Source organism: Salmo trutta, chromosome 40, assembly GCF_901001165.1.
Source record: "Salmo trutta chromosome 40, fSalTru1.1, whole genome shotgun sequence".
Lineage (NCBI taxonomy): Eukaryota > Metazoa > Chordata > Actinopteri > Salmoniformes > Salmonidae > Salmo > Salmo trutta.
This window is the reverse complement of record NC_042996.1, coordinates 12,352,895-12,407,526: the sequence shown is the minus strand read 5'-3', so window position 1 is coordinate 12,407,526 and position 54,632 is coordinate 12,352,895. Positions and strand designations below refer to the sequence as shown.

General features: G+C 43.8%; 1 protein-coding gene across 1 annotated transcript; it reads left to right on the top strand.

The window, feature by feature from the left end:
* The first annotated feature begins 22,027 nt into the window (after positions 1-22,027).
* Positions 22,028-46,280, top strand: LOC115180370 (monocarboxylate transporter 2-like). Its single transcript, XM_029742419.1, has 5 exons — positions 22,028-22,194; positions 38,983-39,234; positions 43,289-43,432; positions 43,763-44,572; positions 45,042-46,280. The coding sequence occupies exons 2-5, from the start codon at positions 39,018-39,020 to the stop codon at positions 45,314-45,316; spliced, it is 1,446 nt and encodes a 481-aa protein (XP_029598279.1). The 5' UTR covers positions 22,028-22,194; positions 38,983-39,017; the 3' UTR covers positions 45,317-46,280.
* Positions 46,281-54,632: the final 8,352 nt, after the last annotated feature.

The following is a 54,632-nucleotide window of genomic DNA, read 5'->3' as shown; positions in this document are numbered from 1 at the left end:
AGTGTAGCAAAATGCTTGTGCTTCTAGTTCCGACCGTGCAGTAATATCTAACAAGTAATCTAACAATTTCACAACAACTACCTTTTACACACAAGTATAAAGGAATGAATAAGAATATGTACATATAAATATATGGATGAGTGATGGCCGAACGGCATAGGCAAGATGCAGTAAATGGTATAGAGTACAGTATATACATATGAGATGAGTAATGTAGGGTATGTAAATATTATTTAAAGTGGTATTGTTTAAAGTGACTAGTGATACATTTATTACATCCAATTTTTTATTATTAAGGTGGCTAGAGATTTGAGTCAGGATGTTGGCAGCAGTCACTCAATGTTAGTGATGGCTGTTTAACAGTCTGATGGCCTTGAGATAGAAGCTGTGTTTCAGTCTCTTGGTCCCAGCTTTGATGCACCTGTACTGACCTCACCTTCTGGATGATAGCGGGTTGAACAGGCACTGGCTCGGGTGGTTGTTGTCCTTGATGATCTTTTTGGCCTTCCTGTGACATCGGGTGGTGTAGGTGTCCTGGAGGGCAGGTAGTTTGCCCCCGGTGATGTGTTGTGCAGACCTCACAGCCCTCTTCAGAGCCTTACGGTTGTGGGCGGAGCAGTTGCCGCACCAGGCGGTGATACAGCCCGACAGGATGCTCTCGATTGTGCATCTGTAAAGGTTTGTGAGTGTTTTTGGTGACAAGCCAAATTTCTTCAGCCTCCTGAGGTTGAGGAGGCGCTGTTATACCCCAGGAGAGGGCTGAGAACACACCCTTGTGGAGCCCCAGTGTTGAGGATCAGCGGGGTGGAGATGTTGTTCCCTACCCTCACCACCTGGGGGCGTCCCGTTAGAAAGTCCAGGACCCAGTTGCACAGGGCAGGGCCGAGACCCAGGGTCTCGAGCTTAGTGACGATTTTGGAGGGTACTATGGTGTTAAATGCTGAGCTGTAGTCGATGAACAGCATTCTTACATAGGTATTCCTCTTGTCCAGATGGGTTAGGGCAGTGTGCAGTGTGATTGCGATTGCATCGTCTGTAGACCTATTGGGGCGGTAAGCAAATTGGAGTGGGTCTCGGATGTCAGGTAGGGTGGAGGTGATATGATCCTTGACTAGTCTCTCAAAGCACTTCATGATGACGGAAGTGAGTGCTACTGGGCGATAGTCATTTAGCTTAGTTAACTTTGCTTTCTTGGGAACAGGAACAATGGTGGCCCTCTTGAAGCATGTGGGAACAGCAGACTGGGATAGGGATTGATTGAATATGTCCGTAAACACACCAGCCAGCTGGTCTGTGCATGCTCTGAGGACTCGGCTAGGGATGCCGTCTGGGCTGGCAGCCTTGCGAGGGTTAACACGTTTAAATGTTTTACTCACGTTGGTTGCGGTGAAGGAGAGCCCGCAAGTTTTGGTAGCGGGCCGTGTCGGTGGCACTGTATTGTTCTCAAAGCGAGCAAAGAAGTTGTTTAGTTTGTCTGGGAGCAAGACATCGGGGCCCCGCGATGGGGCTGGTTTTCTTTTTGTAGTCCGTGATTGACTGTAGACCCTGCCACATACCTCTCGTGTCTGAGCCGTTGAATTGTGACTCTACTTTGAATCTATACTGACGCTTAGCTTGTTTGATTGCCTTGCGGAGGGAATAGCTACACTGTTTGTATTCGGTCATGTTTCCGGTCGCCTAGCCCTGATTAAAAGCAGTCATTTGGGCTTTCAGTTTTGCGCGAATGCTGCCATCAATCCACGGTTTCTGGTTGGGGAAGGTTTTAATAGTTGCCGTGGGTACAACATCACTGATGTAGTTGCTAATAAACTCGCTCACCAAATCAGCGTATACATCAATGTTGTTGTTCGCCGCTATCCGGAACATATCCCAGTCCACGTGATCGAAGCAATCTTGAAACGTGGACTCAGATTGGTCAGACCAGCATTGAACAGACCTGAGCATGGGCGTTTCCTCTTTTACTTTCTGTCTATAGGCTGGGAGCAACAAAATTGAGTCGTGGTCAGATTTTCCGAAAGGAGGGTGAGGGAGGGCTTTGTATGCGTCGCGGAAGTTAGAGTAACAATGATCCAGAATTTTGCCAGCCCGGGTCACACATTCGATATGCTGATACAATTTAGGGAGCCTTGTTTTCAGATTAGCCTTGTTAAAATCCCCAGCTACAATAAATGCAGCTTCAGGATGTGTGGTTTCCAGTTTACATAGAGTCCAGTGAAGTTCTTTCAGGGCCGTCGAGGTGTCTGGATATACTCGACTGTGATTATAATCGAAGAGAATTCTCTTGGTAGATAATGCGGTCGGCATTTGATTGTAAGGAATTCTAGGTCAGGTGAACAAAAGGACTTGAGTTCCTGTATGTTGTTATGATCCCACCGCGACTCGTTATTCATAAGGCATACACCCCCGCCCTTCTTCTTACCAGAGAGATGTTTGTTTCTGTCTGCGCGATGCGTGAAGAAACCAGGTGGCTGTACCGACTCTGATAACGTATCCCGAGCGAGCCATGTTTCCGTGAAACAGAGAATGATCTGCCCTTGAGCAAGGCACTTAATAACCCTTTAATGTCTTCAAGGATTCTGTGCAGTCCATTATGTTTATCTCTCTCTTATATAGGGATGTGAAAGGAGGAAACTAAAATAAGAAAAAATGGGAATTGTTATTGATTGGAAAATAGGTCAGTCCTTGCTTTGTTGTGGAAACTTTACCAAACTTCCCAGTGTCATCATCAGCAGTGATCAGCAGTGGGGTCGTTCCACCAAATTAGTACTTTTTGCGTCCCTTTGATATGTTAAATGAATGTTAAAGCCTGTTGTATTAAATTAAGTGCCCTTTAATATAGACCACATGGAAAATTCAACAAATATGTATTTTTTATATGACTAAAGACTTGCTAAAGAGCCAAAATTCAGTGTTTGACATGTCCCTTTGTACACCCTCTGTGACTTTTTTAAATTTTCTTATTTTAACCCACTTAACCCCAAAATGTTCTCCTTTCTCCTCATTTCTCCTTGTTAGCCTATTGTCTGCAAAGGTTGTTACATTGTAACCACATAGTAATAATAAAGGTTATACCCTATGGGTTTCACTTTACAGGAAGTTACATGCTCCTGGGTAAGTACATGATAATTAAGCAAGAAGGCCCTCGGGGGTGTTGTATATGGCCAATATTCCACGGCTCAGGGCTGTTCATATGGGAGTGCTTGGATACAAACTTTAGCCGTGGTATATCGGCCAAATACCACAAACCCCCGAGATGCCTTATTGCTATTATAAACTGGTTACCAATGTAATTAGAGCAGTAAAAATACACGTATTGTCATGTCCTTGGTATACGGTCTGATATACCATGGCTGTCAGCCAATCAGCATTCAGGGCTCGAACCACCCAGTTTATAATTACAATTATATCCTACGTAACTACATTGTTCTTACTTTACACCTTGACTCGGTATAGCCTTTGAGCCAGGTCATAACATATAAATAAACTAATTGAAAATGACTGGAAGTTAATGACAAGGTGTGCCTTGTTAAAATTGTTGTTGCCAGGAAGTTGCACTTTGTAGTTACATGTAACGAAGGTCAGATTTTGGTTTGAGTTATTAACATGAAAATTTTACAGGTGACTTTCAAATGTGTAATTCCAAAACATGAATTACATAGTGGAAAAAGAACATGTGGAATAACATCAGTAATTACACATGTGGGATAACCTTCACCAAGTGGATGTGCAATTACACAGTGCTTGTTCCAATTGTCTAACAACCCATAGCAGTACAACCTTATTACCATGTAATTACATAGTAACACCTATGTAATTAGTATGTCGTCATTACAGTAATTACTGTGTAGTTACATAGTAATAGGGCAAACTTAATGGAAAGTGTTTTTTTTCTTTTCTTACGAAGTTACACTACCCAAAGGATACTCATTTGGTGGAATGATTGTGAATTTTCAAAGTGTGTTGCATTATGGTTATAAAAGTCGCACGTCAACTGCATGAACTTTACAAGAACCGATGGAAGGTCACACAGTTTTTGATAGTCACAGCAAGTCCCTGCAGCCATCACATGCATTGTGGGAGGCAGAGTTGTATCATTGGGGTGTTTTTCTTGACCCACGTGAACGTGACTGAAACAGGAGAAGACTTTCTGCCACAAACTTCAAGCTATGGTGGATTCAAATGAACAGGATATTTGAGAAACCTTTCTAATCTAGTGATTTGCCATAACCCATCCATCCGGGTCCCTGTTCCACCCATCATGCTAGGTTTCTGGAATATTGTTCCACTACCTCGTATAGAAAATAATGTAACTGCATCTGTGTGAGTCAGATTATATTAACATGACAACAGAGATTTACATGAAGTCATCCCTTTAGTGCTCTAACCCAACTGTATAGTCATGCATTGTTCCATACCGTAGGTCTAGGAGGAATCATATCCAATTTTCCATTGTGAGCACTTATGTCCAATGGCGCAAACATGTGGCAAACATGCCAAAACAGGATGTGTGCCTCTGTAGAAAATGTGATTCTTCATGTGCTGCTATAGAGGGCATCGGGTCTAGAAAGTCTTTATTGTGAAGTAAAGTACAGTGCCTCAGGGAACCTGACAACCATGATGGATCTACCAAATCTCCAGCTAGCTGTCACTGCTGAGAAGGTCAATATTAGTCCATGACAAGAGGTTGATCCTGACATACTGTACATCCCTGTCTCAGTCCAGACTGATTCCAGGTCTGCCTATACGGTGGACCATTGGAGAACGTTCTTCCAAATAATTGGTCTCTAAGGTTTTTTCAAAATATATCACCCTGGTAAATTTGATACTATCTCCAGGTTTTCGAGACAAAATTTGTTAGATATTCGCTGTTTAGTTGAATTTGCATTTCAAAGACTTGAAAACAGGCATGCAACCCCCTAACACTCAGGTCCGCATTGTTAAGGGTGATCAGCAGTGCTAAGGGATGTAAAGGAAAACAATGTAGAGTTAATAACATGTAACTGATTTCTAATTTGCAAGAGGACCTACAATAGGCCTAGCTGATGCATTTCCTGTGAATCACAAGGTGACACATCAGGAATGTGTTATCAATTACAATACATCATTAAATGGAAAGGGACAAAATAACAATGAGATAACTCGTTTCACAGCCTCAGTTCCCTGTGTAGTTCGAATACAAAGAAGATGCAGGGAACTTGGTGAATTGATGGCAGGGAAAAAGACAAAAGGCCTTACCACCTCTGGAAAGCAAGGGGAGAGGGGGTGAACTCCACAGCGACAGCACCTATATGGTTCCCTGTGGAGTGCTGATTATGCACCTTCCTCCCCCTCCTCTCTTCCTACCTCCCCTATCCCTCCCTCCATCCTGTGCTTTTGTTTGCAGGCCGACCGTGCAAGGCTGGTGTTGTTTATTCAGGGGCAGCGTGGGATAGCTCAGTAGCAACTGCACAACTCTTTGTGTGAGGTACAAGGAACTTTAGCGAATGGGAAATATATTGAAGTTTGTCCGTAGAAGGACATACACTGTTTGTGTGTGTATGTGTGCATGAAAGTGTGTGTGCCTGCCAGTTTCTGTGTGTGTACTGTGAAAGCATGGAAAGGCCCTGGTCAGAGGGCTTGGTAGAATACAGCTGCTTGTTGTCTCCTCTCTCCCCCCACCATGTTACAGGGGGAGGCGGTAAGGTGAGAATGGGGGAAGGGGGAAGCCCTCCATATCTCCATTCCACATATCAACACTATTCTACCCCCAGCTGCAGCTTCTCAAAACACCCAAGGTCTTTTACACAGGTACGCCTGCCTTTGTGGAAACAACGTGACAGCAGAAGTAAACACTAAGGTGTTGAGAGAACCGCTTCCTATGGTGGTTTTATCAGTCACTGAATGAAATGGTGTCTAAATAAAGCTTGAATTAGAAGTACAGTGCACTTAAGCAGTACTCTAGCAGGCTTGCATATTTTGAGTTGATACAGTAGAAGGTACAGGATGAGAACATTTGTCATGAGTAGCACAGTTGCTTTAATACCAAGTAAAGTTGTCAGCAACAATTGAACAGAAGATGACGCAGATAGACATGGCAGCTCTACATCTAGCTCCCTAGGAACTTTGCAGTATTACATTTTTTTTGTGTGTGTTATATTTTTTACAAGCATTTTGCTTCACCCGCAATAACATCTGCTAAATATGTGTATGCGACCAATAAAATTTGATTTCATTGGGATCTTGATTTTCTTCCTGGTTAGTTGAAGCCCCAATGGGATGTTTCTAGTGACTAGTGACCTCTAGGGGCAGAAGTTAGAGATGAATTGACATGACAGAGACTTGAAAGCCTTAGGACAGTAGTACGCTACCATGGAATCAACCAAGAGCAATATCATCTAACACTGCAATCTGAAATACTGAAGAATGAAGTGATTAGTAGATTGAAAGATAGAATGGATTGGGTAAGTAAAAAGAGAAGTTACCTACAGTCAACATGAAGCACAGCCATTAAGAATTTTCTTTAGGGGTATGTGTTTAGCACAGAAAGCACTGTGGTTCAGCAATCAATTTTCTAAAAAGCAGCAAAGACCAACTTACAAAAACATCTTGGTTTGGAAACCTCAAGACAGAAAAACTACAAGAGAAGAGTATGAATATGGATATATATTATGAATTCTACGGGCCAAAACCAATATAAATACAACCAACGCAATAAAACTCACAAATTACATGTTGACCTTCTCACAAATCCTCCTCCTTTAATAATAGGTCTTCAGTTAGCACAGAACCCAAGTTGGTAACTTACTATAATTTACTCTTATACATTTGTTATTACATGGTTATTACTAGTAACAACATTGTATTCCAGCATTTACTACACATCAAGCTGTCCCGTCATGTGCTGGGCAACACACATATTCATTGACAATATTGCCTCCTGGTGGTGATCAGTTGGCGTCAGTCATACAAAGAACAGTGCCCATGGCAACAGTGCCCATGGCGATGCATACTATTATATAGATTTGCCAATATTGATTATTTAAATAATTAAATTCAGTCAGCCTTTAGTCTATTTTCACACGCTCTTTGAATATACACTGAACAAAAATATAAACGTAACATGTAAAAAGTGTTGATACCACATTTCTTGAGCTGAAATAAAAGATCCCAGAAATTTTCCATAAGCACAAAAGCTTATTTCTCTCAAGTTTTGAGGGAGCGTGCAATTGGCATGCTGACAGCAGGGTTATGGCATGGGTAGCCATAAGCTACGGACAACAAACACAACTGCATTTTATCGATGGCAATTTAATTGCACAGAGATACCGTGACAAGATCTTGAAGCCCATTGTCCTGCCATTCATTCACCACCATCACCCCATGTTTCAGCATGATAACGCACGGCCCTATGTTGCAAGGATCTGTACACAATTACTGGAAGCTGAAAATGTCAGAGTTCTCACCAGACATGTCACCCAATGAGCATGTTTGGGATACTCTGGATCGACGTGTACGACAGCATGTTCCAGATCCAGGCAATATACAACAACTTCGCACGGCCATTGAAGAGGAGTGGTGAAACATTTCACAGGCCACAATCAACAATAGCCTGATCAACTCTATGCAAAGAAGATGTGTTGCGCTGCATGAGGCAAATGGGGGTCACACCAGATACTGACTGGTTTTCTGATCCACACCCCTACTTTTTTTTAAGGTATCTGTCATATCTGTATTCCCAATCATGTGAAATCCATAGGTTAGGGCCTAATGCATTTACTTAGTTTTCTTATTTGAACTGTAACTCAGTAAAATCTTTGAAATTGTTGCATGTTGCGTTTACATGTTTGTTCAGTGAATTTCAATTTCTGTTTATTTTCTGATTACATGCACCATGGCGACTAGTTTACTGTATATTATGATGGTGTTTTCCCATCAAAGAAGGTGCTTATCTTGAACGTTTCATGGTATTTTTCTCTCTTGGTCCAGTTTAAAATACACAGCCTTTTGTTGTAACTATACATACTACAGCAGTGAAAAGCTAATTTATTTTTCTTGGCTTTCACTTAAAACTTCACCTATACTTCATAGAAAACACACACTAGTTGGATGTTTTTGTTTGGCTTTTGGGAGCGCCAAGCTTCCTTAAATTCTACTCCCATGTTTGGGTGGGGAATTCTTTCCGAACATGGAAAAGGGGACTGAGGTTTTCAAAGCATGTTCATGTGGAGAGAGATGATAGCTTATTGTTTTGTCCATTATTTGAAGCAGGTAGGGGGCATCTTCTGAAGAAGTGTATATCACATATGGATCACATGCTTTCATATAAACTATTGAGCAACAGTTACTAACTAGGTATGAAGGATCGGGAGACAGACGCAGGAATGCGTAATAGTTTTTTTTATTAAGCCCCAAATTACGGCGTGCCGTGTAAAAACCAAACAAAGACCAAACAAACACGTACACAAAACACAGGGTTGAAACCCAAACATAAGAGCGAGGAGTACCTCAAATAAATACACACGCACACAATGATTATCACAAGGGACGAGACCTGTAATCATCTGCACAATCCACAAGGACACGAATGCCCAAAACACACAGCACAGGTGTCACGTTCATCGTAAGAAGGAGACCAAGGTGCAGCGTGGTAGGCGAACATTTTCTCTTTATTAAAAATGAACACCGTCAAAACAACAAAATACAAAAAAAAACAAACGTAAAGTTCTGCAGGCTAAACAGTACCTAACAAAAACAAGATCCCACAAAAACCCAGTGGGAAAAAGCTGCCTAAATATGATCCCCAATCAGAGACAACGATAGACAGCTGCTTCTGATTGGCAAACACACTGGCCCAAAAACAAAGAAACAAAAAACATAGACTTCCCCACCCGAGTCACACCCTGACCTAACCAAACATAGAGAATAATAAGGATCCAACAGGTACTCACACGCACCAACGAACATTGCAACAATAATCGACAGACTACAGAAACCAAAGGGTACACTTATACAAGTACTAATCAGTGGGAATAGGGGCCAGGTGTGCGCAACGAAAGTTCCAGAGGGATCCTTGACACTAGGCTACTTCAGTTAATCAACAAAATGTTGATGAATTTATTGAGCAACTACTGTACGTGATATACTACCTGATTATCCATGACTTATTTCTTGCAGCTGTTAATAAATACACCATATATACAAAAGTATGTGGACACTCCTTCAAATTAATGCATTCGGCTATTTCAGCCACACCCGTTGCTGACAGGTATTTCAAATTGAGCAGAGAGCCTTGCACTCTCCATAGACAAAACATTGGCAGTAGAATGACCTTACTGAAGTGCTCTGTTATTTTCAATGTGGCACCGTCATAGGATGCCACATTTCCAACAAGTCAGTTTGTCAAATTTCTGCCCTGCTAGAGCTGCCCCGGTCAACTGTAAGTGCTATTATTGTGAAGTGGAAACGTCTATGAGCAACAACAGCTCAGCCTTGAAGTGGTAGGCCACACAAGCTCACAGAACGGGACCGCCGAGTGCTGAAGCGCGTATCGCATAAAAATCATCTGTCCTAGGTTGCAACACTCACTACTGAGTTCCAAACTGCCTCTGGAAGCAACGTCAGCACAAGAACTGTTCGTCGGGAGCTTCATTAAATGGGTTTCCATGGCCGAGCAGCCGCACACAAGCCTAAGATCACCATGTGCAATGCCAAGCGTGTGGTGTAAAGCTGGCCGCCATTGGACTCTGGAGCAGTAGAAACGCCTTGTCTGGGGTGATGAATCATGCTTCACCATCTGTTCTATGGACCAATCTGGATTTGGCGGATGCCAGGAGGACTCTACCTTCACCAATGCATAGTGCCAACTGTAAAGTTTGGTGGAGGAGGAATAATGGTCTGGGGCTGTTTATCATGGTTCGGGTTAGGCCCCTTAGTTCCAGTGAAGAGAAATGTTAATGCTACAGCATACAATTACATTCTTAGACGATTCTGTTCTTCCAGGGAAGGCCCTTTCCTGTTTCAGCATGACAATGCCCCTGTGCACAAAGTGAAGTCCATACAGAAATGGTTTGTTGAGGTCGGTGTGGAAGAACTTGACTGGCCTGCACAGAGCCCTGACCTCTACCCCATCAAACACCTTTGGGTGCAAGCCAAGCCTAATCGCCCACATCAGTGCCCAACCTCACTAATGCTCTTGTGGCTGAATGGATGCAAGTCTCCGCAACAATGTTCCAACATCTTCCCAGAAGAGTGGAGGCTGTTATAGTAGCAAACTCCAAAAGTGATGTGTGTTGGGCTGTGGCGAAAGACAATATGGATACCTGAAAATAATAATTATGTAACAATATTGATTATAGAAACATTGTGTCTAATACAAGACAAGGTGTGCAAATCTTTGTTTTCTAATACATTGAAACACATTTAAACTGCTGTGAAGAAACAATGTTTTGTGGTATTTACCATCTATCATGAAATTGGGAACCAAACTAATAATTGCTGGCTGGCTTATGGCACTCGAGAGACTGGTTTCAGTTCAAGATACAGAATAAGAAAATATATCTGTGACAAAGAAGAATGATATCACATAGATTTGTATCACTGACTGCAATGTTTCCTGCCTGTTCGTACTCCTCGCAATTTTACCAGTGTCTATGTAGCCTAACGTATAGCTCCAGTGATGATGGAAGCAATGCACTCAATGAATTTAATCTATCCTTGTCACGACTCCTACCGAAGGTAGCTCCCCTTCCTGCTCGGGTGGTGCTCGGCGGTCGTCGTCACCGGCCTACTAGCTGCCACTGATTCCCTTTTTTCCCCTTTCTGTTTATTGGTTTCACCTGTTTTGTGTTGGGCTGATTAGTCAGGTTATTTTAGCCAGTAGGCCCGCCTGCTTTGTGTGCGGGATTGTTTGTGTGTTGCATCTGTGTACGCTCGTGTCTCAGGTGTTTCGGTCGTGGGTTTTCTCTGGACTCTTTCAGTCCCCAGTGTTTGGGGCATTTTGTTTTGTGTGCGTCCTGTATATTAGTGGGGTGGCTTATGTTCGCCGTTTGTGCAATAAAGCACTACCCTGTACTCTCTGCTTCCTGCGCCTGACTTCGCACCCACTACACCCAGAACCTTACAATCCTGCCATGACACTGCTGCTACAGAGAGCAAACATCAATCACCTTAAGATGCCAGGCTATTTATATCACCCACCACCACCAACTGTAACTCTCTCTCTCTCCCCACACGCTGTGACACCTGGGCCTGTGCTGGCAGCATCTCTGTGTCACTGACATGTCATGCAAGAGTAGCTCTCTATTCCAGTGAATACATTACTCAGTTTGTGTGATACTTCTGTAAAAACCAGCCAGGTTATTACTAGAATAAACTACAGTTCATTGCCTTCAGAAATGTATCCTGCTCAGAGAGAATTAACTCATGCATAAGCCTACAGGCTAAGCTATAGTGCATGGAATGTTTCTATGTCTAATATAATAGTGGGAACAAAGACAATACATTTTGGTTGGATGGACATTTGAGAGTGATTATGAGGCCTAAGGGGATTCCCCAAGTCAGAGACAGAAAGAAAGATCATTGACAGATTCTGGATAAGCCTAAAATGTCTATCAGAGTATCAAGCGTGTACACACAGCAGTGTTCTAGAATATTGGACCATTACATTTCATATTTTTCTAATTTCTCCAACTGTCACCAGATTCAAATGAATTGAGGATGTGTACCAGAGACATGTTGGTTGGGAATTGTAGGGAGGTGCTCGTCCGTCTGTGTGTCCCCTGGGGATGGTGCTCTCAGAGCCGCTTAACTATGTCACAAGGGAACGCCGGACTATCGCTTCTCAGGACGGATGAATAAAATGTACTTTTATGTCCATGTGCACAGTGTAAAATGTGTGTTTGGATTAATGTCGGCCTAATTACAGTTTGAGACAGACACTGTGTGAGGCAAACAATCTGTTTAGTCATGTAGCTTGTAGTAGGTTTTTCAAATTAGTATGATTAGTGGCATCAGGTGTTTTGTCATTATCTGGCATGCACAGTGGTGTAGTGGTGCCTGGAGAAGTGGGTATACAGTACTCTAATTATGCCCAAAAAATATCAAAACAGCCTGTCCGTCGAAGAATGTTTAAAAAATTCTGTTTTCCTATAGTTTCATGAGTTTTCCAGTAGTTTTTTCAGATTTTAACTCTCAGAATCACACTTATTTACACAAATGTGATGTTCACAACAATGCCCAAACTACATCAGGGGACCATTTTTTAGGACTGGGAAAAATGTTTTGGGTGGGTGTAATTCCTCTTTAATTCAGTTGTGAAGATATTTGGCTCGTGGTGTTTCTGTACTGTACAATGTAGTCCTACAGTGTACATGTGATAGCAGAGTTTGCAAAGCAAATGCCCTCACGATTGATACAAATCATCATAATATCATTCTGACAGGTAGACTTTGCAGTCAACATTTGGAATGGAATAGCCTTCAAACGTGCATGATGACTGAATTGCGCATGGCAATGATCAACCAAGACTTCAGACCAAAGTTTTTCAATACCTGGTAAGCATCAGAGGCAAATTTGATGTGTTGTATTGTCTCCTGACTATTAACATTTTTTGAAAAGGCAATAGGTTCCTGGGATGTAATTGGTTGATCAAACATGCCTACTAGCTGGATAACTTGTTTTGACCCTCTGCAATTATTTGCTAATGTCAATGGCAGCCCATGAGGAGACTAGCATGGCTACTACTTCGACTTCCACAGCCAAGCAAGCTCACCATCGCCTGGCCCCACCTCATCATGGTGAGCATGTCATCACGAGTCCATGACATGCGAGTGTTCCCCACTACAGTGATCGATGGAAAGTGCAGTGTTTCTCATGGAAGTGTTATGGACAGTTTTATTTGCAGTTTGAAAAGGGATGCTGTTTTCTGTAAAATGTGTAGACATTTCCCAGAGGCCACTATGGAAGGCTAATTTGTTTGAGACAGATATAAGGATTGGACGTACCTTCGCAAGGCATGCTTCAAGCACCAGGCTAGCCAACCCCACTCTTTTGTACTGGATCAATGTGAAGGCTACAGTGCAAATCATCGCAATCAAACCAGGAGTAAATCAACTTTTAAATCAACTTAACCGCGAGGCCATGGACTATTCATTTGTAGAAAGGAATCGTGATCATGCCAAAGTAAACAGGACATAGCACTATGTGGACATAAGGAGAGTGAAGAAGCTCTTAATTATTAAGGGCAGCAACTTTTGAAATGAAAAAAATGTATATCTAAATATGATTCAAAAATTCTAAATCGTCTGACTGAGCTGCAGACCGGGTTCCAGGAGGATAAATATGGAGTAATGAGAGCAGCAACTGCCTGTCTGCCAGGGTCTAGGACTTCGCACTGAAATAATCACTGTTGGCTCCATGTAATCACTATCATATATCCTCTGTTGAGGATGCTGAATTAAAGGTGTTTATTCGGCAACTGCGTCAGAATGTAGAGGTCAGGAATTCCCAACCGAAGTTATGGACAGCTGCAGCCCTGACATTTTCCTTAGCATCAATAGACTACCATAGTATTATATACAGTATATACTGTATACAGTGCCATCAGAAAGTCTTCATACCCCTTGACTTATTCCACATGTAGAGTTACAGGCTGAATTCAAAATTGATTCAATATTTATTTTTCACCCATCTACACACAATCCCTTTTCTGAAAACATGTTTTCAGAAAAGTTTGCAGGTTTATTGAAAATGAAAATAAAATACAGAAATATCAAATTTACATAAGTATTCACACCCCTGAGTCAACATTTTATAGAAGCACCTTTGGAAGTGATGACAGCTGTGAGTCTCTAAGAGCTTTCCACACCTGGATTGTGCAACATTTCCCCATTTATTATTTTCAAAATTCTTCAAGCTCTACCAAATTGGTTGTTGATCATTGCTAGACAACCATAATCAGGTCTTGTCATATATTTTCAAGTAGATTTAAGTCAAAACTAACTCGGCCACTCAGGAACAGTCATTGTCTTCTTGGTAATCAACTCCAGTGTAGATATGGCCTTGTTTTTTAGGTTATTATCCTGCTCAAAGGTGAATTCATCTCCCAGTGTTTGGTGCAAAGTAGACAAACAGGTTTTCCTCTAGTATTTTGACTCAAACATAATACTTTATATTCAGGACAAAATGTATTACTTAAGTGCCTTGTTGAAAACGGGATGCATGTTTTTGGAATATCTTTTTTTTCACTGTGTAAATTCGGTTATTATTGTGGAGTAACTACAATGTTGCTGATCCATCCTCAGTTTTCTCCTAATACAGCCATTAAACTCTGTAACTGTTTTAAAGTCCCCATTGGCTAGGGTTGAATATTTCCCCGGTATTTTACAAATGTTCCATGCCGAGAATAAATCACAAGTCATTCAAAAGCATTATAATGCATATAAATGTCTGGATTTGAGAGCTTTGAATAGCATGAAAATTCAAACCTGATGCTACCTTATCCTGATGAGCCCCATATTAAATACATTACATGAGTCCTACGTTAACAACATTTAATAAACCCAAGCCCAAAAAATCCCAAAGGATTGTATCAGGATTCAAGGTAAGACCCAGATGCAGACCGTGTCGTAGTAACAATGTTTATTACAACAGGGGCAAAGGTACAGGACGTGCAGGCAGGCTCAAGGTCAGGTCAGGCAGAAGTTGGTAATCCAGAGGTGGGGCAAAGGTACAGGACGGCAGGCAGGCTCAGGGTCAGGGGCAGGCAGAGTGGTCTGCGGGTGGGCGGGCTCGGGGTCAGGACAGGCAAGGATCAAAACCAGGAGGACGAGAAAAGAGAGACTGGGGAAAAGCAGGAGCTGATACAAAAAACACTGGTTGACTTGACAAAACAGGAAACAAAGGGCTGTCAGACATGGGTTTAACTTAGGACACATGAAAGGTGTGGTGTATACAAAGGGTACGGGGCAACAGATGACGAACAGCAGAGGGACTAATAATTTTAGAGATGGGAGAGCTTGCGGGATTCCACCCGGAGAGGCAGATCCCGGGTGGATAGCCATACCTTCTGCCAGAGACGATACCGGGGAGCCGGGGTCTGATGGCGATCTGCTTGTCATCGATACCTGGAGGTGGTCTTGAGGAGGGCCGACCGGGCTCTCCTCCAGGTACGACGTCAGCGGCGGACAAACATCTGGGCAGAAGGTACGCCGACCTCTTCCTCCTGCTCGGGGAAGAGCGGGGGCTGATACCCCAGAGAACATTCAAAGGGTGATAGGCCCATGGAAGTAGGGAAGGGTGTTGCGTGCGTATTCCACCCACACAAGCTGCTAGCTCCAGGTGGTGGGGTTGGCAGAGACCAGGCTGCGCAGAGTTGTCTCAAGATCCTGGTTGGCTCGCTCCGACTGGCCATTGGACTGGGGGTAGAACCCAGAGGACAGGCTGGCTGACGACCCAATGAGGGTGCAAAATGCCTTCCAGAACCGGGACGAGAACTGAGGGCTCCGGTCGGACACCACGTCCACGGGCAGTCCATGGATCCGGAAGACGTGCTGCACCATGAGCTGGGATGTCTCTTTGGCCGAGGGTAGTTTGGGGAGAGGAATGAAGTGGGCGGCCTTGGAAAACCGGTCAACCACCGTCAGGATGGCAGTGTTGCCCTCAGATGGGGGGAGTCCCGTGACGAAATCCAGGGATATGTGGGACCAGGGACGGTGAGGGACAGGTTGCAGAAGGCTAGCCGGAGCTTGCCGAGGAGTCTTGTTCTGAGCATACACTGTGTAAGCGGAGACGAATGCGGAGACGTCAGGAACCATGGTGGGCCACCAAAAGCGTTGTCGCACAAGCGCCAGGGTCCGGCAGGAACCCGGGTGGCAGGCCAGTCTGGAGAAGTGGGCCAACTCCAGGACCGCGGAGTGGACCGCGTCAGGCACAAACATCCGGTTATCAGGACCCCCCGGGGTTCGGCTGGGAACGCTGTGCCTCCCGGACCTGTTTCCCTATACCCCATCTGAGTGCAGTTGCCAGGCACGAGGTGGGAAGGATCCGGGGTAATAGCCGTGGGACTATAACGGCGAGAGTGCATCCGGCTTGACATTCTTGGATCCCGGCCGATATGAGAGGGAAATGTTGAACCATGTGAACAGCAGGGCCCATCTAGCTTGCCTGGAGTTGAGGCGTTTGGTGGTGCGGAGATACTCCAGATTTTTGTGGTCTGTCCATACGATGAACGGATGTTCTGCCCCTTCCAGCCAATGACTCCATTCCTCCAACTCCATCTTCACTGCGAGAAGCTCACGATTTCCAACATCGTAGTTTCTCTCTGTGGCGTTGATGCGATGGGAGAAGGTGGAGGGATGTAGCTTCAGGTCCAGGGCAGAACGCTGGGACAGGACCGCCTCCACTCCTACATCCGACACATCGGCTTCCACCACAAACTGACGGGAAGGGTCAGGATGAACCAGGATGGGAGCAGTGGTGAAGCGGTGTTTGAGGTCCTGGAAAGCCCGGTCAGCAGCAGGGGACCACGTGAATGTTGATTCATCAAGCAGAGGCCGTATAGAAGCCAGATTTAGACATGGCATATAATTTAACAGTTCCATTTCACGCCATGTTGTTCATATAAATAATTTATTATAATTCACCGGTTTCTCACAGTTATTTATCCCGGTGAAAGGGAGTGGTTTGGCCGGTAAATCTCGGTAACCAGGTTCCCACCATTCCATCCTACCATTAGCCTCGTGGTGAAATCCCTGAGCGGTTTCCTACCTCTCGAGCAACTGACCTAGGAAGGACACCTGTATATTTGTAGTGGCTGGGTGTATTGATACATCATCCAAAGTGTAATTAATAACTTTACCATGTTCAAAGCGATATTCAATGTCTGCTTATTTTTACTCATCTACCAATAGGTGCCCTTCTTCACGAGCCATTGGAAAAACTCCCTGGTCTTTGTGGTTGAATTTGTGTTTGAAATTCACTGCTTGACTGAGAGACCTTACAGATAATTGTCTGTGTGGGGTAGAGATGAGGTAGTCATAAACAAAATCATACTATTATCGCACAAAAAGAGTGAGTCCATGCAACGTATTATGTGACTTGTTAAGCATATTTTTTTTACTCCTCAACTTATTTAGGCTTGCCATAACAAAGGGGTTGAATACTTATTGCCTCAAGACATTTCAGCTTTCATTTTTTATTAATTTCGAAAAACACAATTACACTTTGACATAATGGGGTATTGTGTTTTGGCCAGTGACAAAAAAACCGAATTGAATCTATTTTAAATTCAGGCTGTAACACAACAAAATGTTGAGTCAAGGGATGTGAATACTTTCTGAAGGCACTATAGTACTATAGACTACCTGTGTTATTATTTTTCTGTTTATTTCTTGTGTTATTAATATAATTATTTTATATATAACATATACAGTACCAGTCAAATGTTTGGACACACCTACTCATTGCAGGGTTTTTCATTATATTTACTATTTTCTACATTGTAGAATAATAGTGAAGACATCAAAACTATGAAATAACACATATGGAATCATGTTGTAAGCAAAAAAGTGTTAAACAAATCAAAATACATTTTTATTTGAGATTCTTCAAAGTAGCCACCCATTGCTTTAAAGACAGCTTTGAACAATCTTGGCATTCTCTCAACCAGCTTCATGAGATAGTAACCTGGAATGCATTTCAATTAACAAGTGTGTTAATTGAAATGTGGAATATGTTGTGGAATTGATTTCCTTCTTAATGCGTTTGAGCCAATCAGTTGTTTTGTGACAAGATAGGGGAGGTATAAAGAAGATAGCCCTATTTGGTAAAAGACCAAGTCCGTATTATGGCAAGAACAGCTCAATTAAGCAAAGATAAATGACAATCCATCAATTCTTTAAGAAATGAAGGTCAGTCAATCCTGAAAATGTCAAGAACTTTGAAAGTTTCTTCAAGTGCAGTCGCAAAGACCATCAAGCGCTATGATGAAACTGGCTCTCATGAGGACTGCCACAAGAATGGAAGACCCAGAGTTAACTCTGCTGCAGAGGATAAGTTCATTAGAGTTACCAGTCTCAGAAATTTCAGCCCAAATAAATGCTTCACAGAGTCCAAGTAACAGACACATCTCAACAACTGTTCAGAGGAGACTGCGTGAATCAGGTCTGATGAATCCAAATTTGAGATTTTTGTTTCCATAAGCTGTGTCTTTGTGAGATGCAGAGTAGGTGAACGGATGATCTCCGCATGTGTGGATCCCACTGTGAAGCATGGAGGAGGAGGTGTGATGGTGTAGGGGTGATTTGCTAGTGACACAGTCAGTGATTTAGTTAGAGTTCAAGGCACACTTAACCAGCATGGCTACCACAGCATTCTGCAGCGATACGCCATCCCATTTGGTTTGCGCTTAGTGGGACTATAATTTATTTTTCAACAAGACAATGACCCAACACATCTCCAGGCTGTGTAAGTTTTATTTGACCAAGAAGGAGAGTAATGGAGATCTGCATCAGGTGACCTGGCCTCCACAATCACCCGACCTCAACCCAGTTGAGATGGTTTGGGATGAGTTGGACCGCAGAGGGAAGGAAAAGCAGCCAACAAGTGCTCAGCATATGTGGGAACTCCTTCAAGACTGTTGGAAAAGCATTCCAGGTGAAGCTGGTTGAGATAATGGCAAGAGTGTGCAAAGCTGTCATCAAGGCAAAGGGTGGCTACTTTGAGGAATTTCAAAAATATTTGGATTTGTTTAACACTTTTTTGGTTACAACAATATTCTATATGAGTTATTTAATAGTTTTGATGTCTTCACTATTATTCTACGATGTAGAAAATAGTAAAAATAAAGAAAAACTCTTCAATGATTAGTGTCCAAACTTTTGACTGGTACTGTACATACCTCCCTGGCATATTACATAATTGATGCAGCAGCATACAATACATTTTTGGACTTTGTTGCGCTGTGCTCACTTCCTTCCAAACCACTCATTGTTGAATTTGTGATTTCCAACTTGTTGTGTAATGTTTATGTCCAATGGCCGATGAGCACCGATACGTTTTTATCTATAATTTCTCTTCATTATTTCTCTTCAATTAACAAGGCTTGAAAAGTATTCAGCAGTAGATTGTTGACTTGATTCATGATGATGACTGCTAGCTAAGATTTTGAAAGTATGATGCTGACATGATCAAAGCTACTGTACATATAATGTGATTTGATGTCATTTTATCTGTGGCCAATGACTTTGAGCCTTCTTGGATGGGCACTTATAATGTAAATCTATGTCAGCACCCAAATGGCTAGAATTTTGGACGTCTCCCCTTAGACTTCACGGTGACGTAGTTTCCCCATGAGTGACAGAACACTGAGCCAATCATGGTGCAATGCTCTGTATTTTCTGCTGGTTTGCTCCACCATCACAGAAAGCACTGAGCTGGGCAGAAACACCTGCATTTTGGAGCTGCCTTACTCAAGAAAACAAAAAAGAGACCATGTCTGTATGCGGCTTTATTAACTCAATGATATACACTGCTCAAAAAAATAAAGGGAACACTTAAACAACACAATGTAACTCCAAGTCAATCACACTTGTGTGAAATCAAACTGTCCACTTAGGAAGCAACACTGATTGACAATAAATGTCACATGCTGTTGTGCAAATGGAATAGACAACAGGTGGAAATTATAGGCAAATAGCAAGACACCCCCAATAAAGGAGTGGTTCTGCAGGTGGGGACCACAGACCACTTCTCAGTTCCTATGCTTCCTGGCTGATGTTTTGGTCACTTTTGAATGCTGGCGGTGCTTTCACTCTAGTGGTAGCATGAGACGGAGTCTACAACCCACACAAGTGGCTCAGGTAGTGCAGCTCATCCAGGATGGCACATCAATGCGAGCTGTGGCAAGAAGGTTTGCTGTGTCTGTCAGCGTAGTGTCCAGAGCATGGAGGCGCTACCAGGAGACAGGCCAGTACATCAGGAGACGTGGAGGAGGCCGTAGGAGGGCAACAACCCAGCAGCAGGACCGCTACCTCCGCCTTTGTGCAAGGAGGAGCAGGAGAAGCACTGCCAGAGCCCTGCAAAATGACCTCCAGCAGGCCACAAATGTGCATGTGTCTGCTCAAACGGTCAGAAACAGACTCCATGAGGGTGGTATGAGGGCCCGACGTCCACAGGTGGGGGTTGTGCTTACAGCCCAACACCGTGCAGGACGTTTGGCATTTGCCAGAGAACACCAAGATTGGCAAATTCGCCACTGGCGCCCTGTGCTCTTCACAGATGCAAGCAGGTTCACACTGATCACGTGACAGACGTGACAGAGTCTGGAGACGCCGTGGAGAACGTTCTGCTGCCTGCAACATCCTCCAGCATGACCGGTTTGGCGGTGGGTCAGTCATGGTGTGGGGTGGCATTTCTTTGGGGGGCCGCACAGCCCTCCATGTGCTCGCCAGAGGTAGCCTGACTGCCATTAGGTACCGAGATGAGATCCTCAGACCCCTTGTGAGACCATATGCTGGTGCGGTTGGCCCTGGGTTCCTCCTAATGCAAGACAATGCTCGACCTCATGTGGCTGGAGTGTGTCAACCGTTCCTGCAAGAGGAAGGCATTGATGCTATGGACTGGCCCACCCGTTCCCCAGACCTGAATCCAATTGAGCACATCTGGGACATCATGTCTCGCTCCATCCACCAACGCCACGTTGCACCACAGACTGTCCAGGAGTTGGCGGATGCTTTAGTCCAGGTCTGGGAGGAGATCCCTCAGGAGACCATCCGCCACCTCATCAGGAGCATGCCCAGGCATTGTAGGGAGGTCATACAGGCACGTGGAGGCCACACACACTACTGAGCCTCATTTTGACTTGTTTTAAGGACATTACATCAAAGTTGGATCAGCCTGTAGTGTGGTTTTCCACTTTAATTTTGAGTGTGACTCCAAATCCAGACCTCCATGGGTTGATAAATTGGATTTCCATTGATTATTTTTGTGTGATTTTGTTGTCAGCACATTCAACTATGAAAAGAAAAAGTATTTAATAAGAGTATTTCTTTCATTCAGATCTAGGATGTGTTGTTTAAGTGTTCCCTTTATTTTTTTGAGCAGTATATATATTTTACATTGTTTGCAAACTGATATGTGACACGTATTAATGCCAAAATAACATGCAAAACAGACATGCCCCAAAAAATGTTTTTGCAAAAAATGTCGGGATCAAAACAGGTGGGGCTCACCTGCCCTGAATGACGGGTCGCCACTGGCCAGGCAGGTGGCGTTGCGTGGGCTAGCGGTTTGCTGATGTCAACGTTGTGCCCCATGGTGTCGGTGGGGTTATGGTATGAGCAGGCATAAGCTATGGGTAACCAAATACTGACTGGTTTTCTGATCCAAAACGCTATTTTTTTTTTTTAAGGTAAATGTATCTGTGACCAACAGCTGCATATGTGTATACCCAGTCCATAGATTAGGGCCCAATGAAGTCATTTTGATTGACTGATTTCCTTTCATGAACTGTAACTCAGTAAAACCTTTGAAATTGTTGCATGTTGCGTTTACATCTTTACTCTGTGTATATATCAAAAAATGTGTATCACAAGTTGGACGCTGCGCCTAACGCCTTTATGGGCGACTGGCGCTCTAGGATTCAATTGCTCTTCAAACAGGTAAACTGGTCAAATTGGCCAACATAAGTGATGTGAAATTATATTCGCTACAATATTTTTGATGCATAGTTTGCTAGCATGAAACGAGCGTTTAGACAACTATCTCATTACATGACTGTTTAAATGAATCCCTGTGATAAATCGGATTACCTACTTCGAGTTTGTTTTGAAGTGTTGAATGGGGCACAACACGCGGAGCGTTCTTCCAGTGGAAGCAGACGCTAAACCACATAAGGTTTCAATAACAAAAGAATGAGAAACTCCCTCAAACAAATTGTCGAAGGCCCCCCCTCTCCTCCCTACCGGTATTTGAGCGCAAGCCGGCTGGTTTTACTTGATGCTCTGGCCGGTCTCTTGTCTCCAGCGCTATGCTACCCGTGGTCCAGAATAACAGCAGGTTGGGCCGCCTTCTTTCAACGCCCTACGTCACATTCAGCTTCCTAGTTAACGAATTCAAATAGAATACAGCCCCATCTTCCCGCAACACTGACAAGGTCAGCGACCAAGGACCACATACCACATCACATTTGGGGATAGACCGCGCCTATATTCGCAAAAGGTAATATGCGTTTCCTGAAAGTTGTCCGTGATGAAATAAATAATGCTTACGAAACTCCGAACAGCTGCCCGTGCGTTCACGATTATTATTTTTGTCCTACAATGATACGCTTTGCTTCGGCATTTAGAGAGCTGCTTGGTCATAGGGACAACAATAGCCTACACCACGTAGGCTACATGCTTTGTAAAACAAACAATAGGCTGGATTTTGAATTACATTATGTTTCAGCTTGAAATGTACATATATTGTGCGTAATCACGGAGTTAACCAAATGTGGCACCGACACAGACATGTTATTCGTTACTCTTATTACTCCCAGTATTGTGTGAATGATGCTTATAGACTACATTAGCCTAGATAATTATGAATACTTATTTATGTAGGCCCAGTGTAGACTATGATATGCATATTTGGCTGGTTCCATCCGGTTTCTATCAACAGCACACGCACACAGCGTATCAGACTACACGGATTAGGATCTACACGCAGGTATTGCATCATAGTTTGAGGCATCACTGATCAGTAGGTCTACTATACATCTCTCTTCTCATCCCGTCCGTCTCGATGTCTTATATGATGTAGCCATTTTCCCACTGAGATGACACAGTTACCAAATCATACTAGTCTATTATTATCTAAGGATCTGATGTGAAGGTTTTTCGTAAGCAGGTTTGGGCCAAGCAGAGGATGTTTCACTCTCCGGGTCAGCTGGTGGGCTTTAAATATAACATCGGTCAGTCACATTTGGTCTATCTTTTTTCCACCTTGACTTGATATAGCACGAGATAAAAATGTTTTTTTTTACAAAATGACCAGCGAAGTCTGCCTGGTTCTTGGGTAATGCAAGATGTTATGGGAAATTGGGCAATATATGGCTTGCATTGTCGAAAGAAATGTAGACAAATAACAGTGGGCCATAGATTTGGCTATGTGCACATACTGATTATGAATTAATACTGCACTTCAGGGGCTTTGGCGTTCCTCCCCAGGTCATTACTTTGCTCTGTGGTAGGCCTATTGGATACGTTTTGGTACTGGCGTAGGCTGGTTCTGTCTCTGGTATTGGACTACTTTTTTTGGGTTACTAAATACAGGGTAATATGTAGACATTGCAGACATGAGAAACCTTTGTAACATTGGTGTATTGTAACCTACACAGGGGCCTCTCCACTTTATTGATCCACCACTTCATAGTTGACCTGACAGATGGCTAGGAAACATTCAAATCCCAATATAAATGGTGCATTCTAGTGCGCTAGTCTATGTAGCTAAATAATACATGGATGGTTAGCTTCAAGCTTAGCTGACTCATCTCCACAGCCCTTTGTCATCTGCCTCTTAGCCTCGCCATCCATCTGGCTTCCCAACCCCTCTGGAGATAAATCAGTTTTATAGACGGCCATCTCACAGGGGAAAGGGTTTCTCATTGTGACTAAAACAAGCAGTGACCAGCCAACCATCGTCAGCAGCCCGTAGGCCATCTTTCACTGTTGTGATTTGGGTAACATGACCTCTGACTCGATCCTAAATACTGGAAGGTTGTCATAGCCCTCAAGCCACGTTCATTGTCTGCTCTAATGTGTTTCACTGTTTTCATGTAAACTAAAGCAGTGTTCTCCCTGAGCATGTGGGTAGAAAATCAACCCGTAGGACTTCAAAGTTGCTGAGGTTTTAACACTTAGGTGTTACAATAATTCCCAAACAAGTTTGTGGTGTTGACATAGTATTTACGAAGCTGTTGTTATGATTATTGTTGTGTACACAGTAGTGATTGGGGAAAAATCGATACAGTTACATTTAGCAATATTATTTTGGACAAATATATAGATATAATGCTGATTTTCTAATCAGCGTTAGCTAGTGCTAGTCAGCTGTACCTGTGCCAAAACTCTGGTTTTGTTCATCCTTAAGCTTGTTCTCCATCTTCTTTTTAAATATTGAAACAACATGTTTCCAGCACTTTTATTTCCCTGACTAATCAAAACTCATTTTCTCATGCTCTCTCTTGTCTCTATGCAGTGAGCAATATGTTCCCATATGTTTGCAAATTTGGAACATCAAATCGCAATAAAATCTCAGTATCGAATCGCAATACATAAGCAGCTTAAATATCGTAATAATATCATGACGTGAGCTCCCTGGCAATTTCCGGCCCTAGTATACAATCTATTATGCTGTTCCCGTTGTCCAGTTTTCGTGCTTTTGATGTTTAATAAGTGCTTGTGTAACAGTGTAGGTTCCGTCCCTCTCTTCGCCCCAACCCGGGCTCGAACCAAGGACCCTTGCACACATCAACAACTGACACCCCACGAAGCAACGTTACCCATCGCGCCACAAAAGCCGCGGCCCTTGAAACGCAAGGGGAAACCCTATTCAAGTCTCAGAGCGAGTGACGTCACTGATTGAAATGCTATATTAGCGCGCACCACCGCTAACTAACTAGCCATTTCACATCGGTTACACTTGCACGATTCAATATGAAACAGTTTCTGGTGTACAGTATATTAGGCATACAAATGCCTTAGATGTATACCGTGTAATATGTCAGCTGGAGTCAGGTATGTATTAGGTTGCATACCTTCAGTAAGTCCCTAGCCTGGCACAAGAACCCTTGATCAACAATGTGGTTTAGGTGCTGCGTCCAGCGCTCCAGTCCCATGGTGCTGTAGTAGAATACAGGGAGGGAAGTGGAGCTCAGACTCTAATCCCCTGTGAGTGGTTGAGCAGTCCTCTACAGCCGTAGCTTATCAAAAGAAGTTGTAAGAGACAGTTCATGTTCGGTCAGAGCTTTTTCTCCAGTTATGGATGTCCTGTTTGGCGTTTATGTAGCCTAACCCTTACTCAGTGGTCCCCTTTGACCCCCTCTCAAACAAATACTTGGATTAAATGTCCCTCAAATCAATGTAAGCTAATGAAAAAATGTTTGTTGTAGAAGAATGTAGAAGAATCATCTACACCCCGTTATCAAACTACTAAAACTTTACACTTAAAATGTGTGGTGTACTATGTAATGTTTTCTCATACCATTACTTAGGCATTGACACTGCAGAACATATTTGCATGGATAAATAGTGTAGGTTCTTCGTACTGGCTGTACTTGATGTTGCTCCGGGGCCATGACACTCTGCCTAGACAGAAATCAACACTTGTTTTAGCTCACCCTGTGCGCCAGGAGGGCAGAGTTGGTACTTAAAGACCAATGGAACGGTTCCAAAAGTTAACACCACCTATCTGGCACGCTGGGTGAGCTAAATCAAATCGCACCTGCTGACTACGCACAGGCACCGCTCAAGGCCTTCCATGGTAATTAAAGGTACTTACTTAGCAGCTGAAGACATGTCTAATAAGTAGTCTAAGTGGGTGTGGTTAGCTGGTAGATGGTAGATATGGCACCACCCATGCATTTGAACAGAATCAGCTCGGTAATGGGTTAACAGAACCTTTAGTATAAGGCATCCGGTAACACTTTACACCAAGTTGTTCTCATACCTGTGTAGTAACTTGGTATTTACTCTTATAATGCCATTATATTAACAGGTATATTGTTGCTGAAAATATCTCCTTATAGCCCTAAATGTGGTAGATAGACTTATTGTGTGCTTTGCCATTACCAGTTGTTCATGTAAGACTATTTTCTGGGCGTGTTGCCATAGATGTTAGAAAGCAGAAACTACAATAATAGGGTATCAAACACCTATTGATTATTTTCATGGAAAGACCCCTGACTGCTGGGCAGGGTGTGTCTATTCTGGCTGTCAATGGCCCCATTGTCTCTCTGTAGTCTTTCTTCTATTGAGAAACCATGGAGGTTGTTGTTCCTGGTGCGTCTTTACTATACAGGTCTTCAAAGAGGACACTGTGTACTGGATCACTGTTTCTGGTAGATTACTTTCCATCTTGATGAATGTTTATGTCAACGTTGAATCGTTTTGTGTGAAGTGAGAGTTGGCAGTTGTGGTTAATGATGAGCTAGTTGTAAGGATACACGTTTGCTATAGTACATACATTACTTTAAGGTGACCTTGAGGCCAGGTGCCTGCTTTCGAAAAGGCTACAAGCCCCTTCAACACAACCCTGGCTTACACTTTTGACATGCCAAGTCCTAGAATTAATGTATTGAGAGAATGAGAGTTCATTTGTTTCAACAGTTTGCTTTCGTGCGTAGCCTATATCATTGAAACTGCAATATGTAACTTTTTGGGCCACCTGACCAAATTCACATAGAAATGTGCATTATAGGGCTGTCATTCCTTTTGGGCTCCTGAGTGGCGCAGTGGTTTAAGACTCTGCATTCCAGTGCAGGAGGTGTCACTGCAGTACCTGGTTTGAATCCAGGCTGCATCACATCTGGCTGTGATTTGGAGTTCCATACAGTGAGGGAAAAAAGTATTTGATCCCCTGCTGATTTTGTACGTTTGCCCACTGACAGTCTATAATTTTAATGGTAGGTTTATTTGAACAGTGAGAGACAGAATAACAACAAAAAAATCCAGAAAAACGCATGTCAAAAATGTTATAAATTGATTTGCATTTTAATGCGGGAAATAAGTATTTGACCCCCTCTCAATCAGAAAGATTTCTGGCTCCCAGGTGTCTTTTATACAGGTAACGAGCTGAGATTAGGAGCACACTCTTAAAGGGAGTGCTCCTAATCTCAGTTTGTTACCTGTATAAAAGACACCTGTCCACAGAAGCAATCAATCAATCAGATTCCAAACTCTCCAGCATGGCCAAGACCAAAGAGCTCTCCAAGGATGTCAGGGACAAGATTGTAGACCTACACAAGACTGGAATGGGCTACAAGACCATTGCCAAGCAGCTTGGTGAGAAGGTGACAACAGTTGGTGTGATTATTCGCAAATGGAACAAACACAAAAGATCTGTCAATCTCCCTCGGCCTGGGGCTCCATGCAAGATCTCACCTCGTGGAGTTGCAATGATCATGAGAACGGTGAGGAATCAGCCCAGAACTACACGGGAGGATCTTGTCAATGATCTCAAGGCAGCTGGGACCATAGTCACCAAGAAAACAATTGGTAACACACTACGCCGTGAAGGACTGAAATCCTGCAGTGCCTGCAAGGTCCCCCTGCTCAAGAAAGCACATATACATGCCCGTCTGAAGTTTGCCAATGAACATCTGAATGATTCAGAGGACAACTGGGTGAAAGTGTTGTGGTCAGATGAGACCAAAATGGAGCTCTTTGGCATCAACTCAACTCGCCGTGTTTGGAGGAGGAGGAATGCTGCCTATGACCCCAAGAACACCATCCCCACCGTCAAACATGGAGGTGGAAACATTATGCTTTGGGTGTGTTTTTCTGCTAAGGGGACAGGACAACTTCACCGCATCAAAGGGACGATGGACGGGGCCGTGTACCGTAAAATCTTGTGTGAGAACCTCTTTCCCTCAGCCAGGGCATTGAAAATGGGTCGTGGATGGGTATTCCAGCATGACAATGACCGAAAACACACGGCCAACGCAACAAAGGAGTGGCTCAAGAAGAAGCACATTAAGGTTTTGGAGTGGCCTAGCCAGTCTCCAGACCTTAATCCCATGGAAAATCTGTGGAAGGAGCTGAAGGTTCAAGTTGCCAAACATCAGCCTCAAAACCTTAATGACTTGGAGAAGATCTGCAAAGAGGAGTGGGACAAAATCCCTCCTGAGATGTGTGCAAACCTGGTGGCCAACTACAAGAAACGTCTGACCTCTGTGATTGCCAACAAGGGTTTTGCCACCAAGTGCTAAGTCATGTTTTGCAGAGGGGTCAAATACTTATTTCCCTCATTAAAATGCAAATCATTTTATAACATTTTTGACATGCGTTTTTCTGGATTGTTTTGTTGTTATTCTGTCTCTCACTGTTCAAATAAACCTACCATTAAAACTATAGACTGATCATTTCTTTGTCAGTGGGCAAACGTACAAAATCAGCAGGGGATCAAATACTTTTTTCCCTCACTGTAGGGCGGTGCACAATTGGCCCTGCATTGTCTGGGTTTGGCTGGTGTAGTCCGTCATTGTAAATAAAAATTTGTTCTTAACTGACTTACCTAGTTAAATAAAGGTTCAATTATTGGCCACCTGTGTGCCTCATAGTATAACTTGCAGACTTTTCCCTTTTCAAGAAGAAGCTCCAAAACGTTAATATTACCACCATGTTTATATGTTTTCCCGAAACACAGACTGTTTCTGGAATTCCTGATTTGTTCTTCCCAAGTAGAAAACCAACCCATTCTGGTTCGACACCCAAAACATGCTTTGGTTGAGGTCAAAGTGGCAGTGGAAAATGGTGACATAGGATTTAAAATTCCACCCAGCAGAGTATAATTTCTTAGACCCTCAGGTCTATTCACTGTACCACTACCACATAGTGAGCTCTTTTAATGATGAGCATAGAAATAGCACACCTAGAACAGATCTACCACTTCTTAGACTTGCTTCAATGTGAATTGTATAAAAAAAAGTACCTTTATGTAACTATGCAAGTCAGTTAAGAACAAGTTCTTATTAACAATGATGGCCTACTGGGGAACAGTGGGTTAACTACCTTGTTCAGGAGCAGAATTACAGAATTTTACCTTGTCAGCTTGGGGATTCAATCCAGCAACCTTTTGGTTACTGGTCCAATGCTCAAACCACTAGGCTACCTGCTGCCCCGATAAGCCAACAGGTATGGAAAGCATGTTGTATAGGAACATTTTTTGATTGGGGCCGGGGATGGGCACCTGCAGTATGGCCGGACATATGGCAATGGTCAATAAAAATTGCTTCTGAAAGACAACACAGAGTTTTATAGAGCACTGTAATGGGGAAAATTTCAGATGAATAAAGTTAATATGCAGTTAAGAGTAATTAACACAATACTTAGCATATTTATGAATTTTCTCTTTATTGTATACACATGATTTCCCGTGTTCTATTTGTGACACTCATTTGTGTCACAGGTTGATGGTCACTGAAGTCGTCGCTGTATGTTATGTATTAAACTCATATCTGTTGATAGCGAAGGACGTCAGACTGGAGGTACACTGAGCCGAGGGCACACTGATATTGTATTGATGACCTTATGAGCTGTGTGTGAATTCATCACCCAGTGTCTGGAGGAAAGCAGACACTTACTGTCTTTTGTTGTGACTTTGTACAAGACTCTCTGGCTGTTGTTTAGAGAACATTGGTGCTGTGAGATAAAACGAAAAGGGGTTGGGGGGAAATATGTTTAATCGTCACATACGGTGAAATGTGTTGCTTTAACAGGGTCAGCCATAGTAGTACGGCGCCCCTGGAGCAAATTATGGTTAAGTGCCTTGCTCAAGATCACATCGACAGGTTTTACACCTTTGTCCGCTCAGGTATTCGAACCAGCGACATTTAGAGAATGCGGATTAGACATTTCTCTTGGCTTCTGCTCTGGAGATGTTCTCCCTGAATTCTTATAATCAATCAAAATGATTTTGATTGATGTGATCAATAACTGCTCTCCATTTGTTCACCTGGAAAGTCCCCTTTACAAGCACTCATTTTCTCCCTCTCTATCAATTTATTTGCTCTCCATCTCTTCCTCATGTCTTCCTCTCCCACAGGCTATTCAGACCTACTTAATCAGGTAGTGTATGTTGCTAATGAAAACACTTGGCTCAAATCTTCTTGTCAGTTTCATCCAAGGTGACACAAGATTCCCTGAGGACTAGACTGTCACAGGAGTGGCCAGTACCTGCCTGAAGGTCTTGTGGATACACAAACCAGACTACAGCATGGTGACGTTAGTGACCTCGCAATGCCTGAATGCCATTCATACCTCTGAGCAAGGGCCCAACAAGAAACTTCTACACTGCCTGTTTTACATTTAGGTAGAAGTCAAATGCAGTTACTAGATGTGAGAAAATTTGTTTTTTTTATCATTGTTCTACTTCACCTCTATGACCGTGGCAATTGGTGTAGCTGCTATTTATAAAACCAAAATTATAACACGTCAATGAAAAAAAGTGTGATTATCCGTAATTTGCAAAGCTCAAAACCGCAACCAGCCTCAGCGTGTCTCTATATTTACTCAAATCGTTCTGTCAACGTGGTGCCAAGATAACTCTGAGTAGGTTACCTATCCATTTTCATTTTCGCTCTGCACACTCTATCCCACATAATCCTGTTGGGTGTACCAAGAGACACAAAGCCACCAATCCTGCTCAGCATGTGGCTCATGGGCAGTCAGTCATGTTGCTGCAGGTGGTACATTGTGTCCGTTAACTCAGTTACACGCCTTCTCTGTTTCAGGCCCCATGGTTACTCAACGTAGCTCACCTGAAACAGAACACAGACATGCTCAGAAGTTGTACCCCTTAGTTAGCACAGGTCTAGGATCAGTTTACCTGGGCCATGAATGTCTGAGGGCAGACTTTAGGCAGCATGTCAAGCTATCCCTCAGGTTCGACCTTGGAGGAAGTATCCTTGTGATTTACAAAGGAAAATGCAGACCTACTAGCTTGACAAACTGCCAAACCAAAGACACACACACACACACTATTGTGTTACATGCTCTGATCAGCTTGTCATTGAGATCATTTGATTAGAGGAATGCTGTTGTAGTGGTTGGCTACCTGCCTCTGCATTCTAATTCTAAGGCTCCATTGTCCATTTAACCTTCCCTGAAGTTTAAGGTGACAGGAGAGGTTCGAGCACAGGTAGACCTAAGGTAGGCACACTGTTTGCTCAGTTCAACAACGGGCAAGGAAAGGCGTCTGAAGTGTCTTGTGATTGGCTTAGATGGGACATATCCCTCTGGTTGGGCAGGACTGTGGTTGGTTGTCTCTGGCTGTGAAAGCGTCTGCCCATCCCTCTGTGTCTCAGCTGCTATTCTGTGACACCAAACAGAGGAAAGACACATTACAGAGGACACATGATGACATCATGGGGAGAGGTGGAGAAACTTCCGTGGAGCACAAAGAATGAATAAACTTCTCTTGAAAAACACAAGTAGGCTCATGTCAGTCAAATAGCCTAAACAAACTTGTTTTGTATAGTCACAGAACGTTTTTTTGTGTGACTGTTATCATCTCTTACACTGTGTGTTTTGGTATTTTCACTATACTGTTCAGATTTATAAACCTAAGCAGCTTATGAGTTCTGAGACCCCGTTATGCATTGTCGTCACGTTCAATCAACCAACCCCACTAACAACCCCAGCCAATAATCAGATTAGACATTATTACCATATGGATGTTTGAAAAATAGATAATCTCTGAGTTTAATTAAAAGAGCAACACATGGGAATATGCACAGAGGATTATATATTTGAGTGATTAGCAAAAATTGTAGCTTAAGTTAGAAATGTAAAAATATTGTAAGTCAAACACCTGAACAGAGTGACTTGAAGATGCCCAGAATGCCTGTAAGAATACATTTTCTGTACCACTTCACCCTCCGTTAAGCCCACATGATACAGGTCACAAATACTCATGGTGTATGTTAAATAACAACCGTGTTCACAAAGTCGTGATGAAACAACGCCTTTATTTAGAAAAGCTAGGCTGGAGATATTCCTTACCTAAATAATGTTATGTTTGAGTGTGTGTGTGTCTCAGAAGTTGTGTAGTGTAGTGTTGTCAGATGATTCTAGGAGTGGTGGTTGGAGTCAGGCGCAGAGAGCAGAGGTAAAGTATACAGTCTTTATTTTCTCCGGCAACAAACTGGTCACGCCAAAACAGAAGGGCGCGTAATAATAATGACCAACCCAAAACACAGGGCAAAACGGTCCGAAGAGAGAAAATAAGACGTCAGCCAGCACAAAACACCAAAACACAAAAACATCCAAAATACAACTAGCGAAGCAACTACATTCACAGGCCCACCGTCCTGAGTGGACAACAAACAATCCCGCACAAAAATCCCAACTGAAAACACACATTAAATAAGTCCCCACTAATGACATACACAAAACAGGTGTGGAACAGACAGACAAACTAAACGAAACTGAAACAACGATCGGTGGCAGCTAATAGGCCGGCGACGACGACCGGCGAGCGCCGCCCGACCGAGGAGGGGCGCCACTTTCGTTGGATCCTGTGACAGTACCCCTCCCCTGACGCCGGCCTCGGGGACGGCCCGGAGGGCGAGGCGCCGGCCGATCCGGTCGGCGACGGTGGAAGTCCAACAGCATAGGGGGGTCCAGAACGTCCGCCGCCGGAACCCAGCACCTCTCCTCCGGACCGTACCCCTCCCAGTCCACGAGGTACTGCAGGCCCCCTACCCGACGTCGGGAGTCCAGGATGGCTCGGACTGTGTACGCCGGGCTCCCCCCGATGTCCAGGGGGGGCGGGGGGGCCTCCAGCACCTCACTGTCCTGCAGCGGACCAGCTACCACCGGCCTGAGGAGAGACACATGAAACGAGGGGTTAATACGGTAATACGAAGGAAGTTGCAACCTGTAACACACCTCGTTTATCCTCCTCAGGACTTTGAACGGCCCCACAAACCGCGGACCCAGCTTCCGGCAGGGCAGGCGGAGAGGCAGGTTCCGGGTCGAGAGCCAGACTCTATCCCCCGGGTTAAACACGGGGGCGTCACTGCGGTGGCGGTCAGCGCTCTCCTTGTGTCGTTCGCTCGCCCTCCTTAAACATTCCTGGACCGCGTTCCAGGTCTCCTGAGAGCGCTTGACCCATGCTTCCACCGCAGGAGCCTCCGTCTGGCTCTGTTGCCATGGCACCAGGACCGGCTGATACCCCAGCACCACCTGGAAGGGTGACAGATTAGTGGAGGAGTGGCGCTGAGAGTTCTGGGCCATCTCGGCCCATGGCACGAACTGCGCCCACTCCCCTGGCCGGTCCTGGCAATATGACCGCAGGAACCTGCCCACATCCTGGTTGATGCGCTCTACCTGCCCATTACTCTCGGGGTGGAATCCCGAGGTCAGGCTGACCGAGACCCCCAGCCTCTCCATAAACGATTTCCATACCCTGGACGTAAACTGGGGACCTCGATCAGATACGATGTCCTCGGGCACCCCATAGTGCCGGAAGACGTGAGTGAACAGGGCCTCCGCGGTCTGCAGGGCCGTAGGAAGACCGGGCAAAGGGAGCAGACGGCAGGACTTAGAGAACCTGTCCACAACGACCAGGATCGCCGTGTTCCCCTGAGACGGCGGGAGATCCGTAAGGAAATCCACCGAGAGGTGAGTCCATGGCCGCTGTGGAACAGGGAGGGGCTGTAATTTCCCTCGAGGTAGGTGCCTAGGAGCCTTACACTGAGCACATACTGAACAGGACGAGACATAACGCCGGACATCCTCAGCCAAGGTGGGCCACCAGTACCTCCCCTTCAGGCCCCGCACTGTCCGTTCCACCCCAGGATGACCCGAGGAGGGTAGAGTATGGGACCATCGGATCAGGCGATCGCGAACATCAAGCGGAACATATTTCAGGCCCACGGGACACTGCGACGGAGTAGGTTCTGACCGAACCGCCCGCTCGATGTCCGCATCCACCTCCCATACCACCGGTGCCACCAGACAGGAGGCGGGAAGTATGGGAGTAGGATCGATGGTCCGCTCCTCGGTGTCGTAGAGACGCGACAGTGCGTCAGCCTTCCGGTTCCGGGAACCTGGAATGTACGAGAGAGTGAAGTTAAACCTCGTGAAAAACATGGCCCACCTCGCCTGACGGGGATTAAGCCTCCTCGCTGCCCGAATATACTCCAGGTTACGGTGGTCGGTCCAGATGAGAAAAGGGTGACGTGCCCCCTCAAGCCAATGTCTCCACACCGTCAAAGCCCTGACCACGGCTAACAGCTCCCGGTCCCCCACATCATAATTGCGCTCCGCCGGGCTCAGCTTCTTAGAAAAGAACGCGCATGGGCGGAGCTTCGGAGGAACGCCCGAACGCTGCGACAGCACAGCTCCTACCCCAGCCTCGGACGCGTCCACCTCCACTATGAATGGCAAAGAGGGGTCCGGATGCGCTAGGACAGGTGCATTGGTAAACAGAACCTTCAGACGATGAAAGGCTCTGTCCGCCTCTGCTGACCATCGTAGCCGCACCGGCCCCCCCTTCATCAGTGAGGTAATGGGAGCTGCTACCTGGCCAAAACCCCGGATAAACCTCCGATAATAATTAGCGAACCCCAAGAACCGCTGCACCTCCTTCACAGTGGCTGGGGTTGGCCAATTACGCACAGCCGTTACGCGGTCACACTCCACCTCCACCCCCGAGGTGGAAATGCGATATCCTAGAAATGAGACGGCTCTTTTGAAGAACTCACATTTCTCAGCCTTGACGTATAGGTTATGCTCCAGCAGCCGCCCAAGCACTTTACGCACCAGGGACACATGCTCGGCGCGTGTGGCGGAGCAGATCAGGATGTCATCGATGTACACCACCACACCCTGCCCGAGCATGTCCCTAAGGACTTCGTCTACAAAGGATTGGAAGACGGCGGGAGCATTCTTTAACCCATACGGCATGACGAGGTACTCATAATGGCCAGATGTGGTACTAAATGCGGTTTTCCACTCGTCTCCCTCTCGGATACGCACCAAGTTATACGCACTCCTGAGATCCAATTTCGTGAAGAAGCGCGCCCCGTGAAATGACTCCACTGCCGTAGCAATGAGAGGTAGCGGGTAACTGAAACCCACTGTGATAGCATTTAGACCTCTATAGTCAATGCACGGGCGCAGACCTCCCTCCTTTTTCTTCACGAAAAAGAAGCTCGAGGAGACGGGGGATTTAGAGGGCCGAATGTATCCCTGTTTCAAGGACTCAGTGACGTATGTATCCATAGCCACTGTTTCCTCCTGAGACAGAGGATACACGTGACTCCTAGGAAGAACCGCGTCAGCCTGGAGGTTTATCGCACAATCTCCCTGTCGATGGGGGGGTAATTGAGTCGCCTTCGTCTTACTGAAGGCGATAGCCAAATCGGCATACTCTGAGGGAATGTGCACGGTGGAGACTTGGTCTGGACTCTCCACCGTAGTCGCACCGATGGAAACTCCTATGCACCTACCTGAGCACTCCCTCGACCACCCCGTAAGAGCCCTCTGTCTCCACGAAATCTGGGGGTTGTGAGTGGCTAGCCAGGGGATTCCCAGTACCACCGGAAACGCTGGGGAGTCAATGATGAACAGGCTGAGACGCTCCACATGACCCCCCCACGTCTGCATAACCAGTGGCACTGTGACCTCCCCTACTTGGCCTGACCCTAGCGGTCGACTATCTAGGGCGTGCACGGGGAAGGGGTGGTCCAGCTGAACCAGGGGGATCCCTAACCTCTTCGCTAACCCATGGTCCATAAAACTCCCAGCTGCACCTGAATCGACTAGCGCCTTATACTGGAAGTGAGGGGAAAAATTAGGGAAACAAACGGAGGTGTACAAGTGATCGACAGGGGGCTCTGGGTGTGGCTGGTGCGGACTCACCTGGGGGGCCGAAGCGGTGCTCTGCCTGCCCTCCGAACTCCCGGAGGGACCTCTCCAGCACCGGTCCACAGTGTGTCCTCTGTGTCCACATCGGGTGCAAGAGAGACCCCTCCCTCCGGTCCTCCTCGGTGCAGCCCCCCCTATCTCCATGGGCTGTGGAGCGGGAGGACTGGTAGGCGGAACGAACAGGCCCCGACTGGAACGTCCCCGGGCAGCTAGCAGGTTGTCCAATCTGATGGACAAATCCACCAGTTGGTCCAGAGTGGAGGTGTTGTCCCTACATGCCAGCTCCCGGCGGACGTCCTCGCGAAGGCTACACCTATAGTGGTCTATCAGGGCCCGCTCGTTCCACCCCGATCCAGCGGCGAGAGTCCGGAATTCCAATGCGAAATCCTGAGCGGTCCTCGTCTCCTGCCTCAAATGGAATAGTAGCTCACCCGCCGCCCTGCCCTCCGGGGGATGATCGAAAACCGCCCGGAATCGGCGGGTGAACTCCGGGTAGTCACCCCGGGCCGAGTCTGGACCTTCCCAGACCGCATTGGCCCATTCCAGGGCTCGACCCGTGAGACACGAGACGAGGACGCTCAACCTCTCTTCGTCGGAGGGAGGGGGGCGGACGGTCGCCAGGTACAGTTCCAGTTGGAGCAAGAACCCCTTGCACCCAGCGGCCGTTCCATCGAACTCCCTGGGCGGTGAAATCCGGATCCCGCCGGCACCCGCTTCTGTGGGTGTGGATAGGTGCGTAGGGTGAGGGACCGGAGCTGGTCTGGCTGGGGAGGCACCTCTCTCCCAGCTCTCCAACCGGGCCAACACCTGATCCATGGCCGAGCCTAGGCGGTGGAGGAGGCCGGCATGTTGGGAGACCTGCTCAGCCATGGATGGCGCTTCTGCTCCTGCTGACTCCATAGGTTTTGGTGCGGGATTCTGTCAGATGATTCTAGGAGTGGTGGTTGGAGTCAGGCGCAGAGAGCAGAGGTAAAGTATACAGTCTTTATTTTCTCCGGCAACAAACTGGTCACGCCAAAACAGAAGGGCGCGTAATAATAATGACCAACCCAAAACACAGGGCAAAACGGTCCGAAGAGAGAAAATAAGACGTCAGCCAGCACAAAACACCAAAACACAAAAACATCCAAAATACAACTAGCGAAGCAACTACATTCACAGGCCCACCGTCCTGAGTGGACAACAAACAATCCCGCACAAAAATCCCAACTGAAAACACACATTAAATAAGTCCCCACTAATGACATACACAAAACAGGTGCGGAACAGACAGACAAACTAAACGAAACTGAAACAACGATCGGTGGCAGCTAATAGGCCGGCGACGACGACCGGCGAGCGCCGCCCGACCGAGGAGGGGCGCCACTTTCGTTGGATCCTGTGACAAGTGTAGTGTAGTGTAGTGTAGTGTAGTGTAGTGTAGTAGTTATAAACCATCTGATAAAATCTCGAATTTCAACTATCAGTTTTAGCATAAGATTTAAATAGGCTTTCTAACGTCTTTGTAGCGACGTTGAGTCGCTGTCTTCATTCACGTTTTCCTTTTTTCTTCTGAAAGGTCAACCAATCACAGCACATGGCGACTAGTTTAGCTAATTGCCTGCCGTTGACAGCTGAGATGGGGCTGAATATGAATGAGGCTCCACGGCAGTGCAATCTGATCTGGCCACGACTTGATGAGAGACAGAGACGATATCATTTATTGATGCCACTGCACCATGTTGTTGTCATGGAGCCCGTTTTACAGCCACTCTTGAGATTGAAATGGTAGGTTCTAGTTTTAGTGCTTTTGTGCCCTTCTGGTTTGATTGGAACTTCAAACACTTTCCTCAACTCTTTACCTTGAATAGAGTTGGTGTGCTATGGGCCACCTTTAGACCTATGTGTCTACCTTCATGCTTCTAACCCGCCTAATCAAAGCCATGCCATTCCCCTGTTAAGCTGTATCGTCTAGAGTATGGCTGAGCATGTTTTACTAAACTACGATAATCCCATTTAAATAAGCTTTTACTTGTGATGTTGAAATGCCTTCATAAGCCAGTGGTTGGTTGTGTTATGCCAACGTATGTGAGATCAGGAAAAATAGAATGTTGATTAAGCTCATTGGCTCACGAAGGCGCATATTAATATCACTCATCAGGTGTTGCAGATTGTGTGTCTGGAATGACAGCTGCCTCTTACCCATGAAAGCTCTTGAACCATTTAGAAAGTGTGTATGTGTGGTGAATGTGTGTATGTGCGATCAGAGACATGTTTGCTTTGTCAATAAAGACACGTGATCTTGGTCACTGCTGCCCGTACACCACTCCCCTGTCACTCCACTCTCCACCCATTCTGGTTTCCATTACTCCATTACCTTCTGGAAATGGGAGGGGAAAATGGGGGATGGGGGTGGAGGGGGCTACCCTCAAGGTGAAAAGTGGGTGGGGCAAGAGCTGATCTGGTTTCAGGTAGAAACTCAACCTTGTGACAAGGGTGATTAACTCTGTCAGTGTGCTCACGTGCATTCTGGAGCTGAGATCTGGTCTTATGACCCAGCAGTCAAGAGTTTAAATGACAAAAGGGACATGGCCTCAACCTGTGGGAAACTGATTTTCAGTAGGGCGTGCACTTAAAACATGCCATTGTCAATGTGGTATTGGTGTTAGCTACAATTATCTCGAAACAACCTTTTACCTCTGAATATTGTGCCTAATGGTCCACATAAGTGGCCCACCTTATGTGGGAGAGAATTGTCCACAAGTAGTCCACATATGTGAGTTTTTTTTATAATACATTTTTTATAACTTACATTTTTTATTCGTTTTTCAAGCCTACGTTTACAGTACAGAAATTAATCTTAGAGGGAGTGGAGACGTCATTATCATCATTATTGTCCAGCTCACCTACCCAGAGAGCTTTTCAACGGTTTCTCCCCCTCTTCCTCTTCATATCTCCCCTGTACTGACCCTCTCTTTCCTCTTCCTCTTCATATCTCCCCTGTACTGACCCTCTTTTTCCTCTTCCTCTTCATATCTCCCCTGTACTGACCCTCTTTTTCCTCTTCCTCTTCATATCTCCCCTGTACTGACCCTCTTTTTCCTCTTCCTCTTCATATCTCCCCTGTACTGACCCTCTCTTTCCTCTTCCTCTTCATATCTCCCCTGTACCGACCCTCTTTTTCCTCTTCATATCTCCCCTGTACCGACCCTCTCTTTCCTCTTCCTCTTCATATTTCCCCTGTACTGACCCTCTCTTTCCTCTTCCTCTTCATATTTCCCCAGTACTGACTCTCTCTTTCTTCTGCCTTTTTATATTTCCCCTTTACTGACCCTCTCTTTCCTCTTCATATATCCCCTGTACTGACCCCTGTTCTTCCTCTTTCCCCCTCCAGTAAACAGTGAGCGTTGAGAGCCAGCCGGGTCAGAGATGCCACCCCCTGCCGCAGGCCCCCCAGCAGTGACCCCTCCGGACGGGGGCTGGGGCTGGGCCGTGGTGCTGGGATCCTTCATCTCCATCGGCTTCTCCTACGCCTTCCCCAAGGCCATCACCGTCTACTTCAAGGACATCCAGAAGATCTTTGATTGCTCCTACAGCCAGATAGCATGGATCTCCTCCATCATGCTGGCCGTCATGTACGCAGGCGGTAAGACCAAGACATTAAGTTGGTGTCCAGGTAGTCTCGATGAAGTCGTCTGTCTGATTGGTTAAGACGGTTGGGGTTCTGTATATGTAGTGCCCTGAGTTTATCTTCACCATGTGACCTATCCAGGGAAAACTCAGGCCCTAAGTATGGGGCAAGGTACCTGTACTGATCTTATTGTGTGTCTCCTATGAGAACCTATAACCATCTTTAAATTGACATTCAAGAGGAACACATGGTTTCTGTGACTAGGCATCAGCATATTGTAGTAGTCATGCATCACATTTTCTCCTTCTCAGCATGACTTTACCCCTCACTAGGTTACCCAGTAGGCACCTTGCTTGGCAGTGCCACGCTGGCCATCTGTTAGCGGATGCCATCCTATCCAGTCATATCTAATTGTTGCTGTCAACAGGGTTTGTTGTATCCTAGACCGTTGTTGTGATGACGGTGACAGTGATGGCCAATTGGCCATAGAGAGCCAAGGACACCCAATACCATCCTCTATATGTGACAAGCCTGTACAAGGCACTTGTCCCTCATTAAAATGTTTAGTGTAATTCATTCATATTGAACTCTGAGCAAAAGGGGAGAACAGAGCTTCATCAGCTATTCATTAAACACCTGCTCTCTTGTCCTATGTGTTTGCACCAGCTGTAGGCTGATAAAGCAATTGTCCTTTCAGTGTTTAATGCATTCTTCATTTCTACAAGCAACGGACAGCCAGTGCGGTACATGCTGCTCTCTGGAATAACATGGCGGAAAAACAAATCACGCATCACCAAATATTTACCCCAATCCGAGAGCTGCTTATTGAGGGTGTTTGTCCTCTTGGAAGAGGAAGGAAACAACGCACCTGTTGTTTTCGCACCGCCTGCCGTCTGTGCTGTTGACGCAACTGCCACCTCAACCACGAGTTCAGAGGTCAGACACATACTGAATTCTCCAGGGCAATCATCAGGCAGACTCCCAAACTGATAAGATAGCAGTGCCACTTATGATGCTGATTGGATGTCAATCACAGAGCAAACAAACTGGACATGCTTGCCATATCCTCAAACATCAGGACAAGTCAATGTGTGGCTCTTGCTGATTTCAAACAACAGCAGCCAACCTATTTTTATGACGTACGGCCACACACACATATTAGATACGACCACAAATGCACAACAACTGTAAGTGAAGGCAACTATTTCATATCTTCCTGGATGTTGTGTGTCTCCATAACCCAGGGTGTAACACAGACACTGAGATGAAGGATTAGTAATGATGTTGATGGGTGCAGAAAAGAGCCCAAAGGGAATTATTGTGAAATATTGCACACTATTACATCAGCTATATGGACGCCTACTGCAGATCTCCCGTCCCTCCTCCCTTCTAGCCTGGCTGAGTGTCGCTCTGCAGTGACGTGCTAAAATGGAGGCTGTGTGTGTGTCAGTGTTGGATCAATGTCACTAATCCACACAGAGAGAGGGACAGTTGACCTTGGCTAGGCTAGGCAGCATGGCTACGCACAGTACCATCCTCTGTTGACGGTCAGCACAGCAGAGCTCTCTCACTGCCAGGCACATTAGCCTCAATGCTAACTGAACTGTCCAGAAGAAATATGGCTAGCTAAGCTGTGTTATCAACCACTTATAGAATTCATGTTTGCGTCCTTGCATAACTGCTCTGGAAAACAACTCTAAGTTTCATATATCAGCGCTTTATTCCGTAATGAGAGTGACATTAATGGTATGATGGATTGCAAACATCAGTTTCCTGCATAGTCAGCTATCTCGACGGTTTATCAACCTTTTCTTTTCCAACCTCACAAATCAGGGAGTGGTAGAAAAATGTGTTACACAAACTTCCATTTTTCTGCTGTCAAACTAGCTTTTAGGTCCTGTGAAATAAATCACAGCTGAAAGGGTAAATGACAGGTGTACCCATCCTTTTGGGGGTTTTTGTTTCCATGATTGAGCCCATATTTTGCCTCAAGTCTGGACACAAGCAACATTAAGCTATGGTATCTGATCATGCTTCATTAAAATGTTTTATTATTGAGCCCAATCATATTGGTAGGGTCTGAGATACAATATGTTCAAATATAGCGTGCTCAATGTCAATAGTAGTCTAATTTATTGTCCTTAAAGTTACTGTCAAAACAAACTCCTAATTTGCTTTTGGTAACCTGGAAAGTGTGTCCAGCTATTGCAGCAATTAAACGTTCACTTATGAATTCCTTTTTAAAAGGAGCTAATATGAAACCTCAAGGGCTCCCTCCACTTGGCCTATCCAGGTTTCACCACCAGACTCAGGAGAATACTGACAAGTGCTCTGTATGCAAACGAGGAGGGCTCCTCTCATCAAGGTCGAAAAAAGATTCAAGCAGAGCAAATGAAGTCAGGCGACTTCTTCCCCAACCTGCTTTTTAAATAGCACCGCTCCCCGAGTCCGACACAGATACGGCACATCTTCTGCTTGCTAATAGGGGCATTATTCTAAAAAAGGGACAAATCTTTCATTACTCTTATCGTTTCTTATTCAATTTACTCTTCCTTTTGTTTAACGTCTGTCATGAAAGGGGACATTGTGACATGCCATAGAAGCAGAGTCATTCCTCACCCTATCAAGTAATGGAGACCAGAGGTTCAAACATAACAGGACTTTAGAAATACAAAGGATAAAGTTTCCCTCAACAATAACTTTTAGAAATTTGACAAGGACACAATTTAAAAGGAATTGTTTGGACCTGTCAGTTTGATGTACTATCAATGACCATCGAGAGGGTTGAATAAAAGGTTGACCCACTAAAACCAACATCTGCTAAGATTCACTTGCTGCCAGTTGTCTTGTGTTGTAGGCCTCTAAGAAGAAGTTGTGTGGCAAGCCCTTATTGAAGGTAACAAGGAAATGGAAAGTGCAGTGTGGCATAGTAGCGTGGTGCTGGTCGGCCCCACTCAATTCAACTGCGTGTGCACTACCAATATCAAGTGCTTACTGTTACTCATGGAAAATTGTGAATTAAAAAGAAACGGCGCTCAGGGACAAATGGGCCATGGAGCCAAGGTCTTCTGATCACTTCAAGGTGTGTGTGTGTGTGTGTCATAGTTCCTGATTCCCCCGTGCCCCGTCCCCTCACCCCTCTTTTTAGATACGAAAACATTGCATTGCATTGCACTTTCAGAAAATACATCTGGTAATGCTTTAATGCAGTGTAACCAGACCAATTCAAAGGAGTCCATTTACGTTAACCAGTGTTCTCTCACTGTTACATCTGAAACCCATCTATGCCCATACAGTGTGTAGTCATACAGTCAGTGCCTATTATCCATTTCATAAGATAACCGGTTGCCACATTGGGTCTCTGTTTTGCATTAGCATGGCAGCTGTGCCTTGAAAGCTTATGAAACAGAGAGACCCATTGCGTGTCCAACCAGAGCTCAGTTCATTGTCTTCACTCAGCGTGTCGATGATGCTTGACGGGCCTGATCGATTCTGACTCATTCTGTTTGACTAACGCTCTATTAGTTTGGCCCTCAGCTCTCAGTGCAGCCTGTCCAAGGCTGACAGGCACCCATTGGTTAATTGTCTAAGTGCTGAGTTATGTCCAAGACCTCACCTGCACTCTGTGTCATTGGTCTTGCTGGTCCAACAGTACATTTATTGCTTGTCATGATGGGATCTCTGATACATGTGTAGCAAAGCTGGAAAATAACAGATGTTTTGTCAATGTGCTCTGTACTTATTGACAATAAGGTATTTTTTTGTTTGACAACTAAGATAATGCTGTGTTATAGCCATACCTTTGTTACTGATCTCTCAATACAGCCTTCGCCCCCTTAAGAATACATGCAGAACACACAACACGATGTTGTACATTGTTTACCAGTATCAACAAGGTCTTGTTACAGTACTTCTATTTCCAGAGCCGTGAAGTTTCATGCTGTCTTTCAACGCTAACAAGCTTAAATCATTAAGTAATCACTACATGATTACCCTAGTCTATTACAGGCTGAATGTATGGGTTGGTTGAAAGACCATGTTTTTAGCATCTCAATTGTTTCTCTTCCAGGTCCCATAAGCAGTGTACTGGTAAACACATATGGCTGCAGACCTGTCATGATCATGGGGGGAGTACTGTCTTCTATCGGGTTGATATCAGCTTCCTTCTGCAACAGCGTGGTGGAGCTTTATGTTTGCATCGGTCTTATAGGAGGTAATTCCGATCAAATCCATTTCAACTCATTCAGAGTTCATTTGTTTATAGTGTCAAACTCCTTAAGTGACTGGTTGAAAATAGGCCTACAACTGATTTGGAGTTTTCCATTCTGTCTTTCACAAAGGTCATAGTAAAAGACTATAGATACATTACAAGAGTACAGCTAAGCTTGATTTGTCAAATCATTTAATAAACACAGTATGGCTACTTGAAGAAAATGTGTATTATTCCGAATGTGTACTTATCAGATAACTATCAGATAATTATCTTGTTAGAAATGTATGATCTTTTTAACTCTAAATCATATTATCCTCTCTCCTCACAAAGGCCTGGGCCTAGCCTTTAACCTTCAGCCAGCACTGACTATGATTGGCAAGTACTTCTATAAGAAGCGTCCCATCGCTAACGGAATAGCCATGGCCGGTAGCCCAGTGTTCCTGAGCAGCCTAGCCCCTTTCAACCAGTACCTGTTCAACTCCTTCGGCTGGAGGGGCAGCTTCCTCATCCTGGGGGGCATACTGCTCAATTGCTGTGTGGCTGGCTCCCTGATGAGGCCCCTGGGACCACCGCTGGGCAAGATCAAGAAAGATGAGGAGTTGGTCGTTGCCAAAACCGCCACCAAGAAGAAGGAGACGACCACTTGTTTGGGGACTGTCAACAAGTTCATTGACCTGTCGCTTTTCAAGCACCGCGGTTTCCTCATCTATCTGTCGGGCAACGTCATCATGTTCTTGGGCTTTTTCTCGCCAATCGTCTTCCTGACGGCCTACGCCAAGGACATAGGCGTGGACGAGTACTCGGCCGCCTTGCTGCTCTCCATCCTGGCCTTCGTGGACATGTTTGCCCGGCCCTCCATGGGGCTCCTGGCCAACTCCAAGTGGATCCGGCCCAGGATCCAGTACTTCTTTAGCTTCGCCGTGCTCTATAACGGGGTGTGCCACATCCTCTGCCCCCTGGTTGAGAGCTACACAGGCCTGGTGGTGTACGCCGTGTTCTTTGGTTTTGCGTTTGGCATGGTCAGCTCGGTGCTGTTTGAGACCCTGATGGACCTGGTGGGGGCTCAGAGGTTCTCCAGCGCTGTGGGGCTCACCACCATTGTGGAGTGCTGCCCTGTCCTCATTGGTCCACCGTTGGCAGGTATGTCACTGATCTCTCAACTCATTACTACTTAATTCATTTGTGAGACATTGTTTACTTTTTAAGCAGTTGATATGCCAAAGGAATAAATTAAAGTCACCCAATTATTGTTTTATGAAGCGCTATTGCTTAGTAATCATTCACTTGGTTTGATCTTGGTTATAGAGTTTGCTGATTTAGAGTGGAAAAGCCATATTACGTTTTGGCATTCTTTTAATATGTGCTTATTTGTCTAATTACAATAACAACAAATGGAAAGTTCATTCTGTGATTATTGGTCCTTGACAAAATGCTTCATTTATTTGACATAATGTCCTCATTAAAGATCAGTAGACATGAAGAAACTGATAAAGGCATATTTGGAAATGCAGAACATAGCAATATGACAGACCTTCATCACTCAATAAAACATTTTTAAAAAATGTACAAAATGTAATAACATTTACCCTTTCTGTGCTCTTATTTCCAGGTAAACTGGTGGACATCACCAAAAACTACAAGTACATGTATTTCTGCTGTGGGGCTGTGGTGATCATGGCCAGTATTTGGCTGTTCATCGGCAACTTCATCAACTACAGACTCCTGGCCAAGGAGCGCAAGCAGGAGGAGATGTACAAACGGACTGAAACCGAGGACCCTGACAGGGACCAGGACCAAAAGGAGACAGACGGGGACGCCCAGGCATTGGAGGACATGGTAGACCCCAAAGATGAGGACGCCATGCAGAGGGAGACCAACATCTAGAGCCCCTCCCTCCCTCCAGCCAACCACACCCCCCTCCACCACCCTCACGTCCCCCTCTGCCACTATCAAACTGCAGACTGAGCTCAAGTGGGGTGCCTCCTGGTCTTTTACTCTCCAGGGTTCCGCTCGGGTGCCTCCCCGCAGGGGCCCCTCTGTTTCAGAGGCACTCAAACTGCCAGAGTAACAACGACAACCATGTCGTGGGATACTGCGAGGCGTATTGCTGGAGGAAGGGGTGACTGCCCTGACTACTACTCAAACATCAGACTAGCCGGAGATAATGGTGTAAGATACAGAACGCATGTTAGGAGGCCACAAGGCTTGGAATATGAGAAAGAAGCTTTGTCGCATATCTAGGAATCTGTGAAATGCGACCCGTCGACAGAAATCTTGTACTGCTCATGTATTTAGCCTGTGCCACTAAACCTACCACACCAGCAACCCAATTCAACTGTTCTGATTGAAATCAACACAGGTTACTATCCCAGCTTCCTATGCTGGGAGCTGACATGCGAGGACACATAATGCATGTTAGTACCAGGGTTATGGTGAGAGACAGATATCATTGCAACACAGGAACAGAGATGAGTTCATGGTTTGGTGGCTCCAGCGACCATGTATTATACTGTCTTTAGCGCACTGTGTCCGTTGTGTTCGTTAGCTAAACCTGCACAACTGCCATGCTTCTAATCTAACGATAACACACCCGCTGTTTTATTCAGTATTGCATATTGCACATGGAGTCCGTATACGCTGCACTACTTCTAAACTGGCCATGTTTAGGCCTCATCCAAAACAACAATGAAACAAATGCAATTTAATCATATTTAATGAGGTTGAATGTAAATTAGTTTTATTGGCTGTATTTTCAATGGCCTTATTAAGAATACTTGATATTCACAATCAAAATCATCTAGAAATGTGCATACTGCTGGTTTATACCAAATAAAGAATCCATGAGCAATATAACCTATTCCTAGCCATTGTATTGATGTACGTATAAACAGGGATATTCATTTGTGTAGTCAATGGTCATTTCTGGGAGTAGCTGTTTAACTTTCACCAATGATACATTGCCTTATGTAAAGAATGCAACTAAGTTGTGTCATAGAAACAGTACCAGTCAAAAGCTACTCATTCAAGTGTTTTTCTTTATTTTACTATTTTCTACATTGTAAAATAAGAGTGAAGACATCAAAATGATGAAATAACACATATGGAATAATGTGGTAACCAAAAAAGGGTTAAGCAAGTCAAAAAATATTTTATATTTGAGATTCTTCAAAGTAGCCACCCTTTGCCTTGATGACAGGTTTGCACACTCTTGGCATTCTCTCAACCAGCTTCACCTGGAATGCTTTTCAAACAGTCTTGAAGGAGTTCCCACATATGCTGACCACTTGTTGGCTGCTTTTCCTTCACTCTACTGTCCGACTCATCCCAAACTATCTCAATTGGGTTGAGGTCAGGTGATTGTGGAGGCCAGATGACCTCTCCTTCTTGGTCAAATAGCCCTTACACAGCCTGGAGGTGTGCTGGGTCATTGTCCTGTTGAAAAAAAAATGATAGTCCCACCAAGCGCAAACTAGATGGGTTGGCGTATTGCTGCAGAATGCTGTCGTAGCCATGCTGGTTAAGTGTGCCTTGAACTCTAAATAAATAATTGACAGTGTCACCAGCAAGCCTACTCTGCATCTCACAAAGACACTGTGGTTGGAACCAAACATCTCAAATTTGGACTCATCAGACCAAAGGACAGATTTCAACCGGTCTGATGTCCATTGCTCGTATTTCTTGGCCCAAGCAAGTCTCTTCCTCTTATTGGTGTCCTTTAGTAGTGGTTTCTTTGCAGCAATTCGGCCTGATTCACGCAGTCTCCTCTGAACAGTTGATGTTGAGATGTGTCTGTTACTTGAACTCTGTGAAGCATTTATTTGGGCTGCAATTTCTGAGGCTGGTACCTCTAATGAACTTATCCTCTGCAGCAGAGGTAACTCTGGGTCTTCCTTTCCTGTGGCGGTCCTTATGAGAGACAGTTTCATCATACCGCTTGATGGTTTTTGCGACTGCACTTGAAGAAACGTTCAAAGTTCTTGACATTTTCGGAATTGACTAACCTTCATGTCTTAAAGTAATGATGGATTGTCATTTCTCTTTGCCTCTTTCAGCTGTTCTTGCCATAATATGGACTCTGTCTTTTACCAAATAGGGATATCTTCTGTATACCACCCTTACCTTGTGACAACACAAGTGATTGGCTTAAAAGCATTAAGAAGGAAATAAATTCCTCATATGAACTTTTAACAAGGCACACCTGTTAATTGAAATGCATGAAGCTGGTTGAGAGAATGCCAAATGTGTGCAAAGCTGTCATTAAGTCAAAGGGTGGCTACTTTGAAGAACCTCAAATATAAAGTATATTTTGATTTGTTTAACACTTTTTTGACTACTACATGATTCCATATGTGTTATTTCATAGTTTTGATGTCTTCACTATTATTCTACAATGTAGGAAATAGTAAATATAAAGAGAAACCCTGTAATGAGTAGGTGTGTCCAAACGTTTGACTGGTAATGTATATATATATACATTAGAAAGTATTTATTGAAGTGTTATAGAAATTACCAAATTAACATGCCTATTGTGAAATGGTTGAACAGCTTCTTATGTGACCTTAATTTTTAAGTACAGTATTTCTTCCTTTCAACTCTAACTCTCTTAAATGACTTTGTGTGGGAAGTTGTAGTAAGCATAATGTTTGCTTGAAGAATGTTGTCAGCAATTTCTATTAACATTCTAATGTACAGTACCATATGTACACAAATCAAAGTATAGCTTCACTTAATTAATAATATCTGTTTCATTGCGCCACAAAAGTTATACATGTTAATATGATTTAATATATGTTTAATAATAATTTGTACAAATAATATGCAAATAATGACCTAAATTAACAATAATTAACTAAATTATGTTATATGCAATATATTTTAATGTGCAATATACCATAACATTGTTTGACATTGATTCTAAATCCTCCGTTGGCTGGATGCCATACACAGAGAAAATTATTCATGTTTTTTTTTTTTATTCTTAACATCCATCACTTCTTGTGTTCTGGTCAAATAGCTCAACACAGCTTGAAACAGACTTATGCACTTGTTAGATTGCGGTAGTTTGCTTACCGTCCCAATTTGTGTGTAGCCTACCAGCATTTCATATTTAGAAATGTTTTTGTTATATCATTATGATTATGTGATTTCTGGTAGTTTTTAACTTGACTGTGGGCTGGATTACATTGGCAAGTGTCTACTTTTTGCTTGCAGCTGCAGGGTCTCTATTCCCAGTCACTGACAACAGGGGTCAGTATGCAGTAGTTCTTAAAGGATGAATGTACTGTACAATCACTTTTATATATCAAATAGCACTGCCCCCTACTGGTTTCAATAGACCCAGACCAAATGTAACAGTCTGAGCTGCCCTCAAATAGCAAAACGACACATTCTTCTCAGTGGCTGCTCTTGTGTGATGTCAAAAGATAAGAATTTCCTAAATGAAATAAGTTTAAAAAAAAATACAAAAAAAAGGTTTTCTCTTTAGTTTCGATTTAAAAAAATATATATGTTTATGGCCATTGAATATATTTTCTTTGTACTTTTATTTCCCTTCTATAGCTTCAACAGGTGTGTATATACTCGTATTTCACAGGGTGTACATTAACGGTAGTTTGACTTAATAAACACACTGCATTCATGTGCTACTGTGGCAAAGCCATTTGTAGGCAATTATGTTTGTTATGGAGAAAAATAATGTTCATTTCCATTTTCAGCCATGTGTAGTATGTGTATGATTTAAATTTGTGTTTTGTATAATCAGAAGCATTATTTCTAAAATAATAAAATCATAATGTTGCTTTTCCCTTTAGTTACCATATCAATTGCTTATTGTCATTCCATAGACAATGTGGATGAGCAAAACTGAAAAATGTGTTGTGCTGTTTTTGGAATGATTTAACTCTTCAGTATTCAACAGTTTCTTTCCTTTTCTTATAAGTTATATTCTGTTTTTATTGTGAAGGAAACATAATCAAATAAGGTTGTAACACTTTCACTTACATAGTCTATTCTTTATTCCAATGCAACGCAGTATAACGATCAGGCTGTAACTTTGATTTGTGCCACAATTAAGTATAATATATATGACTTATATTGAAAATAAATAATACTTCACTATACTCATGATATACAATGAGTCTACAGTATTCAGATTGCTCTGTACATAGTAATGTGAAGGCAATGTGATGCGTTTTTTAAGCGTGTCATGCTGAAATTATTTGCATATTATTTAAGGACCAAAAGGAAATGATATTGATTCAGACTATTATTAATGTGAACATTTAAATTTGGGTCAATTGAATAACAATTATGCACCATTAGCCTTATCAAATACACTTGGCTCCTATGTATGAAGGATTCTGTATTATAATGTTGTATTTTGGGCATGTTTGGTATGTCGGTAGGGTTATCATAATACTAACACTTTTTGATTTATAAATATATATTTTTTCTGTAAAGGTTAATCTGAACAAAATGCTAAGCCTAAATAGGTATACATGGAATCAGATGATCAAACAGCATCTAATGCCTCACAAGGAATTTTAAAGAATGTTTATACTTTTTCTTTTTGTTAATGCGTTTTCTGTTTTTAATCTCTTATACGCACATGTTTATTATCATATTCTAGCTAATGAAAATGTTGCCTACTATGATAAGGCTGTAACTCTAGTAATGATGCATTTAAAGATGGAGTTCTCTTGATTTGCTGACTGTGGATATAATGTAATTGACTCGGGTTGTGTCATAGCGTAATGGAAATTGTTTTTGGAAGTAAAACAATCCTCTTCTGATTAATTCACAGCTTAGACTGTATCGCAATTATGACTCCTACAAGACTTGTGACAAAACACTTTAATGGTCATTCTTTTTTAATCAGAAGGGCTGAAAAGCAATTCGCAGCTTAACCGTGCAATGGACAGTGTTGGTGTGGCAAGGAAAACACTCTAGAAGTATGCAAATACATATTTAGCCGCAATACATTTTTATTTCACACGTCTGTTTTCACAGATGATCTGGATATCAACATGGGGATTAAAAATCTAAAGGAGCTGCAGATGATTTGCAGTTGCAGAAATGTCTTGCTGTACTAGGAGGCTAAAGCTGTCATTCATTTCACACTATTGAAAAGGTATTGTCAGTAAATGTTTAAGTTAACAAGTTACTGTGCCTTATTAGACCCTGATGAATATTGTATTGAAATATTATCCATTCATAAGCAAGTATGGGTTTGCCTATAAACAACATTGTTTAATTGGTGTTGACACTGCATTTTGTGAGAGAGTCAACTGTGACAGTATTTTGGGGGGAATTTGTGTATTTCTTTCTCAGTTTGCTCCTTGATGTTTACAAATCCTATTCCATCATCTGATCTCATGTGAGTAATTCATTTGGACAACTGAATGTGACATTTATTTTCCTTTTCAGTCTTCCACTGTTGTTATATTCAGCACATTTTGAGAACATAACCTTGGATTTATGTGGTAGGGAACCCAGTCACAGTGACAAACAAAAATCCTAACATTTCAGTACCTGTTTGTCTGCCTTACATCAGAACACACAGAAGTCAATGGGCATAACACCTCGGGGATAACGACTCTTAAACATGAATACAAAAGGTCATGTTTTCAACTACGTTGGTTGTATGTATAACAACACATACGTTACCATACTAGTCTAAGGATGCAAGCGCGCAGGAAAGTTTAATGTACCGATTCTGAGCGAATTATGTATATTATATGGATTTGTGTACCCAGTTCAACGATTTCACTGAAGGAGTACATACATTAGCTCCTGGTCAGTAGCTGAGTCTTAGTGTTGTAATAGAATAGACAATCATACTATATGTCAGATTGTGTCAATAATTCCACTACCTCTGCAATTGTCATTTTAAAGCAAGTATAAGTGTCACACGGGTACGCAGCCGACCAATTACATTTTTGTAATTGTAATATAAAGAAGTTGCATCACAATAGTCCAATAAAAGATCATGCGAACACATCCTCTGTTCACTGCACTTTTTTAAATGTATTATCTTTGCATAATTGGTGTGAATCTCTGATTGATCGTTTGGGCATGAATTGATTAATGGACATGCTAATATTGGCTACATTGACTTTCATTGTTTGTTGTTCAGAGATGCTCATGTTAGCGACTTGTTAAAGTGGCTAGATGTACAAAATTGAAGCATGGATTACTGCTTCTCCTTTCAGGGTAAGGTAATAAATAAGTAATTAAGATATGTTGATGAACTATCCCTTTGAACCTATAGTTTTGACAGAAACCTTATGATGATCCCAGTATCAAAATGTGAAGTGGTCTTTTGAGAGAGGCAAATGAGCTGTCACACTTCTAGGGCCTGGAACATTCCAAACCATCAACCACCTGATAACCCTATCAGTGAACAGCGTGTTTGTTGAGTATCATTGACATTTATTCCCTAACATTCACCATACAGGAAACTTAACATTTGTATTTGATCAACAGTCAAAGTGAAAGTGCATTGCAGCTTTAAGAACGCCAGTCCCCAGTTCTGATTCAGCATTTGCCTATAAATATGAGAGATAATTTCTATTGTCACATTTTAGGATGCAAGCCGCAGTCTCCTCCAACTCTGTGCATGCCCCCTCGTTAGTATGCAACGCTGTTTAGCAAGGCATGCGTGCCGATGATGGCTGAAGACCCCCAGGCTGGGTTTCAGGCTAGGTTTTAATGGGGCGGTAAGGGTCAACGGGAGAGGGGAGAACAATGAGCCTCTCTAGTTTCCTGTGATAGGCATTTTAACAGGGCAGTGGACCCCAAGGGAATGGTATGGGGTTTGAATGCAGGAGGAATTGACCTTCAAAGCTGCAGAGCCTCAGTTCAACACCATTCCCCCACGGCTTCATTTAGTCCTAAAAGTTTGCAATGAATTGTCCCCATTGTGTTTCGACGTAGACACAGAACCTATTTTCTTGACATTGTTGTGATAAGTTGATGTACTAAAGGGGGACCCCTGGCACTATAGGGGCAAGATACACATTTCTTTAATGTAGAATTGAATTGGTAATAATAACATTAGGCTAGTTGTATCAGCACAGAAACAATGATGTGAGCGTATGTGTGACAGACAGGACAGGCTTTTTACAATGACTCCACGTATCTCATGGAGCTTTGTGTAGCAGTTAATTGTCCCACATTCCCAAGCAAAACAATTCAATTGGATACTCATTTTCAAATTCATTCTGTATGTGCATAATATATAGCAAGAGCATGAAATGGACCAATCTGCCCATGTCTTAATTATCAATGAAAAATACACTGATCATTGAAGTACATCTACCTAATACTCTACACCACTACATCTACCTAATACACCTACATAACTTTATCAACCTAATACCCCTACATCACTACCTCTACCTAATACCCCTACATCACTACATCTACCTAATACCCCTACATCACTACCTCTACCTAATACCCCTACATCACTACATCTACCTAATACTCTACAACCACTACATCTACCTAATACTCTACAACCACTACATCTACCTAATACTCTACACCACTACATCTACCTAATACTCTACACCACTACATCTACCTAATACTCTACACCACTACATCTACCTAATACTCTACACCACTACATCTACCTAATACTCTAAACCACTACATCTACCTAATACACCTACATAACTATATCAACCTAATACCCCTACATCACTACCTCTACCTAATACCCCTACACCACTACCTCTACCTAATACCCCTACATCACTACCTCTACCTAATACTCTACACCACTACATCTACCTTATACTCTACACCACTACATCTACCTAATACTCTACACCACTACCTCTACCTAATACCCCTACACCACTACCTCTACCTAATACCCCTACATCACTACATCTACCTAATAATCTACACCACTACATCTACCTAATACTCTACACCACTACATCTACCTAATACTCTACACCACTACATCTACCTAATATTCTAAACCACTACATCTACCTAATACCCCTACACCAGTACCTCTACCTAATACCCCTACATCACTGCCTCTACCTAATACCCCTACATCACTACCTCTACCTAATACCCCTACATCACTACCTCTACCTAATACCCCTACATCACTACATCTACCTAATACCCCTACATCACTACATCTACCTAATACCCCTACACCCCTACATCTACCTAATACCGCTACATCACTACCTCTACCTAATACCCCTACATCACTACCTCTACCTAATACCCCTACATCACTACATCTAACTAATACCCCTACATAACTACCTCTCCCTAATACCCCTACATCACTACCTCTACCTAATACCCCTACATCACTACATCTAACTAATACCCCTACATCACTACATCTAACTAATACCCCTACATCACTACCTCTACCGAATACCCCTACATCACTACATCTACCTAATACCCCTACATCACTACCTCTACCTAATACCCCTACATCACTACCTCTACCTAATACCCCTACATCACTACATCTACCTAATACCCCTACATCACTACCTCTACCTAATACCCCTACATCACTACCTCTACCTAATACCCCTACATCACTACCTCTACCTAATACCCCTACATAACTACCTCTACCTAATACCCCTACATCACTACCTCTACCTAATACACCTACATAACTACCTCTACCTAATACCCCTACACCACTACATCTACCTAATACTCTACACCACTACATCTACCTAATACTCTACACCACTACATCTACCTAATACTCTAAACCACTACATCTACCTAATACACCTACATAACTATATCAACCTAATACCCCTACATCACTACCTCTAGCTAATACCCCTACACCACTACCTCTACCTAATACACCTACACCCCTACATCTACCTAATACCCCTACACCACTACCTCTACCTAATACCCCTACACCCCTACATCTACCTAATACCCCTACATCACTACCTCTACCTAATACCCCTACATCACTACCTCTACCTAATACCCCTACATCACTACATCTACCTAATACCCCTACACCCCTACATCTAACAAATACCCCTACACCACTACCTCTACCTAATACCCCTACACCCCTACATCTACCTAATACCGCTACATCACTACCTCTACCTAATACCAACACACCACTACCTCTACCTAATACCCCTGCATCACTACCTCTACCTAATAC

Bases quoted from the DNA above. Each gene is read 5' to 3' on its own strand.
- LOC115180370 (XM_029742419.1), top strand. From the start codon at position 39,018: ATGCCACCCCCTGCCGCAGGCCCCCCAGCAGTGACCCCTCCGGACGGG. The intron at 39,235-43,288 runs GTAAGACCAAGA...TTTCTCTTCCAG, and splicing joins GGCCGTCATGTACGCAGGCG to GTCCCATAAGCAGTGTACTG. The intron at 43,433-43,762 runs GTAATTCCGATC...CTCCTCACAAAG, and splicing joins TTGCATCGGTCTTATAGGAG to GCCTGGGCCTAGCCTTTAAC.